Source organism: Diabrotica undecimpunctata, chromosome 3 (assembly GCF_040954645.1).
Source record: "Diabrotica undecimpunctata isolate CICGRU chromosome 3, icDiaUnde3, whole genome shotgun sequence".
In the NCBI taxonomy this organism is placed as follows: Eukaryota; Metazoa; Arthropoda; class Insecta; order Coleoptera; family Chrysomelidae; genus Diabrotica; species Diabrotica undecimpunctata.
The window spans coordinates 149,226,763-149,298,851 of record NC_092805.1 but is presented as its reverse complement, the minus strand read 5'-3'; the positions used below and the strand labels follow the sequence as shown (position 1 = coordinate 149,298,851).

General features: G+C 33.1%; 1 protein-coding gene across 1 annotated transcript; it reads left to right on the top strand.

Moving 5' to 3' along the window:
• The first annotated feature begins 15,260 nt into the window (after positions 1–15,260).
• LOC140436215 (microfibril-associated glycoprotein 4-like) lies at positions 15,261–37,668 on the top strand. Its single transcript, XM_072524912.1, has 6 exons — positions 15,261–15,366; positions 22,223–22,322; positions 23,045–23,329; positions 30,127–30,348; positions 32,608–32,838; positions 37,213–37,668. The coding sequence occupies exons 1-6, from the start codon at positions 15,289–15,291 to the stop codon at positions 37,383–37,385; spliced, it is 1,089 nt and encodes a 362-aa protein (XP_072381013.1). The 5' UTR covers positions 15,261–15,288; the 3' UTR covers positions 37,386–37,668.
• Positions 37,669–72,089: the final 34,421 nt, after the last annotated feature.

Here is a 72,089-nt window from a genome sequence, read left to right as displayed (position 1 = left end):
AGAAGCACAAGATAGAAATAGGTGGAAAATTTTACGGGAGGCCTACGTTCAGCAGTGGATAAATATAGGCTAATTGATGAACCACCGGGTATGTGGCGTACAATAGATGTGCGTTATATAGCGTTATATAGCGTCTATATAAGAGAGGGTGAAAGGCGAGTTGCTGGCGCCTTAAAACTGGAACATGTAAATGGACTCTTCCAAATGTTAACTGCGACGGCTATTTCGCAAAAAGCCATATTTAGTATGTGCTGCGTTCCAAAGTATAGATATGAAAATTTAACGTAAAATGGTTTAATATAATCTAATAACTATTTTTGTTGCACTTTAATACAATAGTCGAACTGATAATTTTAAAAATCCAACATTGTATTTATATGAACTTATTTTAACACAAGAAGTGTCATAAAAATTTAAACCGATGATTCAATATTGTTATTAATTGGATGGCATTTATGTCTTTTAAATTTTGACGGTTTGACGATCCAAATAGTTACGAATCCAATTCTAGTATCGATCTTTTATTTTTCTGTTTGTTTTACTACATCTTTTATTGATAGATATTCTTTTAATTTCTTACTTTTTATTTAATCTCTTTATTTAGTTATTAGTTATTTTTATGTCGTTTTTAATTTAAACCTGCTTAGGATAACTATATGATGACTAGAAAGAAATTGATGGAGAGTATTTAATTGATGCGAAGACCGTTATTTTGTGACGATACTCGTGACGCCGTCTCGTAGCGCTTTTCCCGTGACGCTCTGCTCAGCATTTTACTATAAAGAACAAGTAATATAACGCCAGTATAGAAGCTTTGCTTAAGAAATATTTTATGTCTTCGAAAGCTCTGAACAAATTAGGCAATGGTGAAAGGTCTTATTCTCGATGAAGTAAAAACTCAAATCTGCACTTTCATATGTTAAAAGATGAGCAACACCCAAATGGATGGCTAATGTACGTAGAAGCTCGGTTTCTATTAGTACTACTCCCACTTACTGAAGAGCGGGTGAGTTGATAAATGAGATAAATAAGATGGCATTCTTGCGGTTGATAAATCTGACCAGATATATATATATATATATATATATATATATATATATATATATATATATATATATATATATATATATATATATATATATTACAGGATCCAACTTGTAAATACAATACATTTTGGAGACGGCTATTTCGCCAATCCTCCCGGCCCAAGGCATGCTCCTCCTCCAAACCTCTCGATCCCATCGCTCTTCTGATTCCTTCATTCCATGAGTGTCGAGGTCTATGTCTTTTTCTTATTACAGGGGGTTCCATCTGTGAAGATTTTGGAGCTAACGTTTGTCAGGCATTCTCAATAGGTGTTTGTCAAACCATTTTAAACCTGTTCTTTCTATTCTGTCAATGACCGTTTCTGTAGCATGCATGTTATTTCTTATAGATTCGTTGGTCTTTCTTTCCAGCCTTTATCTTCTAGTACTTTTTCTGGAATAATCCGTTTCAATTGCCAACAATCTTCTCTTTAGGTCTGCATTAATTGTCCATACTTTGTCGACAAAATTATTAAAAAATATCAAAATTACTTTATTGAACTTTAAAAATATTATTTAAATTTTAAATATACAGAAAAAATCGTATGAAGCTTTGCGCTAGTATACAGTACATCCTACTGTACCACTTTTTTTTATATTTGGTATGTATCTCCTTACTAATTTCCTGATCTTTAAGGAATTTCTACGTAAAAAAACATCTGGTTTTGTCTCAATATTTACAAGTCTCTCTTCCATTTTTAGATTGTAAATATCACCTTAAAGCAGTGGCGGCTGGTGTGTAAAATTTTGGGTAGGCCAAGCCAGCAAATTACATAGCTATGTTTAATCAGTGACGGATCCAGAGGGAGGGGTCACGGGGTCATGACCCCCCCCCCTAACTAATTTTTTAATGATTTCTCTGTTCATTTTAACTTCTGCGTTGTATCTAATTTTGCGATTTTTGATTTTTTATCTAGCAAATCGCGAACAGAAAACGCCCTCTTCTGTACATCCTTCAAGGGCAGGAAATTACTTAAATGTTCCTTGCAACTGGAATGTTTTTTTAAGGAGACAGACATATTTTTTAAATCAAAGTATCCTTCACAATTCTATACACATTTCTTATTAGAAAATAACAAACACGGCCAACAATATAGTCTGTTTTTCGTAATACTTCCAGACAACCATTTGTAGACATCATACCAAGAGCAATTAAAAGTACGCACCTTTTTCCCATCTGTTGGTCAATATGCAATGTTGGAGTAGGCCTTTCATTCATAATAATTTTTTTCTATCAATTTCAGTTCTTCTAGATAATGGCGATTCCAATAGTGAAACAACAATGTCCAAACACTCACTAACAGCGTTACTATTACTGCAACCTGGTAAAGCGTCATAAAAACTCATTTTTATGTATCAGTTATAAAACAATCTCATATTATATAAGTTGCCGTGATTTTTTTTCTTCGAATTTTACGAATTTTTTAAAATTTATTTGGGCAACCGTGCACTTGTTTGCAATTGTGTTGTTTGTTTAAAAATATGTTACAATTATAGATTATGTTACATATTTTTTTATCATAATTTAAAAGAACATTTATATTACAATTCGATAATTACGTTACAAGTGACAACGATGGTCATTGTAGGCTCGATCGTCTGGTGCCTAAACAGCAAGCATAAACACGACAATACAAATCGTTGTTCGGCAAGCTGCTTAACTTTAAACGCTTTTTGTACGAGGATCTTATGTGACTGGGTCGTCCAGTTCCGATCGGGCCTATTAAAGATATTTAAAAAGCCTGAATACGATTCGATGCTTTCTGTGGTAATATAATAACTTAGTTGTTTTAACGGACGCTAATGTATTGAGTGATTTAGTACATTTCAAAGTTATTTACATGCATTAACATAATTTTTAAATATATGTTTTTCAATTTTAAAGCTCTTAAAATTATTGGGTAGTCCCGGCCTATCCTGCCTACCCCCAAAAGCCGCCACTGCCTTAAAGTTTTATCTATACTGTATACAAAATCGAGCTCACTCAGTAGACCTACCAACGAGTCGAAAATGTGACGATAAATGGTAAATATATGTGTAATATCACTATTTTTCTGTATAAAAATGGAAAAAGTACTTAATACTTTTTTCCGGTTCTGCCGCATTATCTTGTTAAATGTGTGTGTCTTTTCTCCAATTCCCTAGCCTTAGTTATCAGTATTAATAATTATTGTAACTCACGTTCTTCATCCTTTTTTTTATCATTTTTAAAATCTTTTTTAAATGCTTAAATAATCTGATATGCTTTAACCTCCATTAAATCACGAATTATGTCTGCGTGATTATATTTGTATAATGATCCGTTTGTTTTAAGTCAAACTGCAAATCATTATTTTAATCGCCGGCCTGACTATTAAATAAAACTTCATTAACACTTTTTTTTTCATTTTTACCGAATACATTTCACAGTATTAACGATTCAAGATATTTGTTCTTGTGCTCTAGTTCCATTAAAAAAAAAATAATGAATTCTAGACATATAAGGATATTAATTTCTTATTAAGTAAAAGTAAATTAAAACAACCATTATTTTATTTTATTACATGTTTGCATTATTTTGAAAAAAAAATCTAATAATATTGAATTCGCAGACATCCATTGCACAATTACTATTGCATGTTGTATTAGAGTAGTACAAAGAGTCATCAAAAAAAATTATAATTAGAGCAGGGACTTATTTGAAAAACATATACAGGGTGAGTCATGAGGAACTTTACATACTTCTACCATATGTAGAGTCCCTCAGGGAGCATATCATGTGGCTACTAAAAAATGTCAACTCCTCTTCTTTATTAATTAACAGGGTGATTTGTGTAATTGACCATTTATTTCATTTTACTGTAGTGTTTATACGGCTCATTTGATTTTTTTAATTTTTGCATGATACAGTACACTACTATCAAGCATTCGACTGGTATTAGCTAAACTAAAAAATTCCAGGACTGGCTTTGGAAAAATTAATTTAGGGATTCGTATTAAATATTACACCCTGTATAAATTTTTTTTAAAATGCAATAAGTGATTTTCAAACTACATAAATAGCCAATAAAAACGACATATGCGACAATGTTGTCGCACTTTTATTAAATTTTTAGTGAACGATCAAATCTTACCAAAAATAGAACAACCATAATGAAGTATCAAATTATAAGGTAATTAATTTAAACAAATGTTATAAATTTCAAACATTTTAATTGAAATGATAAACTGAGTCACTGCATAACAAAAAACAGTAACTACTAACAATAACGAAGAACAATTAAAAAAAAACTAAAAATATGTACATAGTTATGATAAACCCATAAATTAGAACTCGAAAAGATACAATAATGGTAACAAAATAATAATAATTCAAAATAGATTTTCGAAATGGAACCCTGCAGCCTGTAAACATTTTTGTTGCCGAATTGTTAATTGACGTATTGAATTACGGATACTCTGGGGATCGTTTCTAATAGTATTACAACAATGTATAATTCTATCAATTAATTGTTGTCGGTTATTAATATTCACTGCGTAAACTAGTTGCTTCAATCGTCCCCAAATATGGTAATCAACGGGATTGAAATAAGGGGATCTTGAAGGACACGAAATAGGACCTGCACGTCCTATCCACCTGTTGCCATAAACATTATTGAGATGTTGTCTCACTGCCAGTAAAAAGTGTGGGGGTGCCCATCATGCTGAAAATACATCCCTCGGATAGCAACGTTCGCGTTGGCAAGCAAATTCGGCAAAATATTTTGTAGAAAGTTCAAATAGACCTGCCCTGTTAAAGGACCATCAAAAAAGTGAGGACCTACTAATTGGTTATTTATGACACCAATCCACACGTTAACCGAAAACCTTAACTGAGAACGACGTTCTCGAATAGCATGGGGATTTTCTTCTGCCCACACATGTGAATTTCGTGAATTATTTATCTCGTCTCTGGTAAATTGGGCTTCATCTGTAAATAGTGTCCTGTATAGCGTTGGTCGATTATTGTTAATCCATCTACAAAATTCCAACCTATCGATCTCATCACCAGCATGTAGTCGCTGAACCATTTGAATGTGATATGGGTATAGATTATTTTTTTGTAAGACTCTACTTACTTTTGATTGAGTAACATTGAGTTCTCGACTTACTTGTCTAGTGCTTATTGTAGGGTTCATAGTAACGGCGTCCATAATGTCATCTTCCTGCGCTTCATCTACATGTCGCTCTGTTGTTCCACTAGGAAAAGTGCCATTTTCTCGCAAATAATTAAAAACTGACCCAAATGTTGGATGACTGGGAGTTCGACGATTAGGAAATCTCCTGCGATATTCTCTACTAGCAGCCCTACCATTTCCATTACAGAATCCATAAACAAATATTATGTCTGCATATTCTGTGGTCGAAAACTGATGTGGCATTTTGAACGAAAGTAACAAAAGCTCTACCAAAACTAACACAATGTACTTAACGTAGATATAACAGAAGAAATATGTATTCTTGTACACATAAATAACAATTGATAATGACAATAATGACAATGGATATAAAATATCAAGAAACGTCAAACGGTCAACGCCAACCTTCATTTTAAACTTTTTTAGATTTATTTTTATTTAGTACAGTTGATGCAATGTATTATTATTTGACATAAAATTTTAATCATTTACAATCAACAAAAACTAACACATACAAGAGGTTTGACTTTTTAATCAATTTAATTTATTAGTTATCGAAAATAATGCCCCAATACGATCTATGAGTAAAAATTTAAAATTGAAAAACAATTGATTCTATCGTAGAGATAATACAAAGTGACAGTAAAGATGTTAATTTTCTACGTATTAGATTATGTTGTAGGAACTCATTTTAATTAAAATGTTTGAAATTTATAACATTTGTTTAAATTAATACCTTATAATTTGATACTTCATTATGGTTGTTCTATTTTTGGTAAGATTTGATCGTTCACTAAAAATTTAATAAAAGTGCGACAATATTGTCGCATATGTCGTTTTCATTGGCTATTTATGTAGTTTGAAAATCACTTATTGCATTTTAAAAAAAATTTATACAGGGTGTAATATTTAATACGAATCCCTAAATTAATTTTTCCAAAGCTAGTCCTGGAATTTTTTAGTTTAACTAATACCAGTCGAATGCTTGATAGTAGTGTACTGTATCATGCAAAAATTAAAAAAATCAAATGAGCCGTATAAACACTACAGTAAACTGAAATAAATGGTCAATTACACAAATCACCCTGTTAATTAATAAAGAAGAGGAGTTGACATTTTTTAGTGGCCACATGATATGCTCCCTGAGGGACTCTACATATGGTAGAAGTATGTAAAGTTCCTCATGACTCACCCTGTATAGTATATTATTTGTCAGTAATGTAACAAAATTAATAAACAAGATCATTCAAAGTCCAACTTCATTTGACTGTACGTATTTGGTTAATTTTATTTTTGGTTTGGTTTAAGTATTGTTAAAAGTTCCGAAACATAATGGAAATCCTGCAAAATTAACTAAAATAAGAAATTAACTATTATTCAATTAAGAATTTCAGTGATTTCATTGGGATTTGTGGTAAAGTAATACCTTATGTGTATGTATGTGTGCGTGTCTGTGTCTGTGGGTGTGCAATTCTATTCATGCACTGGCAGATTCTCTCGCAGATGATGTCGAACGTGAGATTTATTTCATCAAGGTGCTTTGCGACGATCACCACAGCCACGTTATCGGCGTATGCTATGAGCCTAGCATCTCTTGGTAATTCTAGCTTAAGCAAACCATCATACATAATATTCCACAAGAGAGGGCCTAGAACAGAGCTCTGTGGTGTTCTTCCAGTGATTTTATATTTCTTCGGGCCAGATTTTGTGTCATACTTCAAAAGTCGATCAGTGAAGTCGCTAGTCCTTTTTAGATATGCTGGTACCCTCATTTTGGTTAAAGTTCGCATAAAGATTCCAATTCAAAAAGCATTTTTGATGTTTAATGTGGCCACCACATAGTACTTCTTTGTACATTGGCTGCGTGTGTATTCCTTTCTGCAAATTATTCATAACAAAATTTATATAAAAATTGGAGATGAGAGTCAGGAATACTTTGGTTTCAAAAACGGGAAGCAGAAAAGTTCTGTTCATGCAATCTACACTTTTATAAGTACATTAGTTACAGTAGTTAAAAAGTTTACATATCCTTAGACCAATATTCTGATGACTCGATATTACCACATGATAAAATACTGATACTATATAATATACAGTGTGCTAGTATACGACATAGAGGCTTAAATATGAAGATTATCTTTTTTTCATCACCCTCCCCAACGCAGCTGCACTATTCGCAGCCTTCCGGACCACCTCCCACACATGTTCCCCCATTTTCCATTCTGGTGCAATGCCACTCCTAGGTATTTTACTTGTTTCTTGGGTGTTAGACATGCTCCTGCACATTGCAATTCAACACTTTACCTGTTCCTTTTCCCCTTCAGAATGATGACTTCGGTTTTCTCTGCCGCAAGTTTCAGTCCGTGCTGCGTCATCCATTTCTTTACGATACGGCCTGCGTTCCTAACCCTGTATTTGAGATCTGGCTTATCCCGGGCCACTACCAGTACAGCGAGGTCTTCCTTGAATGGGAAGGGGGTTGTACTCTCTCCGTATTCACAATGCATAACCCCGTCATATGCCAGGTTCCATAGCGTCGGGCTCAAGAGAGATCCCTGGGGGACCCCGGCCGTCACGTCCACGATCGTGCTCTTTTCCACCTTAATCCTTCTCTCGGACAGATACTTCTCCACCACATTCATAGGTAACCAGGACATTCTCTCTCCTCCATTGCCTTCATTACCTAGTTCCACTGCAGCGTATTGAATGTATTCTTAATATCAAACAACAGCAGGGCCGCCCAGTGATGTTCATCCCTTCTGTTGCGCAATGCTTCGAGTATACTTATGATTGCATCAATCGTGCTTTTCCCTTTACAAAAACCAAATTGAGGATCATATAGTTATAACATATCGAGAGAAAGCTGCGATTAGTAGGATTTCGATCGTACGTAAAAATCTCATGGACTGGCACATTGAAACTGAAAAAAAAAATTAAACGAAAAACATCTGCAAAATACAGATTCTGCAAATCACAAAGCAAGATAAAATGACCTGATTAAGTTAATAAAAGAAGCCAAGTATAGAAAGAAATATCAATAGTCATCGCTAATCCACTGGTGAGATAATGCCCAAAAAACAAAATACTGACTACCTAAAAGTCTCAATCAAACATACTACTTCCGGAGATGCAGAAAAAATTAGGAAGCAAAGAAACATTGATTTTTAAAATTAAATTGTCATTTGGTATATCCCCCTTTCTCTTTAGGATACGGCAAAGACTTTAAAAATTCAAAAAGCAAATAACCCTTTTCGATACCGTTGAATAAAACATGCGAGTGCTGAATGCAACATTAAAAAACATATTTGAAACATTTCACACAATGTACTCGAATATGAGCGTCATCTGCCAGATATAGTGAAACCGACGTTTATTAAAATTTTTCACTACCGGACTGCTCTCTAAAACGGACATACCTAAAATTTTACAACCATATTTACATTACATAGGTTTAACTTTGTAATTGTACCGAAGATCTATCAAGGAGAGTAATTTTTGTAGGAGTTGTTTATATCCGTAAACGAAAATTAATCTGTATTTGCAATTTTTAAAGTAAAACTTTACCTTCGTGGTAAAACATAACATCTACTAAACGGTGATCTTTTAAAGTAAAATAAAAAATTACAAAGTAAAACGAAACTATTTCACTATTTGTATTTTCAACTAAATAGGCTGAATTTAGTGAAGGCTACGGAAGAGTGAAAATTTACTGACTAAACTTTTAATATTGTTATGTAACATTTTCAAACAAAATATATCTTTTCAATCAGTTTGTAAAGTAGAGATCTAGCAGGTAAATTCGATCCCATAATTCAATTTATATGGATGACATAAAGCATTTAATCAAATTTATGTCGTTGATGTGAGAACTAAGGTATATATGTCAAATTAATTAGAGGTTCAAATATTAATTCGATCCTAATATATTGTTCTCGGTATTAGCTTACATAGGGCGCGAAATCAAACATTAAGCTAATAATTAGTCGTTATAAACATTATAAGTTAAAGGTGAAAATTTTAAATAAAGTGAAAACAGTTTTATAAAACAAGAACTTTATCATTTTAATATTCTGATGATTTATTAAAAATGTTTCCTCTGTTGTCTATTTGGGCATCCCTGACTGCCTTTTCTAGAGCTATGTTGAAAAGAAGACACGCCAGCGCATCTGCCTGTCGCAGCTCAACATGGGTTTCAAATACCAATAACTTTACGCATTGTAGCCTTAACCAACCTTATCAGTTTATCGGGGATATGGAATTCATCCATGGCTTCATAAAATTTATTTCTTAGGACAGTATCATAGGCCGATTTAAAATCTACGAAAAGATGGTATGTGTCGATATTGAATTCATTAGTTTTTTCCAGTATTTGCCTAAGCACAATAATCTGGTCTGTTGTTGATCGACCAGGCCTAAAACCACTTTGATATTCACCAAGAAGCTCCTCTGAATATGCACTCAGGCGACCATATAAAATACTCGAAAATATTTTGTACGCTGTTCTTCTCGGAAAGAACCGCGTTGAGAATTTAAAACTCGACGTTTCGGCACCCATTTTGGAGCCATTATCAAGAGTGATACGGTTCGGTTCGAGTTCGGGGTCTCAATCTGCCTACTCCCCTCACTCGAGACGTACCAGTATCGTGTTCTATATTGCAAGAACTGTCTCTCGGCACTGAGGTCTCAATCTGCCTACTCCTCAGTGTCGAGTGACAACCGGTCTTACCCTGTGTGGCTGCTTTTATACTCGCTGTATGCGCGGGAACGGTATGCGCTGACGTGGTCTGAACTGACGTGGCCTGAGCGGTGTGGGCGGGAGGTCGCTGAAGCAGGGGTCGCCATGTTGCCGGCAATCGTTTCGCGTCATCGCGCGTGTTCAAGCTGTTAGGCCGTTTTTCGATTTCGATAGCTTCACGAATGATTCTCGCTTTTAATGAGCGGATGGGAGCGATGGTTTTTGCTTTTTCGAAATCTATTTTGTGGCCTGTCTGAATATGATGTTGGGCTAGGGCTGAAGTGGTCTCGGAATGTTTGACTGATAGAGAATGTTCGTAAATACGGTTATGGATTCGTCGGTTTGTCTGTCCTACGTATGTACGTGGGCAACTGGAACAAGGTATCTCGTAGACACCATGGTCTTCATTGGGGATTTGGTCTTTTACGGATCTGACGAGATTGGACAATTTGGAGTTAGTGGTGTAGATGGTTTAGATATTAAGAGGGATAAGAGTTCTACTGATCTTGTCAGTGACAGTTTAAATTCTCAACGCGGTTCTTCCCGAGAACTCAGTAATTTTCATTTATCTGACCGCGGAAACTTATCCGAATATATATATATATATATATATATATATATATATATATATATATATATATATATATATATATATATATATATATATGTATATATATATATATTTATATATATATATATATATATATATATATATATATATATATATTTATATATATATATATTGTTATGATGTGTTTTTTTTTGTTTGAATTATGAGCAATGAGTATTTTTAATAATATAATATATAGGGTTTTTATCGCGGTTCTCAAAGAATTAGCTTGTAAGTACTTTTTAAAATTATCTTTATTATAACTATTATGAAACACACATATATATCTAACCTAATCAATGTAAATTTAAAATAAACTATCTTTAAATTGATATTCTTACAAAACTAATTAAATTCTATAGACAATCTAAAATTTAAACAAACTATCTTCAAAATTGAAATTGTTATGACACTAACTAAATTATATTAACAAAATTTTGTACCTTTCTTTCCTTGAGACATTTTGAGACTTTACTTGTTCAAATATAATTAAAATTAAAATCTATACTTTTTCTTTCTACTGATAATTAATTTCATTATATGAGAGCACTTATCTTCCCAAACTAATTCTTTTAAATAGAGAGCCACCGCGTTGGGTGCCAAAATTGTTATGATGTGTTTTTTGTTTGAATGATGAGCAATGAGTATTTTTAATAATATATAGGGTTTTTATCGCGGTTCTCAAAGAATTAGTTTGTAAGTACTTTTTTAAATTATCTTTATTATAACTATTATAAAACACACATATATATCTAACCTAGTCAATGTAAATTTAAAATAAACTATCTTTAAACTGATATTCTTATAAAACTAATTAAATTCTATAGACAATCTAAAATTTAAACAAACTATCTTCAAAATTGAAATTGTTATGACACTAACTAAATTATATTAACAAAATTTTGTACCTTTCTTTCACTGAATGCCTAAATGAACTGTTTTCCACTAAGTATATAGATTCTAATCACCACTGAATGTCTTCGTACTTCAGTTATCCTTGTTTTTTTGTGAAATTACTTTTTCCAATTATCAGCTTCTACCAATTTAAGATATAGTTTTCTTCACCAGCATTTATACACCACCAACCAAACCAGCAAACAGCATTTATATTTATTCTTCTTTTCAATATACCAATATCCAATTATTATAAGTTGATTTATATTAATCTCCAACCATAATATAATTTAATTTCTTCCAATATACTTTTATAATCTCCAATAATTATTTGTGTATAATTATAAATGTGCATTAATTATATGCATAATTTTTAATCTTCATTTAACTCACTATATTAAACAATTCGACTATTTGTACCTGATTCACTGACTCCAACTAACTTTCATATTTCTTACTAAACTTTTCTGACTGACTTCTTGAAAATTCTGAACAATTTACTTCAATATTCACTAACTAATTGTATCTTTCTACTAACTTTCATAATAAACTGGCCTGACTTCTGACTAAAAACTTAAAAACTGCCAAAACTCTTCTGACTGCACTATCTAAAACTTTTCTGACTAAAAACTTTCTAAAACTGCCATCTTGAATCCAAATCACGGGTATTTATATCTTTTGGACATTCTAGAACCATCTCGTAAGAGATCATGTTCCAATTTGTTCTATTTCATACTTGTATGAATTTTCTGGAACAAACCATTTCGCAAACATGGCCATCTCCGGAGATCCAGAGAATTCCATTCTTTTCTATTAATAATTTTGTTTACATTTAGGCTTTTCAGATCAGAATATATAATTAAATTAGTAACTTAACATTCTAATTTAATAAAATACACATTTCAAACAATATATTATTATAACCCACTTTATATTCGTAAATATTTTTAAACGTCACTTCAGAGTATAAATATCTGTCAATCTCCGAGAGTATTTTTGGTTGCCTAAGCACATGGCTCACTTATATATATTTACAATATTAAAATACAACTTTTTACAATTATTATGCTAATTTATTAAAAATGCCCTCACATAAATATATTTTTATTAAATTCTCTAGTATATAACTTATTTAAAACAACCAAATATCTAATATTATGTAGTATATAACTTATAAATTATTTTCTATAAACCGTAATCGTATCAATATATATATATATATATATATATATATATATATATATATATATATATATATATATGATTAGTCAGAGAAGCACCTCCAGATTTAATAAGTTCCGCGGGTATACCAGCACTTCCTGGAGATTTATTATTTTTAAGTGTTTTATTGCATCCCGTACTTCTTGAATTGATGGAGGCTCCAACGATAAGTACTGACGGGCATTTAAACCCCTGATAAAATTTTTTTCTCTCCACAAGGAAAATTAATTCGTTAGTAATAAATCACAAAAATTTTTATTAATAAAAATCCTTTATAAGAGGTATATTGATATAAAACCCTATCGGGCTACTTCACTGAACGTTTTCGGAATGACTATTACATGATCAGTGTTTTTAGGTTTATATGGTTGAAGCCACTAAATACATAGGTAAAAACCCCTTAAATATGTATAGCTAAATTAATTCTAAATTACATTTTTGATGGTAAAGTACTAGGATGTTTAAGTTCTTCTTCTTCTTGATGTGCCTATCCGTTACGAATGTTGGCGATCATCATGAAAATCTTTATGCAGCGGCGCGGAAAAGCTGCATAGATGTTGTATTGAACCAGATTCTGAGGTTCTTTAACCAAGATGTTCTTCTTCTTTCTGGACCTCGTTTTCCAAATATTTTTCCTTGCAGGATGGCTTGAAGGAGAGCATATCTGGATTCATTTCGCTTAATATGTCCGAAGAACTGTAACTTTCGAGATTTGATGGTGGTCAGTACCTCTCGTTTCTTATTCATTCTTCGGAGGACCTCTTCATTTGTGACTCGGTCAGTCGACGGGATATTAAGTATTCTCCGATATAGCCACATTTCAAATGCTTCCAGTTTTCTGCACATATCTTAGTTCAAGGTCCACCATTTAACACCATAAAAAAGGACAGAGAAGACGTAGCATCGCAGCATTCTTACTTTTGTATCAAGAGAGAGGTTGTGACTCTTGAAGAAGGCACCCATCCGATTGAAGGTGGATCTAGCTTTTCCGATGCGTGCTCTAATCTCCTGGTTTTTGGTCCATTCTTTATTTATTATGGTGCCGAGGTAGTTGTAGTGCGTCACTCTTTCTACAGCGGATTGGTTGACGTAGAGTTGACCTTCTGTTATTCTTTTCATGCTAATTATCATAAGCTTTGTGTTCTAACGTTTATATTGAGTCCATATTGTTGACTGTAATACGTGATTTTGTTCATCAGAACTTGTAGGTCTTCTAAGTCCGCAAATTTACTCCAAATACTCCGCAAATACTATAGTGTCATCTGCATATCTGATGTTGTTTAGCTGGTAACCATTGAGTAGAATACCTTTTTCAGTTTCGTGCAAAGCTTCGATAAATATTCTTTCAGAGTACAGATTGAAGATTCATCATCATCATCATCATTCAATCTTCGGTTATCCACTGCTGGACATAGATCTCCCTCATAATTTTCCATCTATTTCGATCTTGTGCCTCTTGCATCCAATTCCTATGACAACGTTTTAGATCGTCAGTCCAACGTGTTGGTGGACGACCTCTGCTTCGGTAGGCATCATCTCTTGGTCTCCATTCCAGTATCCGTTTTGTCCATCTATTATCTGTCATTCGAGCCACGTGACCTGCCCAGTTCCATTTCAGTGTTGCTACTCTCTCTACTGCATCAGCCACTCCTGTTCTTTGTCGTAGCCGGCGATTTGGGATCTTGTCTCGTAGTGAAACGCCTAGCATAGCACGCTCCATCGCCCTTTGACGGATCTTTTGAACTGTTCTCCTTGTCATGGTCAACGTTTCCGCACCGTAAGTTAACACTGGCAAAACACACTGATTAACAGTGTGGAGCAGAGGGTGCTAAGAAATCAGATTGAAGATTAGAGGAGACAAAATACAGCCATATGTTTATGTTTAAGTTATGTATCTTAAATATCTTTAAACGCTTAGTATGGGATGTACACAGAATTTTCTTTTTCTTTCATACGACATGATGACACACTGAAATCTCCCATGCAAGTATCAAGTAGATGCCCACCTTACATAACTAAATAAACTGACTAAACTATTTGGTCGTTGATAAATCGATAGTAAGCGAGGGCCCTAAAGCAACATTATGTTTTTCCGCAAAGATCTGTCACCTTTATTAGTTGAGTTAATATTAGAGTTATTCCATAACTGATCATAACTGATTAGTATACAGAATTTTTTGGTCTATGCATGCAAAGATTCTACTTGTATGCATGTCGATGTTCGCAGGTGAAAATTTAATTTACTGGTGCGCCAGTTCCTATTGGCGCCACTAAAACCATGAATGTGTAAACTCCTTTAACAAAAAGTACTAGTTAGTTTTTTTATAGTTCTACTTAATTTGTTTTAGACGGATTTAACTTTGTAACCTTTGTATTATAATTAATTAGGACAAAACACTAATATGAAAATACATACACCAAATTCCAAAAGTGACCAACTTGTTTGGGTTTTATCAAGGACACAATTAGATAGTTGTTTATTTTCAAAATTATCTACAAATTTGGTGGTTTTCAACGATAGTATAAAGCCGAAAAAGTGTTTCTTACAACACTTATTTTTATAACAATTTTACTAATCAAATCACGATGTTCTTATGCTACAGAATTCTATTAGCGTTAGTGATCGCATATAATTTTACAAAGAGTGCATATTTACCAAAAGCAGTAAGTTATAATTAAAATATTGTTTAAATCTTACAATTTATATACAGGGTGGTTCTTAAGTAACTGTACAAAAAGAAACAGTAAATTCTACACTTTAAAATATTACGATTAAAGTCAACTTGCTTTAATAAAATGATATTAAGAAAGATACAGGGTGTTTAAGTGGAAATTTAAAATTTAGTTTTTCGCTAAAACTTTTGTTTGTGAATATTTATGTATAAATCTTTATAACTGGGTGCTTTTAAGTATGAGAAATTATAATTTCATGCAAACATTAATGTAGTTAATAGAGGGCGCCACATATGCTATATATGTGGCATAAATTTAAGCCTAACTTTTACCAAAGAATATAGACGCTCTATATTCTTTGATTTTACTTTATGTTAGCGATATTTGTGTCAAAAAATATTAAAGATACATTATCTTAACAAAAAAATATACTTGACGCCGTCTCGGCGCGCTTCTTCCATGGCGCTCCCTTGGTATTTTACTATAGAGAAAAAGTTGAAAAAGTACAACGCCAGCATGAAACCTTCTAGAAACGATAGAGAAAGGTTTCAGGAAATTGTAAACATGAAGATAGAAGCTTTGCTTCAATAAGACATTTAACAGCCATAAAAAAGCATTTTGTGATATTACATTACCATTTTTGAGTTGTTTTTATAATAATAAACTAATAATTATGCTTATCCACAGCTATTCAGTGATTTATCACACAAATATTACAACTAAGAATTATTATACAGTTAATTTATAAAATGCGAATCTCGAAAACTATTGAGTTGTGAAGTTATTAATAAGTATACCTTTTTTGTTTTAAAATAATATATCTTCAATATTTTTAACAAAAATAGCGCTAGCCTGTGGCGTATGTGGCGCCTTCTATCAGCTACATAAAAATGTGCATCAAATTATAATTTCTTATACTCAAGAGCACCTAAGTTAATTTTTATACGTCAATATTTACAAATATAAAAGTTATAGCGAAAAATACAATTTTAAAACCCTGTATCTTTCTTAATATCAATATTTTATTTAAACAAGTATCACCATATGGGATGTACGGGCTTGTCAAAGTATGGCCACTTATACCCTCCCACGGTGCCTTACAGAGGGTCTTCGATCAGTCTATTCGAAGAACCCTCTGCGTATCTTCCATCTTTAGTTTTTTTGGCATAGGCATTTGCTATTCAGCCAGTCACAACTTTTTTAAGTTCTTCCCAAAGGAAAGAAAAGAAAATAATTATCACAATGCATATTTGGTGATCAGTAAAGGAACAAACATGGTTACTCGCTTCTCGTCTAGGGACCCATCAAGACATTAAATTAAAACATAAACTAGGCTGGGTCACACATATCAAACTCTTTTGATATGCTCATTCAGGGCACTTACAGTTGGTACAAGAGATGATAATTTAACTGCACTATTTTTAGTTGTGGCTTTAATAAACGATTCGTATCGCATTTGTTCAAGTAATGATGAATAATTTTCGACCTTTTCATTTTGTTCATGTGGGTGTCTTTGGCAAGGCCATACAGCAAAATTGTACAGTATCTCCCAGCTTCTAAATTGTCTTCGAGATCTGAAGTACTCCTGTCATTGGCACTCATTGGCGGCTTGCCCACGCAACTTCAAAGGAGTGTCGCTTCTCTGTGATGCTCCAAAATATAAATAACATGCTCCAAAACTTTTTTAGAATAACTCCGTTAATTTTTAAGCTACAGTGTCCATTAAAAAAATACTTCTTTTTAAATAATAAAGGGTCAAAGTGCTGATTACAGGTATGTCAGCCGCTGTATCTCAAACTTCAATTGGCTATATCTCTATTATTTTTCGAGCTACAACAAAAATAAAAAAATTAAAATTTTTGTTAAGAAAAAAACTACATTTTGGTATAGAACCATTTTCACGTATCTCTTATAGTTTTAGATTTATTTTAAAAAAATATAAATTTTTAGATAATTAAAAAAAAGATTTTTTAATTTAAACATGATTTTTTCAAAAAATACGCATTTTATACAGGCTAAACTTTTAAAACTTATAAATAACACTAAAATAAAATGAATTGTAGACGATATACGTTTAATTTCAATTCTGATCGAAATAGTGTTACTTATACTGTTCGTTTTTTTTTTTAAACGCTAGAGTAATTCAAATTCTTTCCTTCGTATTTCTCTTTGTTTTAATCGAAATGGCTTTCAACATAGCTCATTTTAAAGGTTTTTTCTAGCTCTTTAAAAAGTGTTGTATGAGTTTTTATCAAAAAAGATGTCCATTTTTCGATATTTGATGTTAAATGCATCGAGTATAGTATCCCAAAAATAAAAAGTCATCTTCAAACAATTATAAATCGCTTAGTATTGTACTTATAAAACTTAATAAAAAAACCAATCTCTTTGTTTTTTTATAAGCTTTATTTTTGTTCAGTATAGATTTTTTAATAAAACGCTTTGTTTTTGAGTTATTCGTACAAAATCATTGGAAAACATGTTCTTTTTTGCGAAAAGTTTACTTTTTCAAGTGCGTATAACTCAAAAAGTATTAATTTAGCAAAAAAAATTTATATGACATTTTTTGTTTAAAATTTGATTCTATATCAATTCCTGGGGTTATTTTGAGTGTAAAAAGTTCAACCTCCTAGATGGGGTGCCACCCACCCCAGGGGTAGAAGCACACATTGGCACCATATAACTTATGTTTTTTGAGTAATTTACTACCCACTGTAGGAAAAGGATTGACGCATTCGAAATGTGGTGCTGGAGACGAATGCTACGCGTCTCGTGGACGGAGCACAGATCCAATCAGTCGATTCTCGAAGAGCTAAACATTCAGACCAGACTCTCCTCTCAGTGTCTTGCAAATGTTTTAAAGTTTTTTGGCCACATTGCGAGAAGAGACAATGACAACTTAGAAAGATTAATTGTATGCGGAAACGTAGAAGGACGTAGAGGCAGAGGACGCTCACCTATCCGATGGTCAGATCAAGTACAGAAAGCCACTGGAGAGACGTTTTCCGAGTCCATGAGAGCAGCCCAAAATCGCAAGAGATGGAGAGAATTGACAGCCCGCATTGTAGGAAATCACGATCCTCAGCAATGAGGAAACGACAAGAGAGAGAGACTACCCACTGTAAAAATTTCAGATAAATCAGTGCAGTTATAAAAAATTTAAAGGGAAAATGCCACAGTAACTGGACTATTACTACAAATTGAGGTTACTTTTCGAAATAAATTCTGTTAAGTAGTTATATACAATATATATATATATATATATATATATATATATATATATATATATATATATATATATATATATATATATATATATATATATATTTCAAATTATTTTTTCGACCGATTGTTGATACTATAAATCAATATATATATATATATATATATATATATATATATATATATATATATATATATATATATAACATTTATGTTTGATTAAATTTTTTATTAAGTCAGTTTGTTGTATATATTTTGTACATTCAAGAAAAATGTGGTTTAAATACGCTTCTTTTTGACAAACTTCACATAAATTGGAATTTACAATTTTAAGTTTCGCCACTTGAGCCGGATAACATGCGTGTCCTGATTTCATTCTGATAATAGATGTAATGTATCTACGTGGAACAGTGTAATTTTTAAACCAAAATTCACTCGGGATTGTGGGTTGTATGAGTGCCTATTGTGAGTTAGAGTGTTGACTATATTCATGATATTCTTGTTTCCACTGATTGTTTACAATATTCTTGATTGTTACAAATACAATACAAAATAAATCTGGTATGCAGAGCTTATAATCTGTTTTCGCATCAGAAGCAATGAGGTTCTTAGCTAATATATCTATATACTCATTATGCTCAAGCCCTATGTGAGCTTTCATTCACAAAAATCTAACTGTTCTTTGTTCCTAATGTAATTAAAAAATAATTTTTTGATTATAAGGATGTTAATATTTGTGCTTTTGCTAGGAAAAGATATAGTCTCAATGGTTATAAGAACCGACAAAGAATCATATGCAATTATTGTGGAGTTGTCATTGGAATTCTTAAAATACTTTAATGCTTCATAAATTGCTATGACTTGAGCAGTAAAATTAAAAAAATATGATCTAGAATAAACATGTTTTCTATACTTTTTGAAGGAATATAAAAAGCGCATCCAGTACCAAGAAAAGACTTTGATGCGTTTGTATAAATAACTGTTTATGCTGGACAGTTTTCTAATAAATTTCTTAACATACTGTAGCTGATTGCAGTATTTACATGGTACCTTGGTTTAATTACCGTAACAGTTTGCAAAAAAACATAAAATTCTTCAAAGTTTGAATTATCATATGTGTATGAGTTGGAGTAATCGCAATTGGAGAGATTTCTAAAAGCGTCAAAAAGTGAAGGAGAGTTTTTGTGGATCCAATATTTATTTGTTAAATCTGCATTATTAAGTTTGCTAATACTGCAGTAAAGAGAGAGGTTTCTATGCCAAATATTAATCAGAAATTCCATCATTAGGTGATAAGTAACATTCTTAAACAGGAAGTAAATAAAATCACAGGAGTAGCAGGTGGACAAGGTCCAGCCATAGAGTCTAACGTTAGTAAAACCGTAGCGGAGTCCCGACATCGGACTCCCAGGGTACAGAGACCCTATTTGAGAACCGAGACCAGACTAAGGCCGAGAGCAGAAAATGTCGCGACTCATTGTCTCGTTTTTTCTTTTCTGTGGGATGGATTTCTTTGTCTGGTATTTTGGTGTCCTGTTATAGGTTTTTCACCTCTTCAAGACGTGGTTTGTTTTTTGTTTGGGTGGTGTTTTTTTCTTTCGCTGGCTTTGTGGGTTCTACTGGTGGTTTGCTTCTTAGACTTGTCGTCGGAGGATCGTACTGGACAATCAGCGGCGAAAGGGGTACTGGTTAACGGTCCTTTCAGAAGTTATTGTGCTAAAAAATATTTGTGAATATGTGAATTTATATGTATACAATTTGATAAATAGGAAATGTGTTGAATCGCGATTCGCGTGAGAGCAGCTGTGGCTGTATCCTCTGCTATAGATAGGTATCATTGTGCAATGGGATCGAGAAACCAAAGAAACCCGATTCCTCTCTGTCTAGGCAAGCCCGAAGTGAGCATTTACTAGTTATTGCGACAATAGTAGAGAGGAGTTGACTCCTGGATGTCAATGTATTCATCAGGGAGCTCGTTGCTGGTAAGGGCCAGTAGTATTGTGGGTAGGAAAGGGATTTTAAGTTCAGGTTTTCTTCTGAATACATTGCCGATGGATGAGCAGGTAGTTTTCAGTAAGTTCTGGGCATTGAAGTTTTGACCTCAGATGGTTTTGATTGTGTAACTCCTGCTCATAGAGGAGAGCCTCTTATCGATAGGCTGGATATTCGACAGATGGTGAATAAGGGCCGAAGGGTAGTCGCGGTGTTTGTTGTTCACTCTACGCAGGAGTCTCCTCTCCAGTGCCAGCAGTTTTTGTGTGAGATGGTCGCGCATCGTCATATAGATGTTGGATCTATACTCGATGACCGGCTGAATAAATGTTTTATATCTATGTATGAGTGATCGTGGATATTTTCTTCCGAATTTACCACAAAGAGCATTGAGTAGACCGAGTCTGCTCCTAGCCATGTTACAGGCTATGTCTAGATCGGTCCTCCAGTTTAGTGTTTGTGTAAACACCACACCGAGGTACTCGATCCGGTCGCGGAGCAGTAGTCTAAGTCTAACGTTGTGTCTTTCGGATATGACGGGTGTGATTTATCTGCTGAGACTGAGGTGTCTAAAGGGAATCATTTGTGTTTTATTTGGTTTAGGTATTACTCTCCATCCCACACCACCTGTCGACCAGGTTAAGGTGTTTTTTAGCAAACCTAAGTACTGAGTCTAAGTCTCGTGATGTTACGAGAGCTGTATAATCTGCGTAGAGCAAAGTGGTTCTGTTAGTGTATTGTGGATTGGGAAAGTCACTATTGTAAATTGTGTATAATATGGGAGCCAACACTGAACCTTGTGGTACTCCTGCTGTAGGAGTAAAAGAATCAGAGAAGTGGCCTCGCACTTTCACCGTGATTAGACAATGAGAGACATATGATTGGATGTCTAAAGAATGCGAGGAGTAGGCCAATGTTCAACAGTTTTTTGGCCAGTCCAGCATGCCAGACTTGGTCGAAGGCTTTTTGAACATCGAGGAAGATGCCTAAGGATACTGTTCCGTCGTTTAGACTTTGTGTAAGGCGGGTGACGATTTCTGTCAATGCCGTTTTGGTGTAGAGACCTTCTCTAAAGCCGAATTGGAATGATGGAATCGCCAAACGATATCGAAAATGTCTCATATTTATATTTATATGGCATTTTCAGATCTCTCGGCCCATAGTAAAATTAAAGAAAATTTAAGGCGAGGCGCATCAGGGTGCGTATTAGTCCACGACTTATGCACCCAGATGTCACAAATTGGCTTAAATCGTAATATTTTAAATTGTAGAATCTAGTGTTTCTTTTTGTACAATTACTTAAGGACCACCCTGTATAAATATATATATATATATATATATATATATATATATATATATATATATATATATTATATAATAAATTGAATATAAACCATAAAACTCACGAATCTTTAGAAGTTTTATAATAATATAATTAAAAAATATAGATATTCTTTCTATAGGATTTATTTCTGTAATATTCTTTACATAACGTATCTAATTCCGCTCCTTTTACATTTCCGAACATGATTAATCTTTTTTCTCTATATACTGGATTATATCGGAGTTCATGTCCATACTGTGCTTAATCCCATTATAATAAATATGATTTAATTATGATTTATTGTTTTAGAATTCCTTGAAAAAGTTTTATTTTCTAGAGGACGATCAAGATACTAATGATAACAAATTTATTCAGAATATTGGTAACAGTAAACACTTTGCAACAAATGGTAGGTAAAACTATTTCTAAATATATATTTAGAGACAGATATTCATTATGTACAAGTTCTAAAATTTATTTAAAATTTATTTAAATTGATTTAAATTTACACTTATCGTGAGTGCTATGGATATCACGAAAAAATAATAAAAATCCTAGAGAGAAAATTTTACTTTTTTGCTCATAACAACTGTTTCCACACATTTTTGATTTGTTTATATTTTTGATTATTTCTTTATTATCAAATATTTATATACATAGATATACCTCAGTCGTACTCTATAGTCGAAAGTGTCGAACAAGCTGAATTTTGTTGAGAAAGTCAATTTTAGAACCCCAAAAAAGATGAAAAGATTTACTTTTACTCCCCGGCGTCCCCCTAAAACGCTCCTCCATAGGGAGCTAACGAAAAAAATCGATTTACCAAAAATCTGTACGCCATAAAAAATGTTTTTTAAACATTTGTAAACATTTTCGTTCACAATTATGTTGTTTATTTAAAACATTTTTTCTATGACGTACAGTTTCTTAGTAAATCGATTTTTTTCATTACTCCCTCCCTTTACCCCCCCCGATAAAAGTGATAACCTTTTTGTATGTTTTTTTGGATCCCAAAATTGACATTCTCAGCAAAATTCAGCTTGTTCGTATGATTGTTAAAGCTCAAATGTCTGACGACAGGACTAGTATGCAATCTTGTTCTAGAGATTGTTTATAAACATATAATTTTAGACAACCAATACGTTTCTCTTCACAATCCATTCTTCAATCTTAAGGCAAAGGTTAAGCGTTCTACTCAGGAGAAAGTCCGGCGTCAACAACAATCTATTGATCAACTCAGTGAAACTATACAGACACTTTCAAACAATGTCCAAAGTATTGTCAACAGACACAATGAAATTTGTAGTGATCTAGTGGGGGTGAGTAGACCGCTAGAATGTTTACCAGACGACAGAATGGAACATTCACCAAATCACAAGAGCCGTCCTAGAAACTGTAAAGATATTCAACTTCTAGGTGAGTACTTCTGAATAACTAGTTATATCTTTAAACAAAACTCCAGAGCAATCTTAACAGTAGAGAACGGTTAGTGTTTAACGTGAGGTTAATCCAAATTAGGGATAGTTTCCACTTCCGTTCACGCCTGCTTAGGTTACTTAGCACTCACGTCCGTTCACGTACGTGAGAACCTAAAATAAAGTCCCGCCCACGAACCCGTCCTGTCACCACGCGGGTGGATTTATAACACTATTTAAAAAATAATACCGATAAAAAGTGAAATCTCTTAAACAACTTTTAGGGAAACTACAAACCCAAATCATAATTGGTACCCTCTTACATAATCCGGCTCATACAAGAAAACAACCGTCCTAGGGTAGCAGAACTAGAAGGATCATTTAAAATTCGGCTGTTAATTTGTTTAGAAGTATAGAATTTTTCATATAAAAATGATTGCATGTCATTCAAGATTAACGACGTCAGAACCCCACAGCGTTGCCAAAACATCAGAATAGTTAGTAAGTGAGAAATTTTTAAAATGTCAACTATTTGTCAAACTGTTATATTAACAGTCAATACACTTAGTTTTAAGACTACTTCAATACACTAAAATACATAAGAAAACATTTTAATACAAAATTATATATTCTTAATTTTAAACTTACCTCTTTTAGAGCATTAATAGTAAAAACGTCCCGCCATTATTTCTTGTTCAAAATAATCTATCTCATATGAAAGCTTATCAGCTTTCTACAGACTATTTAGTTGTTTTGGCATAGCACAATTACAATACACAACAAAAATTAGTTTTTAAAGCTATTATTCTAAATTTGATATGTATTTATAAATACAATTTATTCATCATCATCATCATCATCCAGCCCCGTTTTCACATCCATTGTTGGATATAGGCCTCCTCCAAACGTCTCCAGTTCTCTCTATCTCTAGCTGCTGCAATCCAGTTTGTTTCTATTCTCCTTAGGTCGTCGGTCCATCGGGTGAGTGGTCTGCCTCGACTTCGCTTGTCGGCTCTTGGTCTCCGCTCCAATAATCTCTTCGTCCATCTTCTGTCTTCCATTCTAGCAACATGTCCAGCCTACCTCCACTTTTGTTTATTGATTCGCAGTATAATATCGTCAACGCCAGTTCGTCGTCGTATCTCCTCATTTCTCACGCGATCTTTCAAGGTCAGACCCAGCATTGATCTCTCCATTCGCCTTTGTGTTACCCTCAATTTTTCGGCAGTAGCTTTCGTTAAAGTTAGGGTCTCTGCTCCGTAGGTCAAGACTGGTAGGATGCATTGGTTAAATGCCTTCCTTTTCAGGTGAATTGGAGTATTTGTTTTAAAAATGTCTCTCATCCTTCCATATGCCGCCCATCCCAACGTGATTCGTCTATTTAGCTCGCAGGTTTGGTTGTCTCTGGTTATTCTGATTTCATGACCCAAGTATGTGTATTTATCGATTAATTCTACCTTGTTGTTATTGATCTGTATCTCTTCGCTGGGAACCATATTGGTCATCATTTTGGTTTTCTCGAAATTTATCTCCAGCCCAGTTTCTTGTAGTATGTAATTCAGTTCTTGTAGCATGTCTTTGATCTCTCCCAGATTATCTGACAGAAGCACGATATCGTCCGCAAAACGTAGATGGTTTAATCTTTCTCCATCGATGGATATTACAATTTATTAATATATAATATATTATGTTCAAATTGTGTAAGAAATCAAAACATAAACAAAACTCTTACTCTAAAACAGCGGCAACACTTTAAACAATTTAGCCACACGCTAAACTGTCATTAAAATTTGAAGTATTCCCGTATCAGTTGCGTAAAATTGTCTAATCTATTTAATTAAAATTATTATTATATGGAATATTAGACTTAAAGAGTTATTTCATAAAATTTATATTATGAATAATAACAAAAATGTTTTTCGTTATTTAATCAATATAATTTTAAAATTCCCAATATAATGATGATTACATTTTTCTGATTATTATACCATGTTGACGCCTATGAAAGATCGAGCAGTTCTGTATGGGTTTCTTATTATTAGCTGTGTTAGGAAAATTTTAACTCTAAGGTTGACGTTCTGGAAATTTTAAATATAAGTGACGTCACTTTATATAAATTGTGACGTGCAACTATTTTACTTTAAAAAATGGTATAGATCACTGTAATTTTTCAAAAACTAAAACATCCCTATTCGGTTGAATCTTGCGTCGAAAGTATAATTAATTATATTTCAATGTTAGTCTTATCCCCTTCGCCTGATAAATCTTTAAATTCGTCAAAGATCGTTGTTCAATATAAAGTAGTTCATATATTAGGATTCTAAAATTGTTTCTAGCATAACTTTTCTGATTCCTTATCGTTCAGTTATCTTGCCCCAACAAGAAATTTAGGTTTAAACTTCCTAGTCTGCTGATTTCGTCCCTTTCAATTGGTATGTTTTGAATCTATGCATAAACATTTTGAATACTGATTAACGTTGTATATATTGAATTTCGTCCCGTTGTTGCATGCTGTTTTAAAGATTTGGAGAGTTTTTTTTTTCACTTGTTCGTTTTGATTTTTTTTTACTACAGCTAGTTGTTAAAGCATTTTGCTGCTTTCTAAAAAGTCGTGCATAATTAAATTTAAATTGTGAGAGATACATGACTAAATGCTAAAATTACATTTAAGCAATTGTCTGTAGCAATTATACATTTAGAAAATATATCTTGAGCTTCATCTACATAATACTTTTTTAATAATGTGCAAATGGATTAAAACATTTTTTAACAACAAGCCTAGTTACAAAAAGAACCAAACTAGTGATATACAGAACTCTTATCAAGCCTATCCTCACCTACGCGTCGGAAACATGGACGATGACAAAGAGCGATGAACAACGTTTAAGATACTTAAAATCCTCCGGCATATCTATGGAGAAGTACAGGAGGGCGGATTATGGCGCAGACGCTATAATTTCGAACTTTACCGCCTGTATGACAAACCTGATATTATAAGGTCCATCAAAATAAACCGGCTGCGGTGGTTAGGTCACATAGAGAGAATGAATGAGATGGAGCCGCCAAAACATATTTATAATCAAAGAATAGATGGAGTGAGAAGGAGAGGCCCAGAGCACGATTTAAGGATCAGGTAGAGGAAGACTTGAGAATGTTGGGAGTACGAAACTGGAAAGCCAAGGCGAAGAATAGGAGAGAATGGAGATTTATCCTTGAGCAGGCCAAGACCCACCATGGGTTGTGGAGCCAATGATGATGATGAATACTCACATCACGTCTACCTGAGCATTATGCACATTTCGCTACTTTTTGCTCGACAGATGTAACTTGCAGGTTTAGATGAAGAACCGATAGAGTCAAGAAACTACGTAGCGTGTATTCTTCTGTCTATAAATCCGTGGTAAAATAAACTTCAGAGTTTTAAAAAAATAATTATAACTTACATTTTATTAGGTTTGCCAAAGGAGGCTATTAAATTGATTAACTCTAGGGCAAATTTTATAAAACCCTCACCTAAAAAGTTACAAAAGTTGAAAATAGATTATGAGAAACGCAAATAAAAATTACCTTTTGTTATATTGTGTAAAAGAAGATCTTTTGTCTTCTTCTTCTTGTAGTTCCTTCTCCTATCGGAGGTTGGCTATCATCACAACTATCCGTACCTTATTGGCGGCTGCTCTAAAAAGATCTACTGAGCTGCAACTATACCACTCTGTTAGGTTTCTCAGCCAGGAAATTCTTCGTCTTCCTATGGATATTTTACCCTTGATTTTACCTTGCATTATAAGCCTTAATATTTCATATTTCGCACCTCTGGTAATGTGGCCTAAATATTCCAGCTTTCTTGTTTTGATGTGCTTTATGACCTCACAATCCTTTTGTAGCCTTCTTAATACTTCTGCATTTGTAATTCGTTAGGTCCATGGTATTTTTAAAATCCGTTGCATTGCTTCTAGACTGTCTGCAAAAACAGCGGAGTCGTCTGCCAATCTTATGTTGTTTAAGATTTTTCCGTTTATTGATATACCCTGTTGTAGATCTTTTGTAATATAGTTTAGTTTAATTGTTGGTTAATAATCACTTTCTTTCTTGAATCCGACAACGATTTAATTATAAATTTTTCCAAGGAAGTTTGACTGTCTCTTGCTTTTACCAAGAAGATATTGAGGAGAAAAATGTACACTGAATATACAACAACTAACAACAAAGCGATATGCAACCTGTCGGAGATTCAAATATATATATATATATACAACAACAAAGCGATATGCAACCTGTCGGAGATTCAAATATATATATATATATATATATATATATATATAGAAAAGAAATTTAATCTTTGCAGATAAGTTAAATAGTAAACTCTTAAATATTGGGAAAATCTGCAAGAAAGACTCTAATGATAATGAGTATCAATTGTTTCGCCGAACCTTTTCGCCAAAGAGAATTAATTTGGCTTCTTCAGGGCCGAAAGAGAATAAATTATAATTAGCTACCATATATTATCTATTAAAAACATTATTGATCTTATCGTAACTTAAAATTGTAGAGTTAGAATATTAAAAAACTTAGCTAGTAAGAATATAGTGGTGTTTTTTGTTACTACGTGCAAAGTTTTTTTTAACGTTGGAAATGTATGATAGTTTGAACTTAAAACGCAAAGGTTTACCCAAGGTTAATCGAAAAACCCAATGTAACTACATTTAAAAGGAGGTAATTCTTTGAATTGTCGGCAATAACTAAATTTTAGATTGTTAGAAAGTTTAAATGTAAGGTTCTGTTTTACCAGAACGCATGTGCTGACTCACTACTTACAACTGTGTTCTTCTCTCATTGAGAATGATAGATCTTACATTTCACTTACATCCTATCCCACTTCTTCTCTACAAAGGAAATGCAATACATTAATCGCATCCTCTTCCAATGAGATTGACCGTAACACAAAGAAAAAAACTAACAACATATAATGGGAACATTGCAAAGTTTTATGCTTTGCCAAAAATCCACAAACCAACACTATTGGTTCGTCCCATAGTAGCTTCCACTGGAACTCCCACTCAAAATATCTCAGCTTTTGTTACAGACATACTTACTAATGCATATAATTATGAAATTCAATATTACATTAAAGATTCTTTTGAGATGGTAAATAAATATAATGGTTACATACTACCATCAAATTATGTCCTCGTTAACCTTGACGTTGTATCCTTATTCAGCAACGTTCATCTAGGAATATGTTTGACATCAATAGAGATCAACTGGGACCGTATTAGAGGTTGTTGTTCCATGTCTTATGACAGATTCATCAGCATCGTCGAATTTCTCTTTAACAACACTTACTTCTCATTTAATGGTAAATTCTGTCAACAAACTTTCGGTACCCCCATGGGAGCAAAGATTTCTCCTATCATTGCAACTTACGTTATGGATTATGTATTAGACTCAGTCATTCCTTTACTATCCTTTCAAATTCCATTTATTAAAAATATGTTGATGATATCATTTTGGCTATACCCAATGACAAGGTAGATGAACTATTAGATACTTTCAATGATTATGACCCCTACATCCAGTTCACTATAGAGAGGGAAGATCGTAATTGGTCCGTCTCCTTTCTCGACATAAGGATGATCACGGAAAACAACAACATTAAAATAGATTGGTATCGAAAACCGACCCTTCCTGGTAGATACCTTAACTATCACTCTTACCATAATAATTCTACCAAAGTCAACTTAATCAAACAGATAAAAAATAGAGTAATAAAACTATCAGATCCTTCATTTCATACAAAAAACCTACAAATCCTACAGAAACTTTTTATTTCAAACGCTTATCCAACACCATTAATGAATAAGATTTTGTTTAATACTATCCATAACGAAGATACTTCACCTTCCTTCGCTACTAACAATGCTGATCCTGATGTCTTAAGTGGGAACCCAGTCTCGGATACTCCTATCAACAAATATTTTTCATTACCATATTTCAGAGATATCAGAGTTAACAAGGATTCTGAAAAGTGTTGAAAATAGCTTTGGTAATAATAATAACAACATTAAACTTAATGTGGCTTGTAGATCAGCCCTAACAATTAATATTCTTTATTCTAAGATAAAAGATAAGACTCCCATAGATATGCTTAGTAACATTGTCTACAACATTCCATGCCTCTCTTGCAGCAATTCCTACATCGGCCAAACATATCAATTATTGAAATCACGTATTACACTACACAAAAGTGATTCTCGACTTCACCCTGACCGCTGTGCATTAGCCAAACATGTCCATTCCACTGGTCATCTCATGGACTATACTAACACTACAATTCTCCACGGTGAGAACAATAAATCTAAAAGAGAGTTCATTGAAATGTCTTATATTTTCCTTAACGATTTCTCCATCAATGTTAAGAGTGACATTAAGAATCTAAGCGATATATACCACTTCTTACTTAAATCAGATACCAAGAACAATACAACATCACAGATAACTAACTTGACTGATATATCCATTAACAACTAACCTACTTTAATAATTAATTTTCATTAACTAAAAAAGATAACATTCCCTTGCTTTTCTTAGATACATCTCAATAAGATATTATTATAATAATACATGAACAATATAATATAATTAAAAAAGAAAATCTAAAATAATATTTCCCTATACTGGGATTTAACTTCATTCGGTTTTACCAAAAAGATGCCAAAAGAAGCAAAAAAAAACGTTTTAAAGTCGTGTTCTGTAATATCATCAAGCAATTTTTTAATGAAACATATTTTCTTATTTTAGGTGAAGATATATCTGGAATTTTTGAAATTCATCCAAAAAATAGCAGCAAAGCTATTAAAGTCCTGTGTGATATGGAAATTAGAGGAGGTGGATGGACTCATGTACAAAAACGATTTGACGGATCAGAGGACTTTTACAGAAATTGGAAAGATTATAAATTTGGATTTGGAAACCTAAAGGGGGAGTTCTGGATAGGACTTGAACAGATATATACTCTTACCAGTATGTATAAACTATTCTTTATTACATCTAAAATTTAAGTAAGTTTTATTTTGTATTTTTCTAATTTTGGTTATAAGACTTCTTTCAAAGTTTTTTAATTAATCGTTTCTTGTTTTGGACATTGTCTTTTAGATGATCGTTTTGCTATTCATTTACAGGTAGCTTTTTAAGAAACAGAGTAGGCAATAACTCATACACCGAGGCCAGGATAACCAGGAGTCACACAACGTACCCAGAGGCGAAAATAAACAGCCGAATTAGAGGTTAACTCAAGTATTCAAACAATGCAGACATAAATACAACGGCTTTTATGTACCTGATCATCCATTGTTGTATTTCTTCGGATGGTAGGAGTTGCTGTTAGCGCATAGTATCTGTTGACGCGTTCTGATGGATACTGCTGACTTTATTCCAGATAGGAAATAAAAAGAAGAGCTTCTCTCTGTTTACATTGTCTACATTGTCATTGGAAGAAATAGACTTTTCAAACAATATGGGACGTTCTTTATCATTGCAGACTTGGACCACTAACAAATTAAAAAAAAACCAAAACTAATGTTTTGGGTCTTGTATTTTTAATACTCTTGAATACGGCTCTTGAAATTTTAATTAAAGTGAGTAGTTTCACAAATATATACTTTATACGAGCCACACAAAGAGGAAATGAAAGATAAACCAAACAAGAACAAATGCAAAGGATAATCTTTAAAAGACTGCAGGAATTGGAAAAATTTCCTCTGGTTTGTAGTAAAATTGTCCACATGCTTGTATACTTAAAATAGATATATAGTTTCCAAAGCTAAGTACATCAAGGATTCCACGTACAAATCTGTAATGGCAGATGAAAGGAGGTGAACACATACTTGTTAAAAAAAGAAAGGCATTTATTTGTAAGATTAGTCAAAACCATGAACTTGTCATTGGCTAAATCATTCCGTAAAACAACGAGAACTATCTTGTAACAAGAGTGTAAAATTGCGGTCATAAGAGAGGAGACGTGTAACCAGTGTAAGGCTTAAATTATTTGTTTTAAGCAATGTGCAATAGTAGTCAGAAAAGAACCAACCAGATGTAAAATAGAAATTGATGGCATCAGTATTGAACAAGCAATGAAAATAAAATACATTGGAATTAAACTGTCTAGCTATGGGGACCTGGACAAAGAACTGAGAGATCAAGTGCAAAAAACAAATAGAATGACAGGATGCCTTAATAACACTATATGGCAAAACAAACACATTTACACTGAGATAAAGTCAAGAATTTATAAAGCCAGCGTAAGACCAATAATGACATATGTATCAGAAACATAACCCCACACAGCCTCAACGTAAAGGCTACTGGAAACGACAGAGATGAGAATACTGAGAAGAATTATAGGAAATGTGCTGAGAGATCGAAAGAGAAGTGAAGACATTAGAAGAAAATGTAACTTACATTGCATAAATAAATGGACACAAAATAGAAAAAAAGAATGGAACAACCCATAAGCAGAATATAGGAGACCCGTGTCGTCAAAATAGCAAGAGATAAGTCACCAATCGGCGAAAGAATCGGACCACCGCCCAAAAGATGGAGTAACAACCTTCCATAGAGGTAATAATCGGCCAATGAACAAGCAGAATGGCTTATAAAGAGGAAGAAGATGAAGAAAAAAATAAGGATTACAATATATTTAAAAAGAATTACAATCTGAGCAAAATGATAAGAACAATATTTATATGGCGCAGTATATCTGACAGTCTTTGAGAAACATTATCACATTATTAAAGTTAATATTGCCATGAAGAGTGGCTGTTAGTTCGTCATCCAGTTTGTGTAGTGTTCGAGTGTTGGTGTATAGCTGGCATTAGGTAGACAATTCTAAGTCTTCTTATGACAACTTTGTCCCTTCTACAAAGTGCTGATATTTTTAAGGTAGGGGTTCTGGATAAATCTACCCCAAGTTGAATACTTTTTATTGAAATATCTGAACGGGATGCATCTTTAGCCGCATGATCTATATTTTCATTTCCTGTAATATCTATATGCAATGGAGTCAAAATTATTTTAAACAATACGTTCTTATCTTTTAATGGCATATTTTAGTGGCATGCGTTGTGGATACTTTGAATTAATGGATTTTGGGAGTAAATATTCTTGATAGATACGTATTAGGTTTATTTTTGCCAATTTATATCATTTACAAAAAATAAAGAACAAAAATTGTGTTTTGACTTTCGAAAATTGATTTGTTTTTTTTTTATTCTTGTATTTTAGTGGATAAACCTAATGAACTATTAATAGAGTTAACTGATAGAAATAACACCAAAAGATATGCTCATTACACATCTTTTGCCATTGGCCCCGAAATAGGAGGCTATAATTTGACGACAATAGGTGGATTTAGTGGTGAGGTATCAGATGCGATGAAAAACCATAAATTTGAAAAATTCTCCACCAGAGATTTTGATCAAGACCAATCAAATAAAAGCTGCGCAGAAACGTTTTGTAAGTATTAAAATTTCGGGAAAAATCAAACCAAAACTTTTATAGTTATCAGAAGTAATCTAGAAAATTGTTTCACACAAAGATATAGAAATAATCATTTTATTACATTAGCATATCAAATTTATTTCACCTAATATTATCATAAGTATATTCAAAACATTTTTTCATCAACTTTATGCATTTTTATTCAACAAAGACGCTATGATGCTGTTGCTTAGGCAAGTTGCTTCGGCTTTTGCCTCTTCAAGGAATGTTTTCTCCCTTTTTTTCTTGCATAATTTTGGATTTGTGGAGACGTTTTCTTGAGTGTTGATAAAATTAATGGCAGGAGTAAGGGTGGAAAGGTAGCTGTCTTAAATCTTATTGCTTGGTGAAAGAGGTCTGTTTCTGTTACTGTTACTCAGATCTAAGAATTATTTGGAACCGCTCTTGGATCAGCTTTTTTGCCTAATGCAGGCTATTGCCTACGATATTTTAGGAGGCTTGATTTTACGAAGTTAAAGTACTCATTAAGAAATTTGTTTTCTACTTAGTTTTGAAGTTAGCTGGCAGAAATGGAACTTTATTTTTAATGAGTACTTGTTCCCGGCGGTGGTAGCATGTTGTTTTTAGAATCTTCTGTGTTCTGATGTTTGAGCTTTCGATGGTTCGTAAAACGTACCTTTTGCTAAGGGTTTGAATCTGATTTAAAATTGTGGGGATTTTGGCTGTTTGATGGATTAATGCTGGTGGATAATCATGATCCTTACTCATGAGTTGTTAATTTGCCTTTTATCGCTCTATATTCGACAATTTTCCTGAAAAAGTTTTATAAGTGTGTGGAAGACAAATTCATTGATGAAGATGTTATAAACGTAATGGTTAAACTCTTTCATCTAATATATCAGACTGTCACAATCCCCGGACAAAAAGTCAAGTGCAATATCCTGCTCAGATCACAGAACAATAGCTTTAATGAGTCACATACTTTTGAAAATAATATACAGAAAAATTTTAAAACTCTTGGATATGAAATTAGTAACACACAATTTGGCTTTATAAAGGTATAGACACAAAAGATGCTTTTTTCGGCTTGAATGTGCTGCCCTAGAGATGTGTGGATATGAATAAGTACCTATACTTATGTTTTGTAGATTTTAAAAAGGCCTTTGATAAGGTTCAACATAAGAAGCTTGTGGATATATTAAAAAGTAAAAAATATTGACAGTCGCGATATTAAAATTATGTCTAATTTATAATGGAGTCAAACTATCAGGGCAAAAGTTGACAACCAGAATACCTGAGATATCAAAATACATAGAGGAGTCCGCCAGGGTTGCATACTGTCACCAATACTCTTCAATATCTACAGTGAAGCCGTATTTAAAGAAGCGCTCTAATATTCAATAGAAGGTATATCTATCAATGGACAAGTTATAAATAATTTTTAGCGTTTTGCAGACGATACAGTAATAATGACGGGTAACAACAATGATTTACACAACGTAATGCAACGACTTAATGAATGTTGTCAAGAATACGGACAAAGGATAAATTTGAAAAAAACTAAATGCTGATCATGACTAAATCAGCAGATGGAAACATCTAATTGATTGTTGAGGATACTGTAATTAAGAGTGTGGATACCTACAAGGTATCCACACTCTCACTTAGGCCATGTTATGAGAAGGCACATATACTCATTATTGCTGCTTATTATGCAAGGCAAAAATCGAGGAAAGTAAAATGTGGGAAGACGAAGAATATCGTGGCTTAAGAACTTGAGGCAATAGTTTGAATGCAGTAGTGTAAAACTATATAAAGCGGAAGTCAGCAGGGTCTACATAGCCATGATAATTTCCAACTTTCGATAAAAGATGGAACTTAAAGAAGAAGAAATGGGAGAGAGAACATTATTAACAATATTAACGTTTTCTGGAGACTATTTTTCTTTCTCAGCCTGTCAAATCTGTTGATATCGGTGTTTTAGTTAAGTGTCTTTGTAAATTCGACACCCAAATAGGACAGCGATGGTCTAAATAGTCCATCAAAATTGACATCCAAAATACCACAACCCAAATAAATTGCCATTGATAATTATATGAATGTTCTTCCTCAGGTGTAGTTAAGAACATTTATGATGTTGGAATAATGTTATTTGAGCTTTACTTGGGTTTAATGTTACTCATATATCACAATATATCACAAATATATCACAAACTGGACGTTAATGATACATAATTTGGTTTTCGCAAAGGCATAGGAATGCGTGAAGCTCTTTTTTCACTTAATATACTGATACAAAGATGCCTGGACGTCAATCAAGATATATACGCATGTTTTATTGACTATAATAAAGCATTCGATAAAGTACGATATAAACAATTAATAAATGTCCTGGAATCAAAGAAGATTGACTACAACTACCTCAGGATCATATCAAATTTATACTATAAACAACGAGCAAAAGTACGTGTTAACGAACAGCTGTCAGAAGAAATTGAAATTAAACGTGGAGTGAGACAGGGATACGTATTGTCACCAATTTTTTTTAATGCCTACTTCGAAGAGATCTTGAAAAACGCTCTTGAGGGTAAAACAGCTGGAATAAAGGTAAATGGAGTTCCCTTTAACAACATTAGATATAAGGACGACACTGTGATCTTAGTCGAAAATATTGAAGGTCTTCAGAGACTGGTAGCCAGAATAGTGGAGTATGAAAAAGAGTACAGTCAGAAAACTCAAAGAAATAACGGGAATCTTCTAATAAACGGAACCAATGTCGAACAAGTGGACAAATATGCATATCTGGGAACAATGATTAATTCCACAAATGATTACATTCAGGAGATCAAAATCAGAATAGAAAAGGCTAAAGGAAATTTCAACAAAATGAGAATAGTGCTATGTACAAGGGATTTAAAATTGGAACTAAGAGTTAGGCTGGCGAGGTGCTATATATTTTCGAGTTTGTTTTATGGAATAGAATCTTGGATCTTGAATGCGACATCAATGAAAAACTGGAATCATTCGAGCTGTGGATGTATAGAAGAATTCTGAAAATATCGTGGACAGAATCACAAACAGAGAGGTTCTGAGAAGGATGAATAAAGAAATAAAAATTTTAAATACAATTAAAACAAGAAAATTGGAATGTCTCTGATATATTACACGTAGAGAGAAATAAACCTTGCTCCAACTAATTATGCAGGAAACGATCCAAGAAAGGCGAAGCATAAAGAGGCGTAGAATGTCATGGCTGCGCAACCTGAGAGAGTGGTATGGATGTACATCAACTAAATGAACTTTTCAGAGCAGCCGTCTCAAAAGTCCGAATAGTTATGATGATTGCCGACCTCCGCTGCGGAGATGGCACTTGAAGAAGAAGAATGTTACTGTCCATTTATTGCAGCACCTCAGTGCACACGTCCCCATTCCTTGCCGATGTAGTTAAGTTGTGGGCTCTGTCTTTACTATCTATCCCTGGTTGTTGGGGATAGGAAGGTGGCAAATGTAGACTGTATAGGAAATAGGAGCTACAATTGAGCCCTATGGAACTCATTTCTACCTTCTTCACTCCTCGAATCGAGGAGTGAAAAAAGTAGAAAGTTTATCAGACGTAGACGCGGATAGGTACGACTAAATTATTTTTAGCAAAGGCATGGTAAGTTTTATTGTAAAACTAAAACAGATGATCACCCACCACCAGCAATCCAGGATAGTTTGAACTATGTTTCACGAATCATTAATTAATAATTCTTGTACCGGCATATAAGGAGTATTTTGGTTATTTACTAATTTATTTCAATTCAATAGATTATCTTATACCAATTTGTGGGTTTTTACTTTGTCTGCTTCATCAATTTTATTCATATTAATAATCACAGACATGTAATATTGGCATAATTACTGTAATTGTTATCTTTATAAGACAGCACCCTAATGTGGGCTTTGTAATTTCAGTATTTAATTTACCTGGTACCGTTAGACCTGAAGATGCTTAGCAAAGTGTAGTAAGTAAAACCGGCCGTTTTGGTGGTAAAATTAAATTGAGTGTGAGTAAGTCTTATTTTATTTGTTTTTACCTATTTGAAATGGACTCACACAGGCAACACATTCATGATTTTTAGCATTTTCTTGTGGATTAATTATGATATTGTTTACTTTTAAGTGAGATTGGTCTTGAATTTCTTGTCTTGTTAGGACTAGCCTCTACTGCTTTTATTTCTGCGTATTTACTTCCAGATTATGCGAAGCACCGAGAGGTTATAGGTATTGTATTTTGTTTCTTGAATGGATAGAGTTAACACTCTTTATTTTACATATTGACCCCATAGAGGTCATTAGTTTATATATCACTTATATTTACTACTTTACATATGTTTTGTGTTTTAGTGGGTGCTTGGTGGTACAAAAAGTGTTTCGATAGTAATCTCAACGGCAAATTTATTAATATTAAGGAGCCAAGAATAATGAGAGGAAAAGGCATTTCTTGGGTTAATATTTCGTATCATGAGTACTACTTATCTGGTAGCAGAATGTTACTTAGACCACTTGGAAATTATTGATATATTTTTTAAGAGATTGTATATACTAGTATAGTATAAGGGAACTCTTTACGAACCTAAAATATAGATAAATGTATTAAGTTTTAGTTAGTAACATTCAATGTTAGTTTTTATGTATTTTACATTTAAGTGTTTAAGTATAACTATAACAAGTGTTGCCACAATTACCGAAAATATAGTTTTGAAAAAAGATTTCAAGTAAATAATAGAACCTTTATATTTTTAGAGATTTTAACTAGGGTTTAAATAGATTTTTATAAAAGTAGCTCTGTAAACTTTTAAGAGAACATTAAATTTGTAAGAACAAATCTTGTTTTATAAAAATTTTACTTATATTTTATCAATATATATCACAGCCATTTTTCAGTGTCATTTTTTTCAAAAAAATTGTGAGTTAGTTATTATTTTTCCATATTTATATTTCATATTCAGGACAACTGTGAAAATTTTTAATACCTAATAATGGTTTAATGTCAATGTCAATAACTAAAGTGAAAAAGGAGATATGGACGACAACTAAAATTCTAGATCTAATGGAATAAAGAAGATCCTCAAATAAGGATGAAATCCAGTACAAGCAGTTAAAAAAGATCTTTAAATCCAAATAAGAATTAGTCTAAGGGCCAGTTAGGTCACCATATCCATTTTAATTTTGATGGGTCCATCCAAGTGTTTTTATGCCTTCTTGGCTACTGATTACGAATTTCGAGGGTGGATTTCGATCGGAGTGGTCAAAAAATTGTTATAAATTATTTAATTGTTTATAAGGTTTTAGCTCGTAAACCAAAAGAGCTGGAACATTTTTTTATTAAATTAAATTTGTTCCTTGGAAAAAAAAACAAAGAAAATGGCGTTTACCAAACTTTAAGCCAATAATAATAAAACATATGAAGTATTTTACTAGACAAACATGGAAATATCACAGTAAATAATACAAAGGAATTACGAAGGTAGCAAAAGTATATTGAAGAATTGTTTCTAGAAGGGGGATTGTTTATGAATGCAACATAAATCAAGACTGAGGCTTTTATGACAAAATTGATTGGGAAAAATTAAATCTTTGAGGCCGATAAGTGTGATGATGTTATTTATACTAAAGAGTAAAAAATTTTGAGAGGCACATTAGGTATTGATTGAAAGTGAGTCTGTTACATCAGGGACTTAATGTAAATAGAGCAGAGTGGAGAACGTTCTCGAAAACCAAGAAGTCATTCTTGGATAACATCGCCTACGAAGCAATTACAAGTTCGATTCGTCGAAGGAGCCGTATAATATATATGCAACGTTAGTGCGGTTACAGTGTTCTCACATGTAGCCAGAAACTGTCCGCAGAGAGAGTCTTATTTCCTCTCTTATATACTTTTGCCACCTAGACTTAGTAACGACAGACAGACTTGTCCTGAGCTATAGGGATGAACTGATCTTCTTTTTCTTCTTTTGGTGCACTCCATTGCTGGAGGTTTGTGATCACTATATCAAAATGTTCTCTACTCTGCGCCACTCTTACCAATTGTTGAACGTTTATGCCGGTTTAAGTTCTGATATTGCAAAGCCCATTACATGGCTCTTATGCCTACTCCGCTTTGGCCCTTTATCTTCCCTTCAATTATCATTTGTAGCAGGTTATATTTGTTATTTCTCATAATGTGGCCTAGGTACGACGTTTCTTTTCTTCCTCTATTTATGGTATTTAATACTGTTCGATTCGTTATGTGTTGTGTCCATGATATTCTGAGCATTCTGCAATAAAGCCACATTTCAAAGGCTTCCAACCGTCTCATGGTATTTAATTTTAATATCCAGGCTTCAGCTTCATATAGAAGGACTGACCAAACTTTTCTTCTTTTTCTTCTTCTTCGGCTTTTCCTATTATCAGTTCGTCGTTTTCGTCCTCCAAAGCACTCTATTTTCCCGGTCATCCTATATGAGGTCTCTATCTATCATAGCATTTCCTATCCATCTTGTATCTTCACTTCCCAATCTTTTAGCATATGTTGCTCTCACTCCATGCCATATTGCAAACTTGTATTAGCAATTCTATTCCCTTATTGCCCATGTTTTGTAGCATTTCCGCTGTGATTTTATTAAATCCAGCCGCCTTATCTGTCTTAAGTTTTTGTATAATTTCTTTTATTTTTGCTATAGTTATTTCACCTGGATTTTGATCTTCTTGCTCTACCTCTTAGGTGCTGTCTACATTATTTTGGGGGTTCAGTAGATCCTCTAAATAGTGTTTCCTTTTATCTAAGATTTAATCATTGTCATGCAGTAGGTGGCCTTCTTTGTCTCTTATCTGCTTTGGTGTTTGTGGGAACTTTTGGGTTCTTAGATTCTTTAAGGTTTGAAAAATAACTTTTGGTTAGTGTGTTAGTCTTTTTCCATTTTGTTTCCAAATTCTTTTTAACTTTTCGTTGCTAGTACCATTTCTTTGACTTTGGTTCTCTGCTGTTTGTATTTTTGGTAATTTTCTGTGATTTTGCTTTTTAGATAATTATTCCAAGCTATCTTCTTGGTCTTTACTTTTGCTTTTATTTTATTGTTCCACCAGTTTGTACACTTCTTACTTCTGTTATTTCTTGTTATTCCGCATATTTCTTTACCACCATTTAGTAGTGCTTCTGTCAGTTTCTGCCAAGCTTGATCTAAGTCACAATTCTCTTCAGGGTGCTCTATTACGTAGTTATCTACGTGATTTTAACAACATACTTCGTTAAAGTGTGCTAAAAACTATATTACATGTAAAAAATATTGCTTAGATTTAGAACATCTCTCTTCATCATAAGCTACAAATGGTCGTAACGTTTTTATAGCTTTTCCTTTATTTTTATTTTGTATACAAAATACTTTAACACCCTTCCCAATTTCCGGATACGTTAGCATATTTAAAATAGCTTAATTGTTAACATTATCTTAAGTTATGTTAACGCATACCAATAAATGTTTGCAGGTTTGCAGGTTATTGAATACAGATTATTGCTGCCCTGTAGAATATTTGAGGGTAGACAGGTTCTGAATAGTTGAGATCGGGAATATTCTAAATACCAATCAATAAAATGTATGTACATAAGTATGTATTCAAAGTATGTGTATAATAAAATATGTTGAGTTTCTCTACGAAATAATCACCTACATATAATTTTTTGTCGATATCTACTAAGCGTATTAGAAATAATTGTGTCACCCAAAAGACATGAGACAAACTCTATTGGATACATATATTTAAAAATGTAATTGAAGATTTAGACCCCCAGAAAATATAAAAATATTTAGCCGTAAGCTGTTTCATCACAGTGCAATTTGTTCCAGCGTCGAGATAATCCCATGTAAGACATAGAAAATATCATGAAAAATTCTCTGTATAAACCTGCATGAAAAGGACAAATAGGAGTAAATAATATAAAAATCGTGCCGAGATGTATATACTAATCCCTCAATGAAATAAAAATATGTATCATTTTTACTTTAATCCCGTAAAAGTCAGGTACGGCACATTCGTCGTTTCATGTAATACATTTACAATGTAAAAAAATATCTAGAGCTTAAAATAATTTACTTAGAGTAATTTACAAATCCCTTTAATTCTCGTGTGAACACGGAATCTCTATTAATTTTAAATAGTAATTTAATTGAAACTGGGAGGTAATGAACGACCAACTGTTTATTTTCTATCGTCCTATGTCGTTGTATGTAGTCCTGTGCTCTATGTATTTTCTATCGTTCAATATCCTTTGAAGTAAAAGCAGACCAATGGGAAATCATTTATTCTCTACGATATGTATTGTTAAATATAATATATATATATATATATATATATATATATATATATATATATATATATATATATATATATATATATATATATATATATATATTGTTATGATGTATTGTTTGTGAATGATGAGCAATGAGTGTTTTTTAATAATATAGGGTTTTTATCGCGGTTCTCAAAGAATTAGTTTGTAAGTACTTTTTTAAATTATCTTTATTATATCTATTATGAAACACACATATATATCTAACATAACCAATGTAAAATTTAAAAAAAACTATCTTTAAATTAAAATTCTTATTAAACTAATTAAATTCTATAGACAATGTAAAATTTAAACAAACTATCTTCAAAATTGAAATTGTTATGACACTAACTAAATTATATTAACAAAATTTTGTACCTATCTTTCACTGAATGCCTAAATGAACTGTTTTCCACTATATACATTTTAATCACCACTCAATATCGTCGTTCTCAGCTTTGGTTATCCTTGTTTTTGTGAAATTACTTTTTCCAATTATCAGCTTCCACCAATTTAAAATATTTTTCTTCACCAACATTTATAAACCACCAAGCAAACCAGCAAACATCATTTATATTTATTCTTCTTTTCAATATACCAATATCCAATCACCATATAATTATCATAAGTTGATTTATACTAATCTCCAATCATAATATAATTTTTAATTTCTTCCAATATCCAACCAATATTCTTCTAATATACTTTCCAATATTATCAAATTTTAATACTAAATCACCGATTATTACATACTTTATACTTTCTTCCTAATTCTGACTAAACTGTAACTGATCTGACTTCTTCTTACTAACTGAATGAACTGTAACTAACTTTCATACTAAACTGGCCATCTTGAATCTAAATCACCGAGTATTTATACCTTTTCAATCTTCCAGAACCATCTGGTTTGAAATCCTGTTCGATTTGTTCTATTTCCTCTATATGAATGTTCTGGAAAAAATATATGTTCGATCCACAGACATAACCATTATTCGAAAATGTTCTACCGTAAACAAAGGTCAAATTCTGTATTCTGGAGAATTCTTTAATTTTCTATTGATAATTTTGTTGACATTTAGGCTTTTCAGATCAGAATATACACTTAAATCAGTAACTAACACTCTAATTTAATAAACTGCACATTTTAAACAACATATTATTATAACCCCACTTTATATTCGTAATTATTATTTAAACGTCACTCCCAGAGTATGTATATCTGGTTGCCTACGCACATGGCATACTTAAATATATCTACAACATTATAATTACTAAAATAAAACTTTTTTTACACTTATTACATGCTAATTTCTTAAAAATGCCCTTACATAAATAATTTTTATAAAATTTTCTAGTATATAACATATAACTTATTAAAATAACCAAATAATTTTAATATCTAATATTATCTAGTATATAACTTATAAAATAAATTAATTTTTTAAACACTATTTTTCCTCCTCCTACGTCCAATATCATTTCAATATATATATATATATATATATATATATATATATATATATATATATATATATATATATATATCTATATATATATATATATATATCTATATATATATATATATATATATATATATATATATATATATATATCTATATATATATATATATATATATATATATATATATATATATATATATATATATATATATATATATATATTAAACTTAGAGCTAAGATTAATATTATTATAAAAATTAATATTAAACTCACCAGTCTTCCGGGTTGAACCGCGTCGATATCCATTTTGTCGAGCTTTCGACATCCTCTCTGATGTCTTCTTCAGGGCTTCCGAGGTCTCAGTCTCCCGAGCCCCCAGACACTACTACACTCACTAGTCAGTTCTAGTTCACTCACTAGTTCACTACTGAGTTTAATATTAATTTTTATAATAATATTAATCTTAGCTCTAAGTTTAATTGTACTAACCGCGGAAATCTTTCCGAACATTATATATATATATATATATATATATATATATATATATATATATATATATATATATATATATATATATATATATATATATATATATACTACTCTCCAAAATTAACGCACCACCTAAAATGGACCATGATTTTAAAACTATATTTCTTCTGAACCCTTAATTGGATTTCCATGATTTATTTTTCACATTGTAGGTATATTTCTAGTTAATGACTATATTAATGTTTTTTAAGAAATGTCAACGTTTTACTTATATACAGGGTGTAAAAATAAAGTTCTGTTTTTTTATCTAATTTTGCAACACCCGGTGGAATGTATTAGAAACAAACGCTACATGTTATTAATATTTTAAGATCGCTTTATTCTTTCTTCACGTTTTGGTAAAAAAATCATTACGATACGTTTATTATCAAAAAAGAAAAGTATGTTTAAAGCATTGCGTGATTTTTTACTCTCCAAAATTAACGCCCGACCTCAACTCTACCATAATTATTAAGCTATTTTTCTTGTGTATCCTTGATTGGATTTCAATAAATTTTTTTGCTCATTGTAGACCTATTTCTAAGTAATTATGGTAATATTGTATTCTGGGAAGTGTCAACATTTCACCTATACGGTGTGTAAAAATAAATTTGATTTTTTATCTTATTTTGCAACACCCTGTGGAATTTACTTAAAGCAAATGCTAGATTTTAATCTTAATACTTTAAAAAAGTTTCATTTTTTTTTCAACATTTTCGTAAAAAAATCATCGATATCTTTATTACCAAAAAGAAAAGGTACGTTCAAAGTGTAACGTGACTTTATTGAATTGTAAAAATTCAACATTCAATTTCAAGAAATCTGAGCCAAGATGAATGTGTTCAGGCAATTACTTTAGCTGATATAGGCTTAAGTTATCGTGAAATAGGCTTGATTTTAGGGGTATTTCATACTACAATATCACGAGTCATTCAACGTTTTCGAGAAACAAACGACTATACGAAACGGCATGGATAAGGAAGAGGAAAACTTACAACATCACGACAAGATCAGTTTATCAGGCTTCGTGCTATAAGAGAACGTTTTCCCACAATGAGACATTTACAAATACAAGTTCATAATGTTGACAAATGTTCATAATATTCAAATTAGTAGAAACACTATATAAAGGCGTCTCGCTGAACAAGATCTGCATATAAGGATACCAGTCAGAGCTTTAAACGTAAATCATTGTAGAAGTAGATTACAATTTTCCAGAGAGCACATTGACTGAAATGTTGATGACTGGAAGTGCGTGTTGTTCACTGATGAGTCGTGGTATTGCTTATATAGCTCAGTGTGAGTTAATCGACGGCCTAGAGAACGCTACGCACAGTGTAATATACGATCTATTACTTTATTCAATGGTGGATCTGTAATGATTTGGGGAGGAATATTTCTTACAGCGCAAACGGACCTTGTTGCTTTACGAAGAGATTTCTTAACACGTGAAAGGTATATTACACATTTTGTGTAACCATGTAGTTCCATTTGCTTCTTATATAGGAAATAATTTTCTTTTAATGCAAGATAACGCTCGACCACATGTTGCACGTATGGTTCGCAAATATTAGAACGAGGTTGGAATACAAACCATGATTTGGTCACCCCTGATCTCAATTCCATAGAGAATTTGTGGGATATTATTGATAGTCAACTTAGGAGCCGACAACCACCACCTGTCTCTCTTGACGACATAGAAGTTATGGTGAGAGATGTTTGGGATGCAATTGATCAAGACCAAATACGCTGCTTGATTTTAAGTATGTCTCGCCGCTGTGAAGAAGTAATTAGATGTAGAGGTGAATATACTCGTTTTTAAGTTTTTTGGGGGTAATGTTTTCTTTGCTTTAAATGTTGATAACAACTCGTTACATTTAAAGTTCTGTATAATCTTTGATAATAAAGATATTGAGATAATTTTTTTACAAAAATCTTAAGAAAACAAATCTATCTCAAAATATTAATAAGTTTATTTCTAATAAATTCCACAGGGTGTTGCAAAACACAACTTTATTTTTACACCCCGTATACGGGCAAAACGTTGATATTTTTCAGAAAACATTAATAAATTGATTTACTAGAAATAGACCTATAATATGAAAAAAAAACATTATCAAAATCTAATCATTCGTTCAGAAGAAAAATAGCTTCAAACTTTTGGTACATTTAAGGTGGTGCGTTAATTTTGGGCATTAGTGTATATATATATATATATATATATATATATATATATATATATATATATATATATATATATAAAGCATCGAGAAAAGAAGTACGACCGTCAATCCAATATAAATTAACATAAATAGCTCTTGCCCAGCATGCTATTAACACTAAACACAAAGTGGACTTTAATGAAGTTAAGAGTCTTGGCAATGAACGTAATCTCGTCAAAAGGCAGTTGCCAGATGTGCTTGATATTCTGTTGAGTCTTGCGATGCCAAAAATTCAACGACAGCATGTTATTATGAGAGAGGCTTTACCAGCAGAAGTAAATTTGGAGATCACTCTAGATTTTCTTTCATCCGGCATTAGTTACAGAGGACTGAGTCACTTTATCGGGTTTCAAGGTATTCCACATCTAAATTTATACCAGAGGTATGTGAAGAAATCTTCAAAGCATTGAAAGAAAACATAAAGGTTAGTACTAATAATAACTTTATATTTGTATTAATCACAAAATTACATATAAGATAATAAAAAATTTTGCATTGAAAGCAATAGAATTCTCATTATCCTGGCGTAAAAAATCTAAATTAATCTCCTCGATTGTATTTTTTCGTTGATAATTACTAGCTTCATTTTCTGTAAATATTGTGTGAATCTTAAGAGCAATGACTACTAGGCGTCTGGTATGTAAATGTGGTGTTTACGTAGTTTAGATCTTCCATGCAATACTAAAATATTATGGCATTGATTTTGCCCCGAGCAAGGATAGCTCGTGCGGTAGATAACATTTTCAGTTGGCTACTCACAATAGTTCCAAAAATATGCTCATTTTCTTGTGGTGTAGTACCATTTAAATAATTTTTTATCGACTTTATTTCCCTAAAGAGATAAGAAGCCACTTCTGAAATTTTTCTCTTTTTCGGAGTTGGAGCTGACATTTTATCGTTTAATTTACGTGTAGTTTTTGCAGTTGTCGTCGCAGACTCTTTGCGTTGTGGTCTATTACCTGTCGCAGATGTAGATGGTCGTGATAAACAATTTTCAGAATTTGCAGCTGTTGTCAATATTATTTTCGTTGCTATTTTAAATGTTGGCTTGGCTCACTGGTCTCTTATCTGGCACTTTATCAATTGCTGATTCTTTACTGTCCTACAGCAACAAAAAAAGAAATACTTAGTAATAATTATGATAAATAGGTGTATTACTATTCATTTTAGATACCAAGTAATGCCTAAGAATGGGCGGAAATAGAAAATGGATTTAGAAAGAGATGGAAATTTCCTTTATGCTATGGTGCCATTAATGGAAACCATATTTAAATTATAACTCCTGGTAATAGTGGAAGTATGAACTTTAAAAATAAAAAAGTGTTTAGTATTGTTCTTATGGCGTTAGTAGATGATGACTATTGCTTTCGTTATGTTAATATTGAGGCTTGTGGAATGGCATCAGATGGAAGTGTATTTAAAAATTGCTCCATATATAACAAACTGGAGAATAATCTTTTACCAGAGGATTAAGTGATTGTTGCGGATGCCGTATTTCCATTAAAACCCTAAATTATGAAATCTTACCCTGGTGAAAATCTAATATTGGAACAGAAATTTTACAACTACCGACTATCCAGAGCGAGAAGAATAGTCGAAAATACCTTTGGTATATTGGTAAGCCGATTTCATGTATTCCAAAATCCAATTGCAACCAATGTAGAAATAATCAACAAAATTGTATGGGCAGCATGCGCTTTACATAATTCGTTGAGAAAAGAAAATCGAAATTATTTAATCAGCAGTGATATCGACCGGGAAGATATGGATGCAGGAAACACCTCCCATGGCTCTTGGAGAACAAAAACTGCAGGACTTATATCAACAAGGAAGTAATCATTCTTCGGTGTCACTAAAGAAGAGAGATTTTTAAAACTTACTTTCACAATGATGGTGCGGTGCCTTGGCAATTAAAAATGATTTTTTAACTGTTTACTTATATGCGCGCTACAGAGAAAATACGCTGCATTTCAAAAATTTCCCACTCCATGTTATTAGCTTTATTGAATACAATAAGGAAGACTTGGCGCTGTTTATTAATTTATCCAAACTATTTAAAGGCTGTTTTATTACAGAATGAAAACTTTATACTAGAAAATTTATCCTAGCTTCAGACACTGGCTTACTGTCTTTATCACTAGATTACTAACCTACACGCGAAGCTAGTTCTATAAACATGAAGCTAGTAGTACTAGCTTGCTAGCTTAAAAGCACTAGCTTGCTATCCTAGCTTGAGGAACTAGCCTCGTGTAATCCGGACATAGCAGATCGGTAATTTTAAATCAGTTAAAATACCAGGGTGTTGCCAAAATTAGTACAAGTTGACATCGATGAAGTGAATAAGGATTTAGAAAAAAAACACCTCTATCATTAATGAGGATCTCAACTTTGCATTAAACCTGTGAGGACACACCTCTATCGTTAATGTGGATCTCAACTTTGTATTAACTTGTAAGGACACACCAAGTGCTTCCATAGAGCACTATCGATTGAGATGAATAATTCATAACTGTTTATCTGTAGTTCACTTTGTCTAACAAAGCAACTATATAATATTTAATATTAATTATTTAATATTTAATATTTAATTAATTATTTATTTATTGTTATTCATTAATTTATTTAATTATTTATTAGAGGGATCGTTAAAGTATCAAATCTATAAAAATTATTAAATGACAGCTGATAAAAAATGTACAAGAAATCAAAATATAATTCAGTTTTTCAAGATTAAAGACTGATAGATTTGACTTAAGTTACTAATGTCAGTTCTCTTATTGAGAGCATTGGGTTGTTTAATTATGTAACACATTTCAAGAAACTGCTTTTTACTGAAATTTCTTTCATTGCAAAGAATTTTAAGCTCTTCATAGTCGACCGTATGTTTAGTAGTGATAGCATGTTCTGCCAGAGCAGATGTGTGCTTAGATAAATTAACATCAAGGCGGTGGTAGGTTAATCTACCCTTAAGTGACCGTCCAGTCTGACCTTCTTCTTCGCGTGCCATATCAGAATTATCCCACGTTGGCGATCACCATTGCGAAGGCTTCTCGATCTTCTGCAATATGGAATAATTGTCCTGCATTTGTTATCTGTGTCCATTCACGAATGTTTTTTAACCAAGAAACTTGTTTTTTTCCTACACCTCTACGGCCCTCTATTTTACCTTTAAGGGTCAGTTGTAATATTTTATATTGATTTCCCCTTACTATATATCCTAGATAAGACATTTTTCGATGTTTAACGGTCTTTAGCAGTTCTCTATCTTTGTTGACACTCCTTAGTACTTCTTCATTAGTTTTCCTTGCTGTCCAAGATATCTTCAGCATTCGTCTATGAACCCACATTTCTAATGCTTCAATTTTGTTCATGATCGATACTTTTAGCGTCCACTATACAAAAGGACGAACTAAACATAACACTTAACCATTCTTTGTCTTAGTTCTAAACTGAGATGATTATTGTAAAGAAATGACTTCATTTTCATAAATGTAGTTTTAGTCACTGCCATTCTACGCAACCATATGGTTGTCTCTCAAGTGCCTTTTTAAATAACTGGTCCGAGTAAACATTGAACAATGTTGGCGACAAAATGCAACCTTGTCTGACTCCTCGTTGTATGGAGATTTGTGACTAGTGGTCCAGTCTGACCTTTACTTAATTTACTTTACTTAATCAGTAGAACCCATTTGTACCTTTCGGTGTTGGGCCGTTTACAATACAATTCATTAAATTACAATATTTGACGGTCTTCTGAGGTGTCCTAGCTCTTAACTAACTTTCTCCATTCCTTCCTATTGGATGCCATCTGTGTTGCTTCCTGCCAAGTCTTACCCTTACTCTGCAGTATCTGTGAGATGTCACTGTTCCATTCTTTAATGGGTCTTCCTCTTCTGTTCTTCCCTATTGGTTTGGCGTCCCACACTCTTTTTACTTGTCTATTATTGTCCATCTGGGTTAGATGTTCGAACCATGCCAATTTTTTCTCTTTGATTGACTCGAATATCGGTTTGATTTTGAGTCTTTCTCTTATTTCTTCATTTCTGATTCTATCATTTCTTTTTACTCCTATCGTTCTTCTGAGGTATTTCATCTCTGCTGCCTGAATTCTGCTCTGATGTCTTTTGTTTAATATCCAATTTTCTGCTCCATATGTCGCTGTAGGTCTATATATTGTTTTGTATATTGTCATCTTGGTCTTTGTTGATATTTCTTTGTTATTAAGGAATCCTCTATTTAGTGCTTGGAATAGTTTTCCGGTGTTTTTCATTCTGTTGTTAAGATCATTCTCGATGTCTCCTTTGTTGTTGATTACTGTTCCTAAGTATTTGTATGAATTTGTCTGTATTATTTTTTGTTGGTCTATCATTACTTCTATTTGATCTTCCGTCCTTAGTTTCCTCCAGTCTGACCTATGTGACAAAAATTATATTCAGCACAATGTGGTAAACAACATTGATCTGTTCTAGGGGGATAAGAGATTTCTTCGAGATTTGTGAATGGCAATATTGTATCGCGTCAGAGTTTCGCTAGTCAGTCATCGATGAGTGGCGTGATTTAGTCGTCTAAATGGAAGCATTTTGGAACAGTTTCGTGCCACTTTTAGTGTTTATTAGCAGCTTTAAGTCGTTATTAATTTTAATTGTCGGAGAGGGACACATAAATGTCGATACAATGAAAATGGTTGAGAGTCAAAGCAATTATCCTTCATAAAGTTCTTCGATACGCAGCTTAATATAGCAATGAGAATGATTAGCGGCTGCATCAAGACTACTCCACTATATTGGCTTCTGATCCTTACCCATATTCCTCCGCCTATTCTACGAAGACAAAAAGCTTTGATAACGGAGTATTCGAAAGTAAATAGCAACTTGCAACTACCAATCCATGAAGACATCCCGAGTTTAGCAGCAAACCGACTCCCATCCAGAAAACCACCCATAAGAACAGCCCAACAGCTAACATCAGATGATTTCAATGTTACCTCCAGATGGCGCACCCTGCGGACTGAGGAAGCCCCATCTGAAGTATCCAACCTTATTGACCCAGTCCAAAAGCCTGATGGCTTAGACCAGCCACGAAACATATGGAAGAGCCTAAACCGAATTAGAACGGGACATGCAGTATGCGCACACAATCTACATAAATGGGAAAAACAGCCTACCTCCAGCTGCCTACCTCCAGCTGAGACTGTGGAGCTCCAGATCAAACCACCCAACACATAGGGGAGACATGTGAATTGAGGGCATATCGAGGGGACCCAAAAGACTTTTTCAAAACTACGCCTGCAAGCCTTGAATGTATAACTCAAATTGACTTAAAGATATAACCTTATCTGTTTGTATTATCTTGTATTTTATCTGTATTTTATCTATGTTCGTTTTTATATAATCTTATGTTTGTATTTTTGAATTATGTACTTACGTTTTTTACAATTATTACTGTATTTACTCCATGTATTGAGCCATACTCTAAATAAATCCTTCGTGAAAAAGTTACACATATTAATAAGTATTAAATAAATTGTGTGTAGCACTACAAAACGAGCTGTAATGAAAGACTGTAACCGTTTGTAACACTGGAATGAAAAATCAGCAAAAAACCGAATCAAAAAACCGAAATAATCATTTTTTGTTAGCAGATGTTTTTCTTCCGAAGTATGTCTATTTTGTTTAACAGAATTTTTGGGTTTTTATAGTTTTCTTTTATACACACTGAATGACTTATACGGTTATGTACATGTTTTCATTCTGTAATAAAACAGCCTTTTTAAATAGTTTGGATAAATCAATAAAAAGCGCCCAGTCTTCCTTATTGTATTCAATACCGAACTATTTCATCAGAGCGAAAATATCTCAACAGTATACTAAATCAGCCTTTTATTCAAAAAACTTTTAAAAAATAAGTTTTTAGCATACAGATATGGTTTAACTACTTTTCTAATGCAGCTATGAATGCCATGTAAAAAAGCAAAATAATTCGGTTCCATTGAGCAATGATAAATGATTAAAACAATACCGTAAGTTACAAAGTTATGTTTGTAAAAATTCTACACCACGCTTATGTTCACAGATAATATGGATAATGAAAATATAACGGGGTGAAGCTTTTGAAAAATCCTTATAAATGAGAACAGTGACTCTGTTCGTGTACGGTCTGGGAGAGGGATTATTAGATGTGTGCTTTTATTATGTTCACATTCTTTATAGAAAACGGAAAATTCTGCAGGCGTCGTAAAATACAATAATTTTTAATAAAGTTATTTTTGTTAAATTTTATAGGTTTCAGAATACATTTTTGATTTGAGAAATTGTGTAGGTAATAGGGAGTTGTAGGTGGAAAATCCGGTGTTATTGAAGACATTTTTGATTAAAAACATTCTAGTATTAATGGAAAAACATAAGAACAAAAATAAAAATATACGTTAACTATCAAAATACTTATAACTTTTGTAAAGGTCATTCACAAAGGAATATATATTCAAAATGTGAGGAACAACTAACGAGAACACAATTCGGATTTCGTGATGCTCTGGGAACACGGGAGGCCCTTTTTGCTGTACAGGTGCTATTTCAGAGATGCAGGGATGTGAATTGTGATATATACGTGTGATTTATAGATTACCAGAAGGCATTTGACAGAGTCAAACATGACAAATTAATGACTCTAATGCAAGAAATTGGAATTGACAACAAAGATCTTAGAATTATCAGAAACATTTACTACAATCAAACGGCCAAAATCAAAATAGAAGACCAGTTAACTGATAAAATTGCAATAGAACGTGGAGTGCGACAGGGCTGTATTTTGTCTCCATTGTTGTTCAATATTTATTCTGAATGAGTATTTAAGGAAGCTTTAGACGGTTGTGCGAAAGAAATACTAATAAACGGTGAATGGTTGAATAACATTAGATATGAAGATGACACTATAGTTTTTGCCGATAATCTGAATGACTTACAGATATTAACAAATCGCATAACAGAAGTCAGCAACAGATACGGACTAGCTCTTAACATAAAGAAAACCAAATTTATGACAATTAGTAAAAAACCAATACTAAACGCTCAACTTACAATCAACCAACAGAATATCGAAAGAGTCGAGCAATATACGTATTTAGGCACCAATTTAAATAGCCAATGGGACTACTCAACAGAAATTAAACAGCGAATAATAAAAGCAAAAGCAGCATTCCTTAGAATGATAACCATTTTCAACAGTGACATATCATTAAAAACAAAATGCCGTCTATTGAACTGCTACATATTCACAGTTCTGCTCTACGGAATGGAAGCATGGACACTGACTGTTGCATCTATGAATCGGCTCGAAGCTTTCGAAATGTGATGTTATAGGCGCATCTTACGTATATCCTGGGTTGACAGAGTTACTAATGTGGAGGTCCTGCGTAGAATGGGGAAAGAATGTCAAATTCTCATGACCGTCAAAACTAAAAAGTTGGAATATCTAGGACATGTAATGAGAAATCAAGAGCGTTACGGCCTTCTCCAGCTGATTCTCCAAGGGAAAGTAAATGGTAAGAGAGGACCGGGAAGAAGACGCATTTCCTGGCTTCAAAATTTACGAAAGTGGTATAACACGACTACCACTGAACTGTTCCGCGCTGCAATAAATAAAGTAAAGATAGCCGTGATGATCGCCAACATCCGGAACGGATAGGCACTTTAAGAAGAAGAAGAACTATCAAAAAATGAAAACAAGAATAACAAAGAAGAATCACGGGTTTTTTGTGGTGTCCCTAATACATGTAAATTGTGAATAGGGACAAAAATATATACACGATCATTTCTGAAAGAACACCATCATCAAAATATATTCATATATTCAGAAACCATATTCATATACAGATTGTAGCATTTTTATTTTCCCATTCTGTATAAAGTTTAAATTGACGTCTTACAAATATAAAAAAAAAGTTTTTTATCTTTTTCCTTTTTTTATGTAGGCTTTAAAGCCTGTTTCTTCTTCAATATTAGCCTCCTAAATTGTTTAAAATATCGCACCATCTTTTTCTTGGTCTGCCAATACTTCTTCGTCCATTTGGTGACTTATCTTGTGCTATTTGTTACTATCCAACAAGTAATTAGGCAGCACCGGTTCGGGGCCAAAATCGGTCATTTTCCCATGTTAAATCCCATAAGAAAATCTAAGGTCCATTCTGCTCGTTTTTTGATCTTTTCGTGGTGGGGGTAAAACGGCTCATCGGATCGTGACGTGTGAGGTATTGTTGGAACCGTACGCGCAACGGGTTTCGCGCAGCTATGGGTAATACTGTTTTGGCTACGTGGCGGCGTCGAGGGGGTCGAGGGGGGCCCGGCGAGGAGGGGGGGTACTTGAGGTGTCGTCGATACATGAAAATAGCCTTAATTCTTCTTCTTTTGTGAAAAATCGTCCAAACGTGAAGATAGCGTGAAGTCTTCTTCTTTTCGTATCGTTCAAACTTGAAAATAGCGTCAATTCTTTTAAAGCGTAACAGGGGTTGTTGGAAAAAAGGGTGCGTTGGCTTGGCGGATCGTGACGTGTGAGGTATCATAGAAAAAGGGAGGCTGTAACGAATACGTTAAAGCAAAAAACAAAGATGGCGGCATTGTTAAAAGGACACTAAGCTTGTAACGTCGAAACGGCTTGACGCACAACAACGTGCAAGGTATGGATGTAAAGGGGAGGGCTTAACAAATACGTTAACATAAAAAAAAACAAATATGGCGGCATTGCCAAAAGGACACTAAGCTTGTAACGTCTAAACGGCTCAACGTTTAATAATGTGCAAGGTATCAATGGAAAGGGGAGGTGATGACGAATATGTAAATATAAAAAAAAACAAACGCAAAGACATTGTCAAAACGGCACTATATTATATCCCCGTTTCTATTAATCCGATTTTGACGTATGAGACGTCAAATGAAAGAGGGTAGGATATCGAATATGCTAACAAGTAAATAAAACATGGCAACATTGCCAAAACGGCGCTATATCGTTTCTCTGTATAAAATTTATTATCAAACTTGTTTACGTGTTTTTAACCATGCGAGGTCATGTTATCACTATGTCTTCATCCAGTTTTGCTAACAAATACACAATTTGAATATTATTAAATTTTAAAAAATATTTCTGTATATAATTCCGTTTTTGAATTTTGTATAAATAACTATAGTATCAATTTTTGGATATTAGTATAAATCAAGGTGCTGGTCTGTTTACATGCGTTATTGTTACTCTCTGTATCTGTGTGTGCAGAGAATAGCACTCTGGAGTATGCTAGTTCTTTTCTTAAACGTTTCGGATACCTCTTCAGACGTCTCTTACATTTATTCCTCTGGTTATGAGACATAATGCCTTATGAGACAATAATATTCGAAATAAACGATTGGATCGATACTAGGACTAGGTACATATTATGTGAAACATGTAAAGAACAATGGACAAACCTGCGAAATGAAGATCAGAGATTGGAAGCAGAACGAAAACTTAGAGAAGAACGACTTTTACACATAAAAACGCAAATTGAGGCATTAACAGACGACGTTCAAATTAAATTACATCAAATAATTAAAAATAATGATCGACGAAATACCCTTATCCGATATTTGAATAGAGGTTACCTGAATAAAACGCTACTTGAACTACTAGGTTTTGTGAAAAAGGGACGATTTTGACTGGCATATCCTAATCGCTTACTAAAGATGGAGGAAAATTATAAAGAAGTGCTTCTGGTACTAATGTAATGTAAATAAACAATACTTGTACATGTCTATGTCTTTTTTTAATATGAAAGTTTCAGTGTTGTATATAACTTCGATTTCATCTCTGTTTTTTCTAGTAGTCGTCTCGTTTTAGATGTATCAGGTCTTGTCTCCGCCGTGTATGTTAATATCTTGTCTTAGGTGTTTGTTTTTCCAGATTGTGTCACTAAGAAATCCCGCCGCTTTACTTGCTTTTAAGCTTCAACATCTTCGTAACTAGTTATATATATTTCCAGATATCTAAACTTTGCTTCCTGCTTTATTATTTTCCTATCAATGTCATACATTGGTTTTTTCTGCTGATATCATATTGTATTTCTTGGCTGTTGTATTGAAGATGTGTGTTAATCTTTAAAGCTCGTCTTCTGTCTTGGCGATTAATGCGGCATCATCTGATTAACATAATATTTGGATTTCTTTGTTCTCCATTCTGTAGCCATGACCTTTACATACTGCTTGTAATATTTCGTGCATTAATATATTAAAGAGAAGTGGGCTTAACGAGTAACTGGTAAGGGCACTCATTTTTCCCTTAGCCACATATGCATCCGAAACGTGGACCTTAAATAAAGTGAATAAAAATAAACTAGACGCTTTTGAAATGTGGGCATACCGCCGTATGTTAAGAATATCCTGGATTGATCATCGCACTAACGTATCGATATTAGAACAACTTAAATTAAAGGATCGATTGCTTAAACAAATACAACAGAGATATTGACAGTATTTTGGACACATTGCTAGAAGAACAGGTACGTTGGAAAAACTGATAGTCGAAGGTAGAATTGAAGAAAAGACACCTAGGGGAAGATCTCTAAGCCGTTAGATAGATCAAACAAAAATATTGATTAACCAAGGGTTACATGAAGCCGAACAACTAGCCCAGGACAGATAAGGATGAAAGGAAATCGGGTGAAAAAACTGTAAAGGCCTGATGGTGTCACCACATTCCAAAAAGGATTAGGACTGAGGAGGAGGAGGGCTTAACGAATCACCCTATCTGACTCCGCTTTGTACTGGTATACACTGTGTTAGTTTTTTATTTATCTTTGCCTGTATTCGATTATGTAAGTAGATGTTTTCGACGGTTTATATAATATAAATTGGTATGTTTTTTTTATACAGTAGGTATAAGACGTCTTCAACTTGGATGCGATCGGAAGCCTTTGTCAGGTCTATAAAACATAGATATGGTGGTGTATTGTACTCGATGGTCTTTTCTGTGATTTGTCTTAGTACAAATACGGCGTCTACGCAGGATCTTCCGGATCTGAATCCTTGTTGTTTATCTGATAAAGTTGTTAGCTTATTGATTTTGTTGGTTAGGACTTTTGTGGTTAGCTTAAGTGCGGTGTTCAGTAGATTTATACGTCTATAATTTTTGAGGTCTTCTGTATCTCCTATCTTGAACATTGGTATCATTGTGCTGTTTCTCCATGCGTTTTTGTATAAGTTTTGTCATATCTAGGGTTATACTTTTTCTTTCGTGTTTTAAAAGCTGGTTAGTTATTACGTCTGGTCCTGGTGAGTTTCTATTTTTGAGTGAATTTATGGCTATTTATACTTTCTGAAAACTGGTTTCTATTTCGCGTCTTAATTCATTTACGTTATTTTTTTATAAGCATTCGAATTGCATCTGAATATCTTTGAACAAAAATAGACAAACTCTGGTTGTTTATTTACACAGCCCAATATGCGTTCGGTAAATCGCGACATGACTTTTAAATCGATTCTTTTGTAAATCTCATAAGTTATTATTGAGTAACTATTAAGTGATTTGCATTTTAGAATTTTGAAAGAGAATGAAAGCAATAATAATTGTTTGTTTACATTCCCATATGTTCTAAGCATCGCTGGCTGGGAGATTTATTTTACCGGGAAAATATCATTGATGGTCAACTACTATCAACTACTACTCCAACATACCAGGCATTACATTTAGTCCTGATGGTACGTAAGTATTTCAAACCCCAGAAAAACATACACACATGGAAGGTAGTTCAAAGCTAAAGAGTGCGTCCCCAGATTGCAGGTATTTGGACTTGGAAGGTATTTCGAGCCGTTTTGATCGCAGTACCAGCAACGCAACACAGACAACGGTCAATTCGCATGAATAACGTATATATTTTTTGATTTTATTTATTCTCAATCTAATATTGAGATGACCTTCAGGTTACTTAGATAGACCTTAAAATGTCTTCGAACTCGATTTAATAGATGTTAAATGACCACTAATTCGGAAACAGTGTCCCCATAATTCCTTCTATGTCTTTACTAAATCTTGTGATACATCTGTAAAAAAATCTAGACCTATGTTATGAAGAAGAAAATGCTATTTTTCATGAAGAAGCTATTTTGACCTCCAAATGACTTTTAAAATAATCTCAAGGACAGAGTAAATACCTTCGAAGGATGGGTCGAGACAAAAAATTGTTGAAACCTTGGACACATACTGAGGAATGACAAATATAGTCTTCTGCAGGTCATCATGCAGGGTAGAGTCGATGGCAAAATGGGAATAGATAGAAAGAGGAAGTCATGGCTGCGAAATATTCGAGACTGGACAAACATGACTGTAGACGAATTATTCCACGTTGCAAAATACAGAGAAACTTTTAGAACTGTGGTCGCCAACCTCCGTTAATGGGGACGGCATAGGAAGAAGAAGAAGTTTCTGAAGCTGATTGATATCCGATTAAAGTAAGTGAAGATATACATTTCTATAACAAATATGTCTTTGTAACATTTTTGCTTTGAGAATTAGATGAAAGTAAATAACATAACCTAAAATAAAGCACAAATTTACTTTTTCGTTATCCTTTTGAATGAATATCTCAGCTAAATTATTTGATCGACTTTAGCATAATGTGTCATAAGTATTTATTTGAATTACTTTTTGCAATAATTAAGCGGTATTAAGTTGTTATCAAATAGTTCCGCCAAAAATATTAATTTTTAATTTGTTTTTATTTAGAAAATGGACTCACGAGGCAAGAAGATAATGTTAATGGGGCTAGAGGAATCTGGTACAAATAGGGAACTCACAGCTATTACTAACACTACTGATAATAATAAAAGCAGTGAACCAGAAGGAGCATCTATATTAGTGACTGATAATGAACGGCTTGGCATAATTGACGATGCCTTGAGCTGTGAAAATGAAATAATTTTGAATGAAATACAATATGAAAAGTTCTAAAATAAAAATTATGATTATGTTGCTGAAATTTAACGTCCCGAATATACACAAAACAAAAACATTGTCACTGTTACCATTGATGAAATGATCCAAAATGAGATTATTGAAAGCAGCGACGGATTATAATGGAGAAGAAACAAAAGAAGAAAATTGCACTGAAAATAGCAACCAGTATGAGGTTGCTAACGTCAACATCCTGAATGAAACTGGAAGTCGCAATTCAAGAAACTTAGTTGTTTAAGAAGAAGAACTGGCCTCAGCTATATTGGTTACAAAGGAACGCACGAAGGAAAAGTGTGTCTCATAATACTACTAGAACTCCAAGAAAAATAAAGAACGCTGCACTCATAACGTTACCGGGAAAAATCAAAAAAGCAAGTACATTAGGAAAATTTCCTACATCGTAGGAAAATTTTTCAACAATTTTGGAAATTCAATTCATGGGGGGAAAACTGGCTTACGTTAAAGACCTAATAGTTACTAGAGTGATTAAAAGAAGAAGGAAACAGGTCGATAATAAAACAAAGAAGAATGCAGGTCATGCAATTTATTTGCCAAGCAACGATAGCCAAAAAGTCAGAGTTTGCAGAACGTTTTTGTTGTATACCCTGGATTTGGGTCGTGATACGTTTAATAGACGGAAAAAGATTTCTAGTATCCTTCCCATGAACACGAATGACAATCTCGAAGACTCAGAAAATGAACTTAATCAGATAGATCTACCATCTGCTAAACGAAAGAAAAAATCTATTGTGCATGACAAGATTCGAGAATGGCTAAGTTTTTTTCCAACAGTTCCCAATCATTACTGCAAATCCTCCTCCAGAAAGACTTATGTGGAATCTATTTTTAGGTCTATATGCCATACGTACTCTGTTTATGAAGAATGGTGCAAAGAGAACGAATTTAAGTCTGGCTCTAGGAATCTTTTCACTGGTGTTTTGAAAGAGGAAAACATCACAATTCATAAGACCAGGAAAGATCAGTGTGATCTACGCTGCGATCAAAAGCTGGGTTTTATAGATGAAAATACATTTTAAAAGCATATTAAAATGAAAGATAAAGCTAGAGCTGTCAAGCGTGAAGCTGAAGAAAGTGCTAGCCATCAAAAACTGGTGCTCGCGATGGATATGCAGAGTGTACTTGTCAGTCCAAAATCTGGCATCTAAGATGTACAACAATACTAAGGTGTATAAACAAAAGTTACAAATCCATAATTTTACCATCTACGAAATGAATGATAGTAATGTTACCCTGTATGTATAGCATGAGGTTAATGGTGGCGTTACCAGTAATGAATTCACTTCTTGCATAAATCATTTCATCTCAAAATTAGATGGAGGCTATAAACATGTAATCTTAACTTCATATGGTTGTAATTATCAAAATCGAAATAAACTTTTAGCTTCTGTCTTAAGTGATACTGCAAAATCTAGGAATATTATTATTGAACAATTATACCTGGAAAAGGGGCATACTATGATGCCAGCGGATTCTGTTCATTTCACTCTAGAACACTACTTTCAGCCTCCCATTAACTCCCCAGCGGATTACATATCTCGCATGAGAGCAGCAAGGCCAAAAAAAAATCGGTTGCCTGTAAAGTCGGTTTTACGGGCGAATATTTTACGTGACAACGTCTTTTTCTCGGTAGAATATTTATTGATATGAATATTATTAAATTGCACAATAGGAACTGAATGAAAATAAGAATTGCACAGATTTTAACTATAGAAATATATTTTGTTTACTAAAACATTGTACATGTAAAGTTAAACTTAACTAATTTCTATTTGAGTGATTTTGTTGAGGTTAGGACGATGATCGCACAAGCACGGAAGCACGTACCGATTCAACGCGCCTAATTCTCTAGTGCTGCGCGCGCAGCGGACCGATCATGTTTGAGTGGGAGAGAGACGCAAGGCATTCGCCGGTCCGGCGGGCCTCTCTCTCGTTCGGTGACTCACTGTAACAGACGTGAGCGGGCGTTACACTTTTTCATGAATGACTCCGAGCCACAACCTAATTTAAGACGTTGTCACGTCAAAACCATACCATGTTATTCCATTGGATTATGTTTTTTTCTTCAATTATGAAGCACTTCCACTTCACTCAGACCCGGTAAAAAGGTAGGAGACCCTGTTGTCAACGATATTCGTGGTTTAAAATACTTGCCTAATGGAGAGATAAAGTTTCAACTCCGCCATAATGAACCATGGGATAGCTTACCCCATAGACGAAAATGTGGCAATGAAAATCCAAAATCATTGTATTCCTCCCCACGTCCTATCGCAAAACCTAAATACAATCATCTCATGGACTTGAAGTCAGTGATAGAACCAGACCACCACGCCTTTTACGACGAGTTACCGTATGTACCGCATAAAGAAAAAAAAACTAAAACATAATCTGTAGACTTTTTTCTTTGTTTTTAACTATTTTATACTTTTGTATAAATTGTATCAATTTGTATTTACTCAGGCTAGTAAAATCCTAATAACTATAATTCCCTAATTTTGCATCAAACATTAGTAAATTTTGTAAATGGGCCAAATTTATCATTGACAGTTTCCAAATTCTTTAAATCTGCATAGATCAACGCTTTTGTGTTTGACTAATATCTACCATGTTGAATTATTTGAACTAGTAACACCTGTCATGTGTCAAATTAAACTATTTTTATCTAAATTATTTTAAAACTATTATTTAACCATTATTTACGATCCCCACATTGTTTAAACATTTGCAAATACTATGAACAGGAAATACAATAAGAACTACGGGGTTTGAAAAAAGTTGAACAGTTTTTTCCCTCTCCTGTAAAATTTGCTGTTCAGCGCATAGCAAATATTACACGCGCAATGATGACCTGCTACAATATGGCAAACTTTGGGTAGATTAAACAAAGAGCATTTTTCCATAAGGTTTGTGCGGGGTCCTTTCCTTCATTTCTTCTAAATATCTTCAGTATATCTTACAATATCTTATAATAAAAATTTCAGAGAGAAAAAAAAATTATATTACGGATTCAGCATATTTGTACATACCGAATTTATATTGTTAGAAAATGGTATACTTTTCAATTCCAAAACTTTTTTAACCAATATTCCGTAACCGAAAGTATATAGTTGCGAAAATATTCCACTTTCCTCTCAGAGTTTTGAAGTCAAATTACATTTCACTTTTATTTCACGTGCCGAAAATCCCTACACCTTTTTTGTCATTCCAAGCATGCTTCAGATTCACAAAATTATTATGAAAAGATCGCGCCATGTATGAATGAATAAACGCCATTTGGTTATTTATGGTTAAACAATTCAGTAATGTGTGGGAGATTTATTTTGAGTCAATATGTTTAGCATTAATGTGCAGTAACATTTAGCATTCAATAAAATATTATAGTAAATCGTTACACTAATTTCTATCCTTAATGGAATTTATAGAAAGTGATTGCTATTCTTATTTATTAAGCAAATAACATGTTAAAATACACTAGAAAAAATAAGCCAATCATAGTGTTTGTAGCGTGAGAAGGGTTTAATAATAAACCAACAGGTACACCAACGGCAGCTAGGAAAGCTTTGTCGGACCTACCTTCTTTAACATAGTTATAAAGGAAGAAGCAAGAATTGGATATTATAGATTTCGAAAAAACCTGAGCAACATAACGTTTAGATCTGGACATACTAATATCATAAATGAAATCAAGGATAACTAGTTGATGATGTTTGCTAAGCATATGTTATCCAGATACAGCCTTAAAGCACTTTCCAAATAGATATTTGTCCACAAGATTTATGGGGAAGAAAAAATACTCGAACTAAACTACAGGGTTATATCTGGTACACAGATGGGTGTAGGTTAAAACTGCAGAAGGATCAGGTGTAGAATTATTCATTAGGGGTGAAAATTTAACCATTTCTATTTCACTAAGAGAATACACCTTTATTTTTCAGGCAGGAGATTTTTGCAGTCTTGGACTGTGCAAGAGAAATCAAGATGACATATTTCGAACTGCAGCGGGTCAATATATGGATTTATAGTCAAGCAACCATGGGGACTCTTATAAGCCCAAACGCCCGTTTGAATGTAACGTTCATTTGTTGCTTTCCGTTATTTTCTGCTTCTAATACAAGTTTTGTATAATAAGCAAAATAATTAAGTAGGACTTGGTTAAATTGTCGGTTAATAATTAAGTCATCATCATCATCATCATCAACCTGTATGCGTCCACTGATGGACATAGGTCTCCCACAGCTCTTTCTATCTGTCTCTGTCTTGTGCGGCTTGAATCCAGTTATTGCTAACACGCTTCAGGTCGTCAGTTCATCTGGCTGGAAGGCATCCTCTGCTACCTAGTACTTCTTGTCTTAGTCTTCACTCGACAACTTATTTTGTCCATCAGTTGTCTGATAATTTGGCAACGTGCCTGCCCATTTTCATTTTAGCGGTGCAATTTTTTCGATGGCGTCTGTTGTTTTTATTCAACGACGTATTTCTTCATTGGGATTCGGTCTCTCAGAGACTTATTATCTTATTCACTACCTTTTTTGTAAGTGTTAATATTTCCGCACCACTAGTAAATACAGTCTCCTTAGAGGAAACGGTACCTAAAGAAGAAGAAGTGAATACAGGTAACACAGATTGGTCAAAGATTTTCCTTTTGAGGCACATGGGTAGGTACGATTTAAGTACATAGTTTAATTTACCAAACGCTGCCCAGGCTAATCCTATGCTACGTGGGAGCTCACAGGTCTGGTTATCTCTGCCCAACCGAATTTCATGTCCTAAGTTCTTATACGATGCAGTCTGCACAATATCCCTTCCATCAACAGCAATATTTTGATTTACCACCAGATTATTCATTATTTGCGCCTTGTTTCTGAGCTAAATGACTGAGCTTCTCTCCATTTATGTTGATACCATGCTCAGTCAGACGTGATTTCTTAATATTTTAAAAGCGTCGTGAATAATTTTGGACAGTTCACCTTGCCGTACTCCTCGCTGTATACAGAATTTATTTGTTTCTTGTTCAGATAGTCTTACGCTAATTGTGGTATTTTGGTTAGTGTAGCGATGGTCTATTCAGCATGGCAATGCGTTTAACATTTTGTGATGGCCTATGGTATCAAATGATTTCTCGTAGTCCACGAATATATTTATATTATTAAATAATTGAATAGAATATAGATAATCGTAATATATTAAAAAAAAGTTTAACTCATAGATGTTATCTGTACAAAGAAAGGCACTTACCATTTCTCGGAATGTGAATTAATTATAGCTAAGGCAACATCTCAGCTCAATGGCTAACGTTGTGACGCCGACGGCGGAAAAGAGCAACCATAGTACCACTGCGAGAAGCAAATCATCACTAATGTTACGATCTCGACTTCTGGTTATTTACTGGATTATTCTGTTTGTATAGGAATAAATCCCGTAGAGATACTCGCTCGAGAATATTTGGGAATTTCCGAATGTTTCCAATGTTTCAAGAAATTTGATATTTTAAGAGCGTTTTCGGCTCTACAGTCCATTTCAGACAAGTGTTTGAACTCATATGACAAACATATTAATTTCTTCGCCAATTTTATAAAGAGGAATTTAAAAACATAAAGGTAGATTTTATATAGTTAAACATATAATTTAACCAGATCATATGTTAAAAATGAATATTAAAAATATAATATTTGAGTAAATACTACATACTTTTCCAAACAATACCATCAATGCTTTTGGGTTTTAATATGTGCAAATGCGTTTCATGCTATACCCTATCGAAAGCTTTTATGTAATCGATGAAAACCGGAATTTTAGGAGGAGTACATTTAAGCCAAAAGGTATCTCACAAGTACCTAGCGGATAACTAAATTCAAATTAGGTTTCATCAAGGTGTCTTCCATGAATAATGTGAAGAAAAAATTGCTATGCATCTGCCCGACGGATATATCCTAGGGATAGATCCTTCGGACAGTACGGACATTTTGTCTATGTACTCGTCGTCTGTGGTTAAGACGATGAACATAGACAGCGAGCAAGACATATAAGCATGTGTGAATACTTTCGAGGATTTGTTCGTCGGACGAAGAGTACCTGTTGAATTTGTATCAATGTGTATTCTAACCACGGGAGTAAATGTATATTTATATTAAAATGGCATTCGCGGATAATAAAATATTTTGGGATTTTAGATTATAGAGTACTACAGCTGATCGTTCAAGGGAAAATAGACAGCAGAAGGGGTCCAGGGAGGAGAAGACACTCGTGGCTCCAAAACTTACGGCAATGGTTCGGATTGGCATCTGCTGAACTATTCAGATCTGCCGTAAACAAAGTCAGAGTGGCCATGTTGATTGCCAACGTTCGGAACGGACAAGGCACATGAAGAAGGGATTTTTATTTTATTGTATGTATTTGTAAGTTAAAACCATGCTTGTGGAATATTCAAAGTACATCAAATAAAACTGTATATTATCCAATTATTGCTAGTTTCTTTTTATTATTCATAGCACAGATAACCACAAAACGCGGGAACCAATAGAACTGAGAGATTTGTCCGTGAATGTGTAGCACCAACAAATTAATTTGAAGACACATCTGCCTGTATATGGCAACAACGGATCTGTCTGTCGGACATATCAGCCTGAAAGATCCGCATGTAAATAGGGCCCTTAACAGTAAAGTGAAAACCAAGAACAGTTAGCAAAAAACGATTAAAACATACAAAAAGCAGAAAGTAACCGATTTGCATTTAATGAAATATATTATTCCTTTATTGTTTGTTGAAAACTATTATTATTGTAAATTTTTAGATTTAATGTTAGTATTTTGTTAGTTTTTTAAATACATATTCTTTTAATGTAAATGTAAAACTACATTATATCTTTCGGACGCTTTATTCTCTGTTTGCACAAGGTTTTGCCGGAACCGAACCCACACATGCACTCAATTAGACAAACATTTCAGGGCCCACTTTATATGTTATAATTTAACATCTATTTAGTTAGGGATTCATTTACATAAATCCTTTGTTAAAGATCTTTACAAAAAATACCTTAATTAATAACAATATTAAATTAAGGTAAAATACAAACAAATATGTAAATGAAGCCGTTAGATAACTACTGAATATGCTATAAAAGATATAAAAGTTTTATTTAAAAATCCTTTATGAAAGGTATATAATTAAAAAGACCCTTTCGGGCTACATCATAGAACGTTTTCAAACTAAAAGTCCACCATCAGTGTATTTTTACCAGATGTACATGAGTCATGTCACTAATATCTGGGTAAAAACCCTTAAAATGGTACAAAATTTATGTTACATTTTTGGTGAACAGATGGTGTGATGAGTATTCATGAGTATTCAGTGAGAGATCATTTTAAGTTGCGATCTATAACCCATTAAGACATTGTCTGAGGGTCAGCAACAACCCATATTGGGAGTGTTACGTTGCCATGCAGGGTATCTGTTAAATACTTTAATATCACACCATCTTTTCACCAAAAATGTAGTACATGTGCCATTTTAAGGATTTTTACCCAGACTTTTAGCCCAGAAACATTCTGTGATGTAGCCCGAAAGAGTGTCTTTAATTATATACCTTTTACAAAGAAAAAAACCTTACAATGAAATAAAACTTTCTTTTGTACAATGTTATAAAATTTTTGACCCCTAAATGACCCTTAAATTATGCAATTTAAGGTTCATCTGACCTCATCATGTAGATAGTTCCAAATACTATATAGACGTAAGTAATAACCATATTTTAATTTTAACAGTCGAAATTTTAGCCCTTTTTTATTCATTTTTAAGTGGTTATACTTTTAGGTTTTTCATTGAAAATGATCTGATAGGATCGAAAACGTTCTGAAAATTTAAGCTCTGATTATTTAAATAAATAAAACTGATTTATGGTATACAGCCAACTACAGACATTTTATTTTGCTTGTGGATAAACGATACAGTTGAAAGTGATATGAGTAAATTTAATTGGGATAATCTTAACCAAATTATAAAAAAAAATGATATTTCTAATAATGCTCTTAAACACTTCCTCTTCTTCTTTTTCTCTATACGATATTCTGCTTGTTCACGGACAGATTAATAGGTACCTCTTAGGCCAGTTTCATACCAGCTTATGTAAGGTCGGCTGATAACACTGGGCGACAAAAAAATATAATGTTTTCTTCTCCCTAAAGGAATGACAGAATCTGATAGTACTTTTTACACTGATTTCAAAAATGATATTAGTTGTTTTTTATCACATATAGTTTTCTTGTAACTGTCAAACATAGATAACACATTTTTTACTGCTATACGGATATAGAAATACTACATTAAAATGTGGTCGTGAGAGATGTTTTGTGTATTTTGATTCTGGCACTCTTTTGAATTTTGATTCTGAAATGTCCAGCAGTATTTAGACAGCATTCTTGGAGTTTATTTTTCTTCGTATCGTTTTTCCATAGCATTCTTTGATTCTATTTTCCATAATATCGTTTTTACATACTTGAAATATTTTTTATTAAAACGTTCTCCATGTTCATTATTAACATCTCCAAGATTTTGTTAAAAAAATTCCAAGTGGTAATCAAGGAAATCGATTTGAAAAAACATGTTTCAGCTCAAATCACTGTAACCTTTTAGTCGATTGTTGACATATTCCTTGTAGTTGTCGTCTTTATAGTTTTTCAAGAGTTTTTAAATTTTCTTCTATGTCATCAAGTCTGTTTTCGAAACTATAATCTTTTATGAAAATCTCGGTTTTGTGGATCTACAAAGATGGACCTATAAAGACCCTTTTTGATCTTTGCATTACTTCATCCAGAAAATTTTCTTTTTAAATACAAAACATCTTGTCCATGGCTTTGTCAAAGTTTTTTATCAATTCTAACTTGATATGCTGTGGAGGGAATCTTTTTGTAGGATCAACCAAAGGCGTGTTTATAAAAATTTTTATACCAGGTTGAAGGGATTTCCGCTAAAGCCATGATTTATTTTTATAATGGCTTCTGCAATCTCGTCTGTCGCGTTTATAAAAGAAACAGCAAAACTTTGTATACTCAGCCTGCAAGTCAAGGAGCATAGCAATTACTTTAAGATCTCTACATAATTTCCATCTGCACTATCATATTAAATATTTTTTAAAGTCAGATTCATATTGCCATATTTCTCTTTAATGTATGCAGAATGGGTCAAAGGGATTAAAGGGATTTGTTTACTAATATACGATACAACAGCCTTAGGGAGAGCGCCCACCAAACTGGCATGGGAAATGGCAAGTAGCAAGTAGCGAGCGTCTAGCATGTTACTTAAAATATAACCAATGCAAACGAATGATTCAGCCCACACCAAAATGACAGTGACAGTAGCGTCATGAAGCTTGCTACGCCACGTCGTTAAAAATAGATCTTGTTTTACTTTTTGCCACGTGCTACTTGCATTTTGCATGTGTGTTTGTTAACAAATTTAAATATAAAAGACAGTCCAGAATTTAATATTCGTTTTGTCTCATTAATTGATAAATTTTCAGGTATCTATAACAACACAAGTCCGGAATTTTTTAATTCTTTAAATACATTAAATCTACTATGCACTTGCATCTCTTTCCAATAAAGGTGTACCCAAAACTGGCGTTGCGGACAAATTTTTGTTCATATTGTTGACGTTTAAAAGCGTTAGCATAACTTCATCCCCAGAGGACGATATTTTGAGTTTAACTAGTCTTTTTAATGTTATGTTACTTTAGTGTGCGCTTGCTGCCACGCCAGTGCCATACCCGTGCTATGTCACTGTCACGTTACATGTCACTCCAGTTTGGTGGGCGCTCTCGCTTAAAGTTAACTTTAAATGAGTCTCTAAATAAACGCCATTCTTCTGGTAAATGACGTTAAGTGTTTAATACTACTGAAATGTCACTACTATACACTAACTTTCCTCCTTGGGGGGAAAAAGTCTTAAAAATCTGTTTTTAAAGAATACACTTTAGTACTTTTGCCAAGTAAGCTTCAACACTTAAGAGCGATACCAAAAGTTTCGCATGTTTTTTTTAGATAAATTTAACTCCCGAACCAAATCAACCAGAAAGATAAAGTGAGCATGCCTCTATTCTGAATTATTATTATGGTAATCATGACAAAAAATATAGAATCAAGAAAGAAAATAAGATCAATATTTTCTGCCATGCAGACGACTTTAATACGATATTTGGGAAATAAAAGTGAAATGTACAAGCCCAACACCAACACCGAAAGGTACAAATGGGTCTATTGATTAAGTGAAAAAGTGAAATAATCTCAATTAAACTCAGCTTTCACGCTGTTTAGAAGGATGTACTAGAACAAAAATATTACCAATGTGACATCGGAACATGGATCGTTGCCGAATAACGTGGAGCGTGAAGGGTAAGGTGTCTAAAGATAAAACATACAATTTGTCCAAAATCAAAATAAGAGAAAAGTATTAACCTAATAATTAATTAACTAATTCTTTACCATCATCCTTATACATTACAAATTATATTTTTTTAATCAATGTAAAAAAGACAATTGCATTTTTATTTGGCATTATATACCAACTGACATTATAAAATAAATCAATTTACGCAAAATATATCAAAAGTGGGTCGACAGTTCCGCGGCGGTAAAAATAATCTTTTCCCTGATGTATGTTACTCTCATATCTATTCGAACAGTCCGTGGTAACATTTTTCTAGATTACCGCGACTGCGTCACTATCACGAAACGATAAAAATTTCTGTATTTAAGAGCCATTGACCCAAAACTTCAACCTGAAAAAACATTTGGAATACACACTCGATTGACCTAGGTAAACGAAAATATTTGTTAAAATATTATCAAAGGGTTTTAGAAATATTACAATCACGTGTGTTAATGTGTGTATTCGGAAGAAAGGTAGATTAGCCTGAAAACTGTTTATTACTGTTTATTAAAGTTTAGCCTAAAATTTCCTAAAATAATAAATAAATACAGTTTGTGAGTTTTGACAGAAATATACTGTCATCGTAATAGACTAACTAATGTAGATAAAATCTTAAAACGAAAAAGTTCTTTATAAATATTTAAATTTCAATATACTCGTAGCCCGTCGGATTCCCGAAGAAGTTTGTCCACGATTTTATCCCATATGCATTTGAGAGTACTGAAAGATGAATTCAAGGGGAATAAAATATGTGAAAACTGTATACTTTCATGGGGAACTTTTTCGTAAAAATTTGAATTTTATTTTGGAAAAAAAATTTCTTTGATAAAAATATTTCTCCCTTTTGCTATTTTACGAATCGATAGAGGAGTTTTAAATCTATTTTAAAAAATTTTAAGGGAGTTAATTATAGTCTAAACATGTAATGTTAATAGATTAGTACCAGTGAGTTTCTTTTTCATGCCACTTGAAAGTTTGTGAAAAGTGAAAACAAAAAAATTTACCTTGAAAAAGTTACGAAAAATAAGGAAAATTACAGTCGTTCACAATTTGTTGATAGCTCACTACAAGTTTAACCCTAATTAGAAAACTGAAATACAGAGAGGATAGGTAATACGATATAATGGTAAAAACCAACCTAAAACTGACGGTTTAAGACGTTTTCGACTAACCCACCTTATATCTGAAGGAATACAATACCTTATAATCCTATTACGGGGGTATTTTGAATGGTTAGTGATGAACGACCAGTGTCGTAGAGTATATGATTGAAACATTTATTTGAACTAAATAAATATATTTTTTAAATTGTACTTTTGTAAATTGTATTTTTTAATAAAACTTATTTATTTTATTCAAAAATAAAAAGTTTCTTGCCATTTGTAAAAGATACATTTATTTAATTAAGGAAAAAGGCGCCAAATGTCGCCTGGCAAAATTTCCAATGTGTTTTAAATGTAACATTATTTTCAAATCTGGAGAAAACTAATAAATATTTTTGAAAAATTTAAACGCAGAATGAAAGATTATATTATTACTCAGGGCAGAAAGTCCCTGAAAACTTCTACAATGTTTATTTAAATATGTTATGTAACAGGGGTGAAAATAAAAGAGAAAATATGGTATAATTTTTAATTGAAAATATTGCATGCAAAAGAAACTTTTTATTTATTCTAAAAAATATTTCATTCTGCCTTTAAATTTTTCAAAAATGCTTTTTAGTTTTCTCAGGATTTGAAAAAAAATGGATACATTTAAAACACATTGAACATTTTGACAGGCGACATTTTGCGCCTTTCCCCTTTAATACCTTACGATTACAACTACTATTACTTACCTTATATAATTACGATTAGAAAACTATTCAAATTCAAAATAAATAGGATCAACTTCGGAATCCGAGTCGTCTTGAGGGTTAATAATTAGATTAATAATCTCTAGAGTCGCATCAATTATGTTATCAAGATCCCACATTTTTTGTTCTTCTTCTATTACATGTCTTACTGCATCTTTCCAGTTTTGTTTTGTAATATTTTATAAAGACTCGTATAACAATTCACGTACAGCTTGTATTTTATATGACGTATTTTTTCTAGCCACATAACTTTTCATTTGTGCCCAAATGAGTTCAATTGGATTTATTTCGCAGTGGTAGGGTGGGAAGTCTAAAGACGTGATGTTTCGCCTTTCCGCCATTTTGTCAACTACGTATTTCTTGAACTTAGATTTATGTTGCTGGGCAATTTTTAAAAGTTCTGCTTTTACCATTCCATCTTCGTAAGGCAGATACTTATTCCGCAGCCAGTCAAGAATATCCTGTTTCTTCCACGCATTTGTTAGAAGTCTTTCTACTAGTCGTGAATGATAAGGTGCATTATCTTATACTATAATTGAATTTGGTGGTATGTGTTCAATCATTTGCTCAAAATACTCTTCGAAAACATCAGCTGTCATCTCCTCGTGATAGTCTTTTGTGCTTTTGGAATGAAATTCCAACAAACCATGCTTAACAAATCCTTTTTCACTGCCAATGTTAGAAATTATTAATCTACTGCTTTTACCAGAAGGTGGGGAGATACCAGTAGACCAACCTTCCATAAAGGCTTGCCTGGAGCTTAATATATTTTTATCTGACCAAATTTTTTTTAGAGTATGACCTGAGTTTACCCACGTTTCATCCTGGTAGAAGATGGGCCTTTCTTCAGCCCGGAATTTTCGTATGAATCTTAGATAATTTCTTCTCCAACATCATCTTCTCCTCCCGGTCAATCAAAAGTGATTTTCGGTTTGATTTCTCCCACCGGAAATTTAATTCTTTTAAAACTTGCCACAATTTAGTTCGTCCGATATGAGGCAAATCCGGGTCGTCTCTAACTTCTTGCAAAATTTTGTTTAGGTTTGGTATTTCTTTTTTGAAAAAAAAAATCCATGAATTTTCCTTCGAATACCATTTTTGGCAAATTTATCAATTTCAATAGGCTTTTTCCCTCTCTTTAAGTGTTCGTTTGTGTTTGGGTTAGCTATACCGTGTTTTTTTTTTCTGATAGGAACCTATATAAAGTTAACTCTCCTACGCCAGTCATGTTGGCACAACTTTCGACTATGTTGCGAACAGTGTTTGTGGGATTCTGAGAAACCAGAGCATCGTAAACATTCAGGACAATAGTCTTCTCTCTTGGTGAATAGACAGACTTACTGACTGTACGCAACAGTACCGGTGTAAAACTTGATGATGTTGATGATGAAGCCATCACAAACAATCCAACAAAACGAGCACGAGCGTAAGGTA

Excerpts from the sequence above, each read along its gene's own strand:
- LOC140436215 (XM_072524912.1), top strand. The coding sequence starts at position 15,289 with ATGTTCTTATGCTACAGAATTCTATTAGCGTTAGTGATCGCATATAAT. Across the intron at positions 15,367-22,222 it reads GTGCATATTTACCAAAAGCA|AATTCCTTGAAAAAGTTTTA; the intron begins GTAAGTTATAAT and ends TTATTGTTTTAG. Across the intron at positions 30,349-32,607 it reads ACAGATATATACTCTTACCA|TGGATAAACCTAATGAACTA; the intron begins GTATGTATAAAC and ends CTTGTATTTTAG.